Source organism: Hyperoodon ampullatus (assembly GCF_949752795.1).
Source record: "Hyperoodon ampullatus genome assembly, chromosome: X".
NCBI lineage: Eukaryota > Metazoa > Chordata > Mammalia > Artiodactyla > Ziphiidae > Hyperoodon > Hyperoodon ampullatus.
The window spans coordinates 112,605,373-112,666,320 of NC_136913.1; the positions used below are offsets into that span (position 1 = coordinate 112,605,373).

General features: G+C 40.1%; 3 protein-coding genes across 5 annotated transcripts; 1 reads left to right on the forward strand and 2 right to left on the reverse strand.

The window, feature by feature from the left end:
• Nucleotides 1-160: 160 nt before the first annotated feature.
• Nucleotides 161-609, reverse strand: LOC307068890 (large ribosomal subunit protein eL22-like). Its single transcript, XM_079726975.1, is given in 2 exon segments — nt 161-430; nt 434-609. Coding segments are annotated over 2 exon segments (384 nt in total). The 5' UTR covers nt 605-609; the 3' UTR covers nt 161-217.
• Nucleotides 610-1,611: 1,002 nt separating this feature from the next.
• On the forward strand, nt 1,612-37,666 carry SLC25A14 (solute carrier family 25 member 14; the record flags this gene model as incomplete). 3 transcript variants are annotated; one of them, XM_079726955.1, is made up of 10 exons in its annotated part: nt 1,612-1,743; nt 6,614-6,707; nt 8,910-9,057; nt 11,217-11,311; nt 12,574-12,659; nt 16,119-16,214; nt 20,967-21,091; nt 21,886-22,021; nt 36,553-36,633; nt 37,625-37,666. In XM_079726955.1, the coding sequence occupies 10 exons, from the start codon at nt 1,612-1,614 to the stop codon at nt 37,664-37,666; spliced, it is 1,035 nt and encodes a 344-aa protein (XP_079583081.1). The 3 variants fall into 3 exon arrangements, with proteins under 3 accessions (XP_079583081.1, XP_079583082.1, XP_079583083.1); XM_079726956.1 differs by lacking the exon at nt 1,612-1,743 and adding an exon at nt 2,049-2,123; XM_079726957.1 differs by lacking the exon at nt 1,612-1,743 and adding an exon at nt 2,049-2,114.
• Nucleotides 37,667-47,070: 9,404 nt separating this feature from the next.
• On the reverse strand, nt 47,071-48,078 carry GPR119 (G protein-coupled receptor 119; the record flags this gene model as incomplete). Its single annotated transcript, XM_079728204.1, has 1 exon — nt 47,071-48,078. The coding sequence occupies one exon, from the start codon at nt 48,076-48,078 to the stop codon at nt 47,071-47,073; it is 1,008 nt and encodes a 335-aa protein (XP_079584330.1).
• Nucleotides 48,079-60,948: the final 12,870 nt, after the last annotated feature.

Sequence of the window (60,948 nt, forward strand, 5' to 3'; positions counted from 1 at the left end):
GACTTATACATTTTGGTATTTCTACCAAAAGAATTGAAATTTTCAAGCAGAAAAAAAGTTTAATTACAAGTAAGTGAGTGGCAGCCCAAGTGAAGCCCTTTTACTATGATTTCCAATTTTCTGTTCAATCCACACTGCAGAGATACAAGGAAAGCCACCATTTTGTTTCCTAAATTTTATTTAAGAATTCATACAAAATACTCCAGATAACTGAGTTTCAATCCTCATCTTCCTCCTCTTCTTCATCTTGATTAATCTGGAAGTAACGTAATGTGTAACTTTCTTTGCTGTTAGCAACTACGCGTAACCAATCACAGAGATTATTCTTCTTCAAATATTTTTTGGTGAGATATTTCAAATACCTTTTGGAAAAAGGCACCTCGGAAGTTACAGTGATCTTGCTTTTGCTTCTTTCGATTGTTACAACACCTCATCCGAGATTCCCAGCTTTTCCATTCACTTTGATTCTTTCCTGAAGAAACTGCTCAAAATTGGCCGCATCCATGATTCCATCTTCTACAGGATGGGTACAGTCAAGAGTAAACTTCAGGACCTGCTTCTTTTTTTTGTCCCCCTTCACCACAAGCTTTTTCACTGGCGCCATCCCCGCAGCGGAGGCAGAAAAGCTGAATAGATTTTTAAGTGGGGGAAAAAAACCAAGATGTGAACTAAACTGAGAAAGATCCTTTTGGAACAAAGGTATTCCCAACATTTATTCATTTAACAAATAATTATTTAGGGCCACAGGCCTTGCATTGACTTACTTTTACTTATACTCAACGTCTAAACCATAGTATTTTGTATTCTTGCGTGATTACGGAACCTTCACGCGAGAGGCTTAAAAACATAGCCCATTGGTTAACATAATCACCTATGGTGTTTTGAAGTTATTCCTTCTGGCTCCTGGGGTGGGGCTAGAGCCCGAAGCTGGTCACCAGGCCCTCTCATCATCTGCTGGCTGATTGTGAGGTGCGGATTAACTCGGATTCCCCCGTTAGTATTTCTACTCTTCATTTTCTTTACCTTGAACTTTTTATGGTCCCTTTTCTGCTTCTAACTTGCTCTTTCTCAACCATGTGCTTTGAGCACCTGGCGACCTCAGACCTGGTGCTGAGGTTATTTGCTTATTTGAACTTTATTTCTTCCCCCACCCTGTCCCACTCCTCCCCACCCCGCCCCACTCCCCCCCTAGCTCAGGCACCTCTCTAAATACCGCTCACTCCCTTTCCCTCATTTTCCCACTTTTGTTTTAAGCATTTGCCCCGCCCCCTCACTTTCCCTCCTTTTTGGTACTCTGCTCGCAGGCGCCCCGCTCCGCCCTTTCACTCTGCTGGCTCCGCCCCTCGTGCCCCGCCACTCCTTTCCCTAGTCCTTGTACGCGCGAGGTGGGTGGTGATGCGGTGACGGGGCGACATCTCTGCACCCACGTTAGCTGCAGAAGCTGTCAAATTTCTCACGTCTTAGCCTCCTCTCCCAGCACCTCCCTAAAGTCAGGTTGCCCCGTCTGGGCCTTTGCGCCTGCAGCCTGCCCGACTCCCCCGTTAAGACCCTTGTCATTTCCGCCTCTTATTTCGTGCCTTCTCTTTTAGGCTTGGAGGGGGCGGAGTTGGAATGGCTGTACCACCGTTGCCGAGGCGACGACTTGGTTACTTCCGTTGGTACCAATACTTCCGGGTTGGCGTTGCAGTGGCGCTTCCGACTGTGGGAGCCTCGGCTTCCCAGTCGTCCGATGAGCCCGAGCAGGTGAGGGGGAGCTCCTGGGCTTCCAGGCTGGGGAGCGGGGCTGGGCCGCGCCAGGCCGCGCGGGGCCGGGCTGGCCTGGTTCCCGGCCTGGGAGGGGCTTAACGGTCCTTTGGTCTCTCTCTCCCCTCAGCTGAGTCCCTTCCCTGTCTTTCACTCTTCTGGCATCGGTGGTTTTACTTCTTCTTCGATTGAACCCTGCTTCCTCGACCCCCCAGGGAGGCCGCCTCCTTCAGGCGCCTCCCTTCTCTCCACGAACTCGCTCTGACAGCTGAGGAACTGGCAAGATCCTGCTACCCAGAGGGTGAATGGGTATCTTTCCTGGAATAATCCTAATTTTTCTAAGGGTGAAGTTTGCAACGGCGGCCGTGATTGTAAGCGGAGTAAGCAAACACCTCCATTGTATTAGTGTGACGGATGCTGTTGAAAGATGCTCCCCTTCAGTTTCTACCCCCTGCCACTCCTTGAGGTCAAGGCGTTGAAGGCATCTATTAAAATGCAGTTCAGCTAACTAATTGGGATGACAGCCATTATTAACATGAATTAGTTTCTCAGACAGGGTAACAGCAGGGACATTTGTAGTGTTCTGTCAGTGTTTCCTTGGTTTTTTCAGGCTGGGGATGCTTCAAGTCATCATGAACTCTTCCCTCGCCTTCATTCCCTACATCATCAAGTTCCTTTGTGTCTCTATTTTAGAAGTTTATCTCTAACCTCACTGCCAACAAACATCTTGTCTGCTTTACTTCACACCATCCTAAGCTAGTTTCCCTGCCTCTCCTGTTTGTAATTCACTGGTTGTCTGCAGCCCTAGTAGGCTAACTAAATGTGGTAGATTTCCTCAAGTCACTTCCCTATTCAAAAATTTACAGTATCCCTCCCACCCTGCCACACACACTTTGGTTTCAGGACTTTCAACTTAACCTGTTTCTTATCATACTTTTTGTCTGATATTGTTTCAGTCAGATAAAATAATTCTCTGTTCCAGTTAGATTGCACTCTTCCTTCTGAGAACAAACCATACTGATGCTTGCCTCCACATGCTGTGTTTTTCCCCACATTTGTATCTATCCATCCTGTTCTCCTCCCCGCACCCTCTCCTTACCTATACCTGTTGAGATTCTACCTGCCCTCTGTCAAGGCCCACTTTAAGTTCTCTCATCTCCATAAGTCTTTTCACGGATTGTCTCCTTTTCCATGCTTCTCCTGCTCTTATAGTTTGTGCTACATAGTTTGGCACTTATTTTTTTCTTTAATGAACTACTCTGATTTCTTCCACCAGTTTATAAGCCCTTGAAAGGCAAGAAATGTATTTCATACAACTTTTATCCCCATACCCATCTCCTTAATTATCCAGGAAACATAAATGATGTCCTGGCGTTAGAACATATGTTATGTGTGTGTGTTTGTTTTAAACATCACGTTTATACCCATAGCACATTTGGGCATTTAGTATGCCTTCAATAAACATTTGCTTGACTCTCCATTATTACCTCCTAAATCTGAGAATCTCTAACGCCTACTCTTCCTTAAAGGAGAAAGCAAGAATGGCACCTGCATTTTTCTGACCAGATCTTTGGAGTAGTGTAACAGGGTTATGTAATTTGTGTTCTAGATATTCTTCTCACTCTTTAGGCTGTAAGATTTCCCTTAGTCAGACTTCAGAATACGTGTCTGCATTTTGAAGGCATTTTTCATTGGCTTCTTAACACGATAAAAATATTTAAGGTACTATATTTCTATTTCAGCTCAGATATGACTCTTTTACCCATATCTGGGGATAGCCCCCACAAGTCAAAATCATTTTTAGAGTGCTTGGGGTATTTTACACAAGTAATTCTCTGCAACAAAAGCCAGGGGAGAGAATTAGTAGGGAGAGAATCTCTGAGGATCAGCAATGTGTCGTGTACAGTGTGTAGCATTGGTCAGGTCCAGTAAATTAACTTTCAAATTTTCCCTGTAACCTTTTACATACAGGCTGTATACATGCATAAAGGACATCACACTGGAACCAACCAAGTATTTATCAATAATGGGCGTGTACCCAGTTCTGTGCCAGCTATTGTAGGGGTTATAAAAAGTACTGTGAGACATGGTGTCGGCCTTCAGGGATCTTACCTAGTTAAGAGAGAAAATAACATGGGGCAACCAGAAGATAAACCTCATCCTAGTCGTTATTTGTATGCCTGAGATTTAAGATATAGAAGGGATAAATGAAGGCTCAAAAGGGCATTATACAGCTGTGGAATAGGTATGACATAACAAGCATGCATATATACAGCCTTATGTAAAAGGTTTTAGCTGACATTTGAATGATTCAGTAGTGTGATGTGGCCCCCACAAAAGTGACTGCAATTTTCAGCTGTAGTAATTGAAGTGTAATATAGAGAATGACAAAAATGAGCACAAAGTAGGGTAGCCAGTCTTATTTTGCCAAATAAGAACACTAAACAGTATCAGCTACCAACTACTAATGCATTTCATACAAGAAAGGTGATTTTAAAAAAATGCTTCAGGAGTAGGAAGAACATGATCTTCTAATAGTCCTTTACATTAAATACATTTAGCTGAAGAAAAAGGCACTAGGTGCCCTTATTTTCTTTAGTTCAACCCAGAATCGTGAACATTTTCATTAAAGAACCACTGGGCTAACGGACCTGAGATTGTGACTGGTCTTTCTGGCCCCTGCTGTGGCTTTGCCCCCTGCCTTTAATTGATTTATTATTGCTCCCTGAACCCTGAGCACATCTTCTTTATTAAAAGGCTGGGTAGCAGGTAGTCAAGACAGGCTTCTTCTGTGATGAAAAGAGTTGAAAGAAGTTATAAAGAGAAAGTGTTGGAGGCAAGTATAGCAGCCATTTGAAATGTTTGACTGTTTTGGGCAATCTCTAAATTGGTGAATGGAAAGGGCATTCCCCCTTGCCCCAACTTAAGAGAAGGGATATGCCATGGTCCTTGCTTTTCCATGCCTACCCTCTCATCATTTGTGTCATGTTTTACTATCAATTGTAATCTTAAAATATGGGCATAGCTGAAAATGTTGATAAGGTAGTATTTAGTACCCAAGACTTATCTCAAGCTGCAGCTGATAATTGAATTGCTTATTCCTACTTTGCTTTTTAGAGTTATTTTCAACAGTTTTCCTCCAAAAGAGTTGTCTATTGCAGACTCTGTCAGATGGATTGGCTGATCATACTATGTTTGAAAGGAAGTTTCCATAATTATTTCTGTGGCCTCTAAAACATTTGTCTGCATGTTAGCTATCCTCTCTGGAAAATTGTTCTTCTGTGCTTAGTTACAGAGAATTCCTTATGTGGAAACAAAACAAAACCTTGTCTCCCCTAAAAAGAGACTGTGATTCAATGGTGCTAACCCCAGATTGGGCAGTAGGGGAGGTGGGCAGTAAGTATTATCTGTTAAAATGTATATTTGAGTACTTAACTATTCAAAAGTGTAATAATGATAAGAGTTAATAGTTGAACTAGGTGCCGGGTACTTTTCTAAGTGTTTTACATACATTATTTAATTTTCACAACAACCCTATAATATAGTATTTATTATTATTCCCATTTTACAGTTCAGAAAACTCAGGCACACAGTGGTTAAATAACTTGCCCAAGGTCACAGAACTAATAAGTGGTGATGTCAGGATTTAAACCCAGGCAAGTCTGACTTTAGAGTTTTCATTCCTGACTGTAAACCACTTGAAGTTGCTTTTGAAATTCACTAGTATGCATACCATGAAGATCTGAAAAAGGAATATTTAAAAGAAATCTGAGAATCCATCCTCAGAAAATAGATTGCTTCCAGCTGGACCAGGATTTAGTAGGCAATGCCTAGAGTAGTAGTTCTTAAAGCGTGGAAGTATCAGCATTTGCAAATTTGCAAATTCTCATGCCAGACCCAGACCACCAATCAAAAACTCTGAGGGTAAGGCCCAGCAGTCAATGTTTTAATCTGCCTTCTAGATGATTCTGGTGCACATTGAAATTTGAAAACCACTGATTTAGAAGGCAGAACTGTGGAAAAAATAAAATCCAAGAGAGAAATAGCTAGAAGTGGCTGGAAAAAAAGGCTGAAAATATTGAGGGTGACAGGTCTAATGGGGGCAGGATGGGGAAGGAGGTGAGGGGGATGGGGAGTAGTATGCATTGTTAAAGAACCCAAACATCAAAGAAAAACAATATTTGTATATATGTGCTTTAAAAGGCCAGGGAAAAGGCGATTCACTAATGGATGTATGTTAAATGTCAGAGAGAGGAGAGACATCATCTGTATTGCCGCCATTCCTCAGGGAACCAGAAGGAAGGTGAAAATGTGCTTAACTTACGCTGGGCCTAGTGGGGGGAGGTTGTGTGTAGCTGGAAAGTAGCTAGATGAAATAAAACCCTAAAATTTAGTGGAGAGATGAGAGAACTAAGAATATGAGAGGGTAGTGGTGTCAGTCTGCCTTGCACCTGAATCAAGCTAACTGAATACCATGAACTGCTTTTATGAGATGCCTCAGCCTATATAATTTAAAGTCCAGGCTCCTTCACTTGTAATTGTCTAGTTGTATGTCTAAATTGGGTGTGCTGGATGGAATGAAACCTCTTCTTTGGGTGGGGATGGGAATAACATTAAAGAAACTAGAGAACGTGAAGGGCACAGGTTGATATTTGAGTGAATCGCACACTTACCTCTACAGAATGGCAGTAAAGAATGCATTCATGATCATCACATAAAACAGGAGCCTTCATTTTTTGTCATTCCACTTGGTAGGGTTTTTTCTCTACATTTGTTTTATTTGCAAATTTTGTTGATATAAATTATGTGATCATACACTAACAGATGCTCCTCACTCTTGTGCCTTGTTCTGATTTGTGTTTATTTTTAGCACCAGAAAAGTGCCACTGTAAGCCATGAGATGTCTGGTCTGAATTGGAAACCCTTCGTATATGGCGGCCTTGCCTCTATTGTTGCTGAGTTTGGTAAGAATGTGAAAACTGAGAAACCTACTCCTTAGGGTATTGATATGGTAGCATTATTTTTGGTAAAAACTAGAGAAGAAGCAAAAAGAAGCTTGCCCTATTTTTATTTTTTTTTTATTTTATTTTATTTTTTTTTTTTTGCGGTACGCGGGCCTCTCACCGTTGTGGCCTCTCCCGTTGCGGAGCACAGGCTCCGGACGCGCAGGCCCAGCGGCCATGGCTCACGGGCCCAGCCGCTCCGCGGCATGTGGGATCTTCCCAGACCGGGGCACGAACCCGTATCCCCTGCATCGGCAGGCGGACCCTCAACCACTGCGCCACCAGGGAAGCCCAATTTTTAAAAAAAATTTATCATAAGAAAGTAATGTACTTTAAAAAATATATATTTATTTATTTATTTGGCTGCACTGGGCCTTCGTTGGAGCATGCAGGACCTTCGTTGCCACGTGCTGGATCTTTGTGTGGCATGTGGGATCTTTAGTTGTGGCATGCAGGATCTTTTAGTTGCGGCATGCAGGATCTAGTTCCCTGACCAGGGCTCGAACCTGGGCCCCCTGCATTGGGAGCACAGAGTCTCAACCACTGGACCATCAGGGAAGTCCCGCCCTATTTGTTTTAAAAACTGTTGTCTCAAAGCTATCAAGTAATATTTTCTTTATATATGGAATCTAAAAAGAAAATGGTTCTGATGAACCTAGGGGCAGGACAGGAATAAAGACGTAGATGTAGAGAATGGACTTAGGGACACGGGGAAGGGGAAGTGTAAGCTGGGACGAAGTGAGAGAGTGGCATGGACATATATACACTACCAAATGTCAAATAGATAGCTAGTGGGAAGCAGCCACATAGCACAGGGAGATCAGCTCGGTGCTTTGTGACCACCTAGAGGGGTAGGATAGGGAGAGCGGAAGGGAGATGCAAGAAGGGGGAGATACGGGGATATATGTATACATACAGCTGATTCACTTTGTTATACAGCAGAAACTAACACACTGTTGTAAAGCAATTATACTCCAATAAAGATGTTAAAAAAAAGATGTACACCTTAAAAAAAAGTACTACAAACGTTATGGCAAGTGAAGTTAAGAAAAGTCAATTTTAGGAAGCTGTTTTGATAGTTTAATTATTTGTTAATTTGCTAGGCTTAAGAAACATACATGAAAATATAGAGGGAGTTAGATAAGATAGGGGTTTCTGTTATATTCTTATACAAGTGGCCTTTCTTTGTGCTCAGTTGTTTATAAATTTCTTAGTAAGTATTCAGATTTCCGTTTTCAAACCTCTTTCCCATTTTAGAAGAAGATTGACCAAGATCAAACCAGATTCTTCTCTATTTGATTTTAATTTTGAAATACTTTTACATTGTGTTTTTTCATCTTCCAAATTTTTTTTCTAAACTGTTCATAAGTGACCCCAACCCAATAGTTTTTATTGACTTTCTTGGCATATTGTCTGGTGTTATGATATCACGGTCATCAGTGACCAGAGCTGCATAAACATCTTGTTAGTTTTAGACCTTGAAATAGTCCTTGAAATATATTTTGCCAATGTAATGACCACTTCTCTGTGTTGATATAATAAGAGAAAGAAGTTTGGTTAAAGAAATTTTCCCACTAAGCACTGTGCTTGTGTTAGTCCTGAATTACCTAAGGAACCCAGATGAGTAGGCCAAATAGGACTTTGCCATTATCTTTCATAATACTAGAAAACTATTTCTCATAGACAGATAAAAGAAAAAACCCACAAAACTTTGTAATAGTATTTAAGAGTATGTGGAGCAGCAATCCCATGCTTTCCTATTTTCTTGGTGAAGATTTGGGGAGATTTTATGAGGGAGAAGTAGGGAGACTTGAGGTGGGAGCGGGGCAGAAGGAAGAGACAGATAAATGCCAGATTGTATGTTAACAGATGAAATTAAAACATTTAAGTATTTTGCATTTATAGTGTATTAGAACTATCCTAAAGCACTTTATTATATCACAGTTTCAGTTATACTGTGGGTCAAATCCTGCTGCCTAGATATAGTACATTTCACTTTATCACATACAACTCTTGTCCTCTGATAGTGATATTTAAGTAGAGACCTAGGTGTTAGAAGAAGAACTTTGTCTTATGTTTTAAAAATTACCACTGGCTTAAATTCATCCAAAATTTAACTGTGATTCTTTGGGAAAACTTATAAATGAGTGTGCTCCTTCACAGGAACTTTCCCTGTGGACCTGACCAAAACGCGACTTCAAGTCCAAGGCCAAAGTATTGATGTCCGCTTCAAAGAGATAAAATACCGAGGAATGTTTCATGCCTTGTTCCGAATCTATAAGGAAGAAGGTGTATTGGCTCTGTATTCAGGGTGAGACTGGACTCTTTCCTTACGTCACAAATAGAAAGACTTTTTTGAGAAGCCATGTATTTCAGCTGTCTGGTAGTTTGTGCCCTTTATATTCACCATTTCAACTTATAATTCAATGTTGATGTGCCAGTTTATATTTCACTTGCTTGTAAATCTTGAGCTTTGGATTTTGTGTTCATTTGGCTATAAGCGATACATTTTAAAATGGATATCTCATTGCAGCATTGGCTTTTTCCTGTTTTCCTGAGAGTCATCCATAGCCACCGTGAATAGCGGCACCAATTCGCAGTATATATTTCTGTGATAATCTTCCTGAGTTGCCAAATATTGACTTGTAAAAAAATTTTTCCTCTTTAAAGAAATACTATTCTGGCAGTTTAAATAGAAAATGCAGAATGAAAGAGCGGGAGACCCATCATTTTTTGGGGAGCGTCATCTTTTGGTTATTCATAAGTCGGTGGTTTATTGTCCAGTGTGTTGTTTATCTGCTGCCAATTTACTAGTCAACTCCTGCATCTAGGGTACCAGTTTATTGCTCAGAGAATGGATATCAGTTTTATTATTAACTTATGTTAGACTTAATTTCAAAGATAGTTTACTTGGGGGAAAAATCAAGTTTTACATCCTTAAGCAAGTGAATCATGGATCATCTGTTTCACCTTGTTCTTTTATCGGCACAGATGATCACAAGATTATTTTTTTCAGATAGCAAGCAATAAAGTCAGAAATATGCATGTTTTGTCATCATTTTAAAATCTTAACCGTTTGAGCTGCTGCTGTCTTTCTATTTATAACTGCTAAAGTATAGTTCTGCAGTTTGGAAGAATCTCAAAGGAGGTATGAGTGAGAATGTCTCCAGTTTATAAGCAGAACTTAAATAGGGTGAAATCTTGGCTCCGGTACCTCCTTGATAGGTTGAAGATATATCTGCATCTGCTAGGAAGTAAGGTTGATTTTTAAAAAAAATCTATGAAGTGGGTAATGGTGTATACTTTTTCTACATTACTGGATTCAATATGCTGATATTTTGTTAAGGATTTTTGCATCTAAGTTCATGAGAGATATTGGCTTGTAGTTAGTTTTCCTTTTCTGTACTGTTTTTTTGGTTTTGTTAGCAAGGTAATACTAGCTTCATAAAATGAGTTGGGAAGTGTTCCCTCTTCTGTTTTCTGGAAGAAAGATTGGCATTCATTTATTAAATATTTGGTAGAACTCCCCAGTGAAATGATCTGGGTGGGCCTGGAGAGTTCCTTTTTGGGAACTTTTAAATTATAAATTAAAAAATTTTAATGATTATGAGATTATTCAGATTATCTATTTCATCTTGATCGAATTTTGGTAGTTTTTAGTTTGCGAGGAATTAGTCCATTTCTTCTAAGTTGTTGAATTTATGAGCATAAGGTTGTTTATAGTATTCCTTTATTATTCTTTTAATGACTGCAGAATTGTAGTGCTATTCCCCGTTTCATTCCTGTTGGTGACATTTCTCTTTTTACTACTGGGATCCTTGCTAGAGGTTTATTAGTTTTATTGATTTTTTTTCAAAATAACTTTTTGTTTCATTGATTTTTTTTTTATTTTCCTGTTTTCAAGTTTATTAATTTATGCTCTTTATTATTTACTTCCTTCTGCTCGCTTTGGGTTCATTTTGCTCTTTTTTTTCTAGTTTCTTGAGGGTAGCAACTTAGATTATTGATTTTGAGACTTTCCCTCTTTTCTAATGTAAGCATTTTGTGCTATAAATTTCTCTCTCAGCACTGCTTTAGTTGCATCCCACATATTTTAATAGGTTGAATTTTCATTTTCATTCAATTATATGTGTTTAAAAAATACACCCATGTCACCCATGGATTGTTTAGAAGTATCATTTAATTACCAAGTGTTTGTGGATTTTCCTTATTGATTTCCAGCTTAACTCCATTATGGTCAGAGAACATATTCTATATTATTTCAATTATCTTAAATTTTTTGAGGTTTGTTTCATGACCTAGATGTGCTCTCTTGATGAATGTTCCATGGGTGCTTGAAAAAAATGCGTATTTTGCTGTTTTTATGGAATGAGGGGGGTGATGGAAGTGAGTAGGCTGTCTAGATATGTATAATCTGTGAGTGCATGTTAAGTATAACTGACTTTCTTTTTCTTTCCTTCTTCCTGGCAGAATCGCTCCTGCTTTACTAAGACAGGCATCATATGGCACCATTAAAATTGGCATTTACCAGAGCTTGAAGAGATTATTTGTAGAACGTTTAGAAGGTCAGTATAAGACTCCTCATTCTCTTTTAAAGTAACACTCAAAGGGATTGTTGAAATCATGCTTAATGAGAAGTGTTCATCACAGGGTGCCTGAGAATGGGTAGCAGTCATTTCAAGGACAAAATAAGCTTGTACTGATTTGGGATTAATCCTTGCAGAGGTGATGTATAGGTTAGAGGGACCTGCTCTTCAAGTTTGTCCCTTTTCCTATCAAACGAACAAAAAAAGGCTTCTGGTCATCATAGAGAGAACATGGAGCAAACTTGTTCAGAAAATTAATGCTGTCCTCATCTGCAAGAGAACTTCAACTATAAGGAATCCTCTAGCTGTGGGTTTTGATAAGCTTTGGTCAGGTAGAGTAGTTTTATATATATACAAAATATGGCCACCTTAACCCACATTCAGCATTACCATATGTCTCTCTATTTGCTGCTGTAGCTTTTTCAGCTGGATACTATACTAAAATGGTTATTTTACTACAGGCCTGAGGCTGTTGCATAGTTGGGGACAGCTGGAGAGCTTTTCGGTTAGTAATGTCCTTTGAATTGCTTTATTGTCTAAGTCAACTTTTTCTGGAGCCTCTTCTTTGAGGATCCTGAAGGATTCTAGTCCTAAATTAATTTCCTTTCACAGATTCTTCACTTGGGTTTACCTAGTTTTTAACTTGTAGGCTCGCTATTGTGAGGAGGCGTGGTGAAGATTGAATTTTAGAACAATATGCTCTGTGGTTTCTTTGTTCTTTTTTTGCTGAGAGGATTTAGTTCCAAATGACTAGTTTTTCACATTTAACTACAGAAATCTTCTGTCAATAAATAGAGGCTAGTAGATAATATGGTCAATTAAAATTAATATTTAGGTATTTTTTTCCTATTAGACATAAGATTTTATCCTTTAACATTCGGTTCCTGAGTCTTTAGAGTTGATGATTCTCCAGAAAAAGATTAAAATTTTTTTTTCTTTAGATGTTTGAAATGATTGAAGGAGAAATAGCACATTCTGAATTTATATGGAATATTGGCAGTTATACAGAATAATAGGATATATTCCAGTGTGTTTTAGAAATATTTATTTTAATTTTATATGTTTCAGTACTTATTTGGAACCTAGAAATATTTGAGTTTCTTTATTTTCATAAGCTTTGTGGTTCATTTCTGTAGTCAGTTCTCTGACATGGTTCCCTTTCTCTGATAGCTCAGCACTCTGTTCTCAGAAACTGGTACCTCTTACAAGCAGACCTTTCTTTTTTTTGTTCATTTTTACAGATGAAACTCTTTTAATTAATATGATATGTGGGGTAGTGTCAGGAGTGATATCTTCCACTATAGCCAATCCCACCGATGTGCTAAAGGTAAGAGAAGTCTGGCAGCGTTGGATGTATGCAGTGTGACACGAAAAGAGCATGAGCTTTGAGTCAGATTTGGGCTCAGATCCCCACTCTGTCACTTGCCAGCTGTAAAACCTTGGGCAAATCACTTAACTGCTTTAAGCCTCAGTTTCCTCATTTGTAAAATGAAGATAATTCAGTATGTATTGCATAGGGTTGTTAAGGATTAAAGATAATATATGTAAACTGTTTATCATTGTACTTGGTAGGTAGTTGATGCTTAATAAATAGTAGTCAATTTATTGTGATGTGCATTAATCCATTGATCTTCAAACTAGAGTATGCACACCTTTATAGGTTCTTTCCAAGGGGGCTATGCAATTTTAAGGGAATCAATTTCCAGATCCCTTACTTTCTTTGTACCCTTCTCAAAAACTGATCTGAAAATGAGCTTGTGTTTAGAACAGCCCTTGCCCCACTTTATAAAAGAAAGGCACATTCCCCCACCCATTCCAAATCATAGTATGGTATATTGACCTGTGGTGTAACCTGGAGTATCAGACAGAGGGATAAATTGAAATACAGTTTTTAGAGAAGCCTCCTTTAATAACTAATTGAAATACCGTAAATCTATAATGTCGCTATCTTTTCCTGTCTTATCCATATTTCTATTAAGGACGAGATTTGGCTTTAAAATGATGTATTTTGGCCTATTAGAGATATTCTGAATTCAGAACCAGAACAGTATAGGTTAGTGGTGCTGAGTTTTTTACAACGTAATTGAATTTCTTTCAGATTTTATCAAAATTCAGAATGAAACATTTATTTAATAATATCAATAATATCAATCTATATCTTATTTAATCTAATAATCTAACTTAATCTAATAATAGCAATCTGCATCTTATTTTTGAGATAAAATGGTTAACATTTTTTACTTATTAACTCATTTAAACTTATGATAATTAAATATATGATTAAAATGTGTAAGAGGATCCCAAGTCTTTAAAAATCATTTTAGGGGGAATGTGAGAAAAAAAAAGTAAGAGAAAGTATGTTTTATTTATTTGAAACCACAGGTGGCTAGGTTGGTGGAGGGGAGATCTATTGTGATTCAGAGTTTTGAGAGAGTGACTTGAAAAACAACACACATGAAAGAAACTAGTGGTGGTTGATGAAGAAATGATATGAAATGATATTTCTGGGTTAAATTGAGAGTACTTTAGCTACAGAATTTTTATATCACTTTAGATTTACAGAACAAGTATTTTGAAGATAATTGACTATATCCTAAAACTCTAAATTATTTGCAATATAATTACACTGGTTAGAATGTGCTTTTCAAGAACAATAATATTTAATTCCCTAAAACTTCCTTTGTTATCCATCAGGATCCTAAACTTAATCATATAAGTGATTCACTTCAATTTCCTGTTGCTCTGACCAGTCTGGTACAATTACAACCATTGACCAATGCTACAATCTCCCTTTTCCTTTCATATCCTTAGGTAGGGCTGAGTGGTGAGTGGTGCTGGGACGTGGAGGGTCGGGGGTAGTCACAATCCTATATAGGAGTTATAATCACAGTTGGGCTGTTTAATCCTTTCATTTATCCTTGAATAGATCTTTCTCTGAACTACGTGCCGCTTCCTTGCCTTTGTGTATGTAGTTCTCTTTTTGCCTGCAATGCCTTTTCCCCCTTTCCTCATGAATTTATCCTTGAAGACAGCTCAGGAACAGGGCCAAGACTAGGACAAGGGAGATACTCCCCTTGGGTGCAAAATGTAAGGGTGTGCCAAAATACTCAATAATCAAGAGAAATAACATTTTTATGCAATATTTTTCAAAAATTAAAATGAATGTGAAAAATTCATGATGAACAAAATAGCAATATTTTGTACAATCCATCTCACTCACTGTAATCCCACCCTGTTGGATCCTGTCTTTAATTACAGTTTTGATACTTGGTTCATCTTGGGTTTTTGTGCATTAATTTTGATTTTTAAAAATATCACATTAAGATATTATTTATCTGGATTACTGAGGTTTTTTACATCCCCCCCACTACATTTTGTGCCTGAGGAAAGTGCCACACTTGCCTCACCCTCATCACAGCCCTGGTCAGGAATCACCTGCATAAAGAAGTCTTCTACTTACCATAGGATATTTGTGGTTTCAATTTGTCTTTGTGACAGTTTCTATTCCATTTTTTTTTTTTTTTTTCTGTACGCGGGCCTCTCACTGTTGTGGCCTCTCCCATTGCGGAGCACAGGCTCCGGACGCACAGACTCAGCGGCCATGGCTCACGGGCCCAGCCGCTCCGCGGCATGTGGGATCTTCCCGGACCGGGGCACGAACCCGTGTCCCCTGCATCAGCAGGCGGACTCTCAACCACTGCGCCACCAGGGAAGCCCTCTATTCCATTTTAATTTGGTTTAGGTTTTATTTCAAAACTCTTAGTAGTAGCAGTTGACTTTCCGCATAAAAACATGCTGCTGTAACATGATTTACCAAGAGCATTTATTAAAACCTAGAGTTGTGCTTCATGAAAATCAGGCCTACATTTGGGCCACTAGTACTTAGTGACTGACTACTATGATCTATATGTGCAGTCGGTGGGAAATTGTACCAAATCTTTTACGTGGCCTTTTAATGCTGTATCTCCTTTCTTGTGCCTCTCAAAAGCTACTTTGCAGAATACAGTATCATGCTTTTTACAAGTAAAACTCAATTTAAGGTCTTGTAAGCATTAAATTATATTTTTAAACTTTTTTTCTGCTTTTTATACTTCAATAAGCAATGCATGTTCAATGTAGTAAAAAGTGGAAGGCAGAAAAAACCACAAAAGAGAAAAATGCCCACTTGGAGCTTTATCACTTAGACATAAGCCACTGTCAACATTTGGGTGTGTATGTTCAGTCAGTCTCTTTGTTGAACATATGGATTTTTAAGTCTACCTGTTTTTGATAAAAATGATATACCATACATACTGCTTTGCAACCTGCTTTTTCTATTTAGCAATTAATTTTTGACATTTTCCAATCTCCACAAATATTATTCTACAATAAAATTTTATGGCTGCATAGTATTCCCTTAAATGGATGTATCATAGTTTATGCAACTAATCCTTTGTTGTTATTTTTGGACCTATAGGTTGTTTATAGTTTTTCACTAAACTAGTCATAGTTTAAATGGATTCTTTTCTACCCCTACAGAGTACTCATTCTTTCTTTTCCCCAAATTTTCTTCCAACTCCAGAAATGATGGACTTAGTATGAGGAATGTGAGGCTGATAAAAATCGTCTTTATAAAATATACTTTGACACAAATTACATTCTTTCTATATGTAGCTTAAATCATTAATTTCATCATAATAGTAAGCTGATTTTTAATTCCCAAATACTGTTTTCTTCATTTTAAATGAGTGAAACATCTCATTTTGGTTCTCTGTCAAAATAAAATGTTCACCTCTTCCGATTTTAGATTCGAATGCAGGCTCAGGGAAGCTTGTTCCAAGGCAGCATGATTGGCAGCTTCATTGATATATACCAACAAGAAGGTACCAGGGGTCTGTGGAGGGTGAGTACTCTTTTCTTGGTATTATTCTTTACACAGTTGCTAGAATTTGCAAAGATTACCTTTTATATAAAGCCATAAAATTGTGAATTGTCACCTTATACTATGTAAGATTCTTGGTAACCTAAAAAATAAGGTAAGAAGCTCCTTATCAGCTATGAAAGGACCAAAACTTATCAGTCATCTTTATTTCTGCTTAATGTTTGGGGATTGTATGTGTGAGAGAAGTTATATTGTTTGAGATAGCCATTTTGGTTTGTTCAAATTCACAGTGAGTTTAATTTTTCAATATATATTTTTGCCAGTTTTGTATTAACACAGCAATGTATGTTTATGGTAGTCTCTGTAGTGCTTATGATCAAAAGTTATTGCCTAAAACAACTTTTTTAACATTATAAAAGGTAAAAGATGTACTATAAAATGTTGAGAAAGTATATAAAAGATAAAAATATCCAGTAGTCCCACTAGCTAGAGATATCACTGTTAACATTTTGTCGTATTATCTTCCAGTCTTCTATCTATACTTTTTAAAATATTTTTGTTCCTGTAATTTTTATCCAGTTTTAATCACTTAGTTTCGTAATATTAAATAAGACTACTAGTAGTAGAGAGTAGAATGGGAAATCCGTTAATAGACTCTTAAAAGAGAGAGCTTTGCTTTTATTATTTCTTTATAATTTTCCCTAACTACTTACTATAAAAATTTTCAAACTTACAGACAAGTTGGAAGAACAGAACAATGAACACCTACATAGCTGGATTAAATGACTCAAAGTTTGGCCCTATTTGCTTTATCTACTTATGTATATACACACATGCACACACATACCCGTACACACACACACACACACACACACACACACACACGTGCACACTCTCTTTTATTGTTTGTTTAAATATCTAATGAGTCTCTCTCTTTCCTTTTTTTCCTAAACTATTTGAAAGGAAGTTGCAGACATCGTGTTACTCCCCTAAGTACTTCATTACGCATCTCCTAAGAATAAGGACATTCTCCTACATAATACCAATACCATTGTCACACGTAAGAAAATTAATAAGTCCCTAATATCTAATACCTAGTCCATATTCAAATTTCCTTTATTGATGAGGTCAGGTCAGTTTTCTTATATAAAATGTTTCCTTGCATTTCCCCTGTATTTCCTGTAAGCTAGAAGTTAGATCTGTTGGCTTGATTAGATGCATGTTAAACATTTCTGGTAACAGAACTTCATAGATGACACTATTTCATATGCGTCACAGCAAGAGACACAAAATGTTAGTTTGTCCCAAAATTGGTGATGCCAAGTTCGTTTACTTGTTAAGATGATGCCTACCAGGTCTTATCATAGTAAAAGATACGTTTTTTTTCCCCTTTTGCAATTAGCAAGTAATTTGTAGGGTAATATTCTAACAACATGCATATATCCTATTACTTAATGACCTTTCACCAAATGATCTTAGCATCTGTTAATGATCCTTGCCATTTGCTTTTTGATAAAAAGCACTTGGAGGTACACTTTCTTTTCCTTTTTCTTTCTTTTTTTTTTTTTTTTTGCCACACTGCGCAGCATGCGGGATCTTAGTTCCCTGACCAGGGATTGAACCCGCAACTCTGCAGTGGAAGTGTGGAGTCTTAACCACTGGACCGCCAGGGAAGTCCCAAGGTACACTTTCTTGATTAGCCTAATTTAAAACCAGAAAATGGAACTAGCTAGAACCTTTTTCACAAACTAAGGCTAAGGAAAAGACAAAGACAGAGCAATAAATAGAATTGGAGATTTTGTCAGGGGAACATAGCTACTTTGTTTTTAATTAAAATAATCTTTTAATTGTGTTAAAATACATATAAAATATCACATTTTTATACAACCAGTCTCCAGAATTCTTTTCATCCTGCAAAACTGGAACTCTGTACCCATTAAACAACAACTCCGCATTTCCTCTTCCCCTAGCCACCAACCTTTTATTATCTCTCTATGAATTTGATGGTTCTGGGTACCTCATATAAGTGGAATCATACACTGTTTGTCTTTTTATTACTGGCTTATTTCACTTAGCATAATGCCCTCAAGGTTCATTCATGTTGTCACATGTGTCAGAATTTCCTTTTTAAGGCTGAATAATATTCCATTATATGCATATACTACATTTTGTTAATCCATTCATACATTAATGGACATTTAGTTTGTTTCTGTATCTTGGCTCTTGTGAATAATGCTGCTGTGAACATGGATGTGCAGATACCTCTTCAAGACTGATGTCAATTCTTTTGTGTATATACCCAAAAGTAGGATTGCTGGATTGTATGGTAATTCTATGTTTAATTTTTTGAGGAACTGAACATAGCTACTTTTATGATCCAGGCTATTTACTTCATCCAGGCATGTAAGGAGAAGTGAAGTATATTGTGTTATGTATTCTTTTGACACAGACATGTATTATTTACATATTAAAACATGGGAATCTTTTTTTCATTTCAACAAGAAAATATGTTTACATTTTTCTTCAAACACGTGTCTGTATTTTGTTTTCCTGCTTTGATTATAACATGGGTACTGGAAACATTTCACTTTCACTGGAAACACTTCACTTTCTTCCAAACTCCATTGTAAGAAATAACAACAGGAGTACAGTAATAAAGAGTAACTGGCACTTAGGTCAGAGTTGGACAGACAGTAGAGTAGTGAACTGGAGAGCACTTGCCCTGTTCATTGCTGTCGTGCACCACGTGAGTCCAGTGTGGCCAAATTTTCTGGGCTTTCAAGAGAAGCTGGAAATTTGCATTCCTGTGTGAAATATCCATTTCTGTGGTTTTGTTTTTGTTTTTGTTTTATGTTGAAAGCTAATTCAGCCTTCTAAGAAACACTGTGTAGGCCACACAAAACATGTCTGTGACCTGAATTCAGCCCGTGGGGCCTTACGGTTCACCAAATTAGTCTTCTGAGGCCATCTTCTAACAGAGTTGAGCAGGTGAAAGGATCAGAGAGGAAGGTACTGCTGGGCCAGCCAGCCTGATCAGCAGAATCAAACATCTCCTGATGACAGCACAGCTACATCACTTCCACTTTATAAATGGAGTTTGGGAACTTAGAGATGATTGAACTCTTTAATTATAACAGGTATCACAGAAAGCAGTTGTTCCCCATGGTATATTATTTTCAGTTTTTAAAATGATATTTAAATTTAAACACAATTGTAAAAGTAAAACATTCCTTGTGAACATTTTTACAAAAATTTGGCATGTGTGTGTATACCTTTTCCCCTAAATTTAGAATAATACTGTAAGTAATTTTATATCTTACCTTCTTCAGCGTTGTAGGCATTTTCTCGTGTCATTCATGTGCTTCAAAAACAGGACTTTTAATGCTCTGGAAGCCCCATGTTGTAACGTGAGCTGTGATAGGAATACTGTACTAGTGAGTGAAAAGCTGGTAGTGTTATCACAGGAGGACTCATAAGGAGGTACTCCTTTGCCTTGGCCTTCTCCCTATAGCTGCGTCATACTTTTGCTGTCATCCTAGTGTGTCCTTTCTGCACATCCTAAATTCTGTGAAATAAAGTTGAAAGCTCTCTTCTCCCTACTGACTTTTGCTTCATGGTTTTATCTTTAATAACATCTTTATTGAGATAATTCATATACCATAAAAATTTGCCATCTTAAAGTGTACAAATGAATGTTTTTTGCATATCCACAGACTTGTGCAACCATCACCACTGTCTAAGTTCAGAACATCTTTATCACCACAAAAAGAAACCCCATGTCCATTAATGGTCACTTCCCATGACCTCCAACCTTCCCAGACCTAGACAACCACTAATCTAGTTTCTGTCTCTATAGATTTACCAATTCTGGCATTTCATGTAAATGGAATTATACAATGTGTGGCATTTATGACTAGCTTCTTTAGTTTAACATACTGTTTTTAAGTTTCATCTATGTTTTAGCATTTATCAGCACTTCATTTCTTTTTATGGCTGAATAATAATTCCATTGTATGTATTTACCACATTTTGTTTATCCCGTCATCAATTAATAAGCATGTGGGTGGTTTGTACTTTTTGGCTATTATGAATAATGCTGTTATGAACATTCATGTACAAGTTTTTGCATAAATATATGTTTATAATTTTCTTGGGTATGTATCTAGATGTGAAATTGCTGGGTCATGTAGTAATTCTATGTTTAACTTTTGAGGAATTGCCAAAGTGTTTATCACAGTGGCTGCCCTATATTGTATTCCCACCAGCAGTGTATAAGTGTTTATCTTCTTTGGGGAAATGTCTATTTAGATCTTTTGCCCATTTTTTAATTGGATTGTTTGTCTTTTTATTGTTGAGTTATAAGAGTTCTTTATTTTGGATACTAGTCCATGTATAATATATGATATATACTAGTCCAGATATATGATTTGCAAATATTTTCTCCCGTTGTGTGGGTCGTCTTTTCACTTTCTTGATGGTATCCTTTGAATCACAAAAATGTTTAATTGTGATAAAGTCCCATTTATCTATTTTTTCTTTTGTTGCTTGTGCTTTGGGTGTCATATCAATGGTTTTATTTTTTAGTACAGTAAGTGAATTGGTATTTTATAAATGTTCCAGTATTAGCTATTGATTTGAAGGAGTAATAACCCCTATACTTCAGACTTGGATTTTTTCTGTTATTTTTTAATTCCTGACTTACTTTGTTCACTTTTAAACTTATGTCACTACCAGTGTATTTCCTTGGTGTCTCATGTCACTTATGTTTTGTAGGGTGTTGTCCCAACTGCTCAGAGGGCTGCCATCGTTGTGGGAGTAGAGCTACCAGTCTATGACATTACGAAGAAGCACTTAATATTGTCAGGGGTGATGGGAGACACAATCTTAACTCACTTTGTGTAAGTATGATAGGTTGTACTCATTCCATATATTGAGTACTTTAAGCACAAAAAGCATCTTTCACTGAAGTCCTCATGTAGAATTGATAATGGGTACATATGGTCTAAATACCTTTTTCTCTCTCATCACCAGAACTTCAAGCCTTCTGATACAGGTACAGAGATTCCAGATGCTATGGGCACTTTGGTACTTGGGGGCAGTGTCTAATACAGTAGCCTATCAGATGTATGTAGGATTTGCATTTGTTCATACACAGCCTCTGTATCTAATAAACTCATCTATTATTTGCTTTGGTTAATTTTGGATCAGAAAGCAAATTTTCTCAATGAGAAACAATAAAAGGGTGAAATTTTATAGGGCCTGTGAAACAAAACCACAGTTTTGGGCTGAAGACTGTTGCTAATTTCATCCTATGTTTTCTTCATCTTGCAACTTTTATGATATTTTACTACTCAAATGCATTTGGCATATGATGCTGTGGTTTGAAAAATTTACATAACTAATAGATGATGCATAATACTTCCTGCTTAGGGAACTTGCTAGACTTATATAAACTGTCCCCTTAAAAAAAAAAGGCTATCTGAATTTTGGATTGAAAAGTGAAGGGGACAACTTTTGAATAATGTAAAGATTAGTAAAGATTTCCTTTCTTTTTAGATTGTAATGAAAGGGCAAGTGCCAGGTTTTATCTGATGAGTCTGACTCATTGTACATTTATGTTTGGACTAATTTCAGTTTAAGCGGGCAGAGGTGGAAGTGGGGCAGTCTCGCTTCTTAAAGTTTTTATCTTTAGTTCCAGCTTTATGTGCGGCTTGGCTGGGGCTCTGGCTTCCAATCCAGTTGATGTGGTTCGAACTCGCATGATGAACCAGAGGGCAATTGTGGGACATGTGGACCTCTACAAGGGCACTTTGGATGGTATTTTAAAGGTACGCACACTGTGAACTTGGATTGTATTTTTAATTTTCTTTGATGTCTCAGACCTTCTTGCAGTCTTTATTCTTAGTTGCTGCATTTCATTCTGAAGGTGGAAGAATCATTATGTCTATTTTTAGTAGCCTCTCAGAGTAACTCCTAGGTAGGAAAGCTGTCTCCTTGGTAATCTGCTGATGCACAGTGGTCCTTAATATTATTATTCCAGTTTGAATGCTTAAGACTGCAGGGTACTTTTATCAATAGCACCATGTAGAATTACTGATAGAAAGGACTTAACATATCCCACATTTGCCCATTTCAGACAAGGCAGAGATGCTATAATAGAAAATCTGGTACTTGGTTTCCGTTCAGCATTGTACTACTGTTCACGGTTTGGCTTTGAAAGTTTCTGTTATGTTATGTTTGTAGGAAGCTGAATATCATACATGTATTATGTATTATATAATCATTCGTGATAATACTTCTACAAAAAACAAATTTGGAGCTAAAATATGATATTGTCATATGGTTTCTCAGTTTAGTTTACAACTATTATCTATCAGGCACCATTTTAGTACATACAGAGAAATTACAGTGTACCACATGTATACAAACAGATAATCAACACATCTTGTCAAGTGATAAACTCAGGGGTCTGTGGGAGGAAATTTTAGTCCAATTTGGAAGTTTGGGATAGGTTTCCTGTAGATGGAGGCATCTAAAATAATAGTAACTCACATCTGTTGAGTGCTTTACTGTGTATCGGGGACTGTCCTAATGAGACTTACATGTATTCATTCATTTAATCCTCACCATTACAGCATACTGAAGTGCTAAGAGATTAACTAACCTGTCCAAGGTTTCACAGCTAGTAAGTGGGAGAACTGGGATTTCAACTTAGACCATTGGCTTCAACCCAACATTCTTCACACTGTGGTGCCTTCCTCATGTTGGTGGCTGAGGGTTAGTTAGGTTATAAAGGATATTAAATGCTATGCTGAGATGCTTGGACTTATTCTTTTACTTGATGAGGAGCTATTGAAAGATTTTAATCAGGTCAGATTTACGTTTTAAATAGATCATGCTGGCTTTGTGGAGACAGTTGTTCTCAATCTTAGATGCACACTGCAGTCACCTGGGGAACATTCACAGCTTCTGCACCCACCTTAAACCAATGACCTCAGAACGCCTGGGGTGGGAGCCGGGTTGTCAGTATTTTGAAAACTCCTCAGGTGATTGCAATGTTCGCCCAAGGTTGAAAACCATTCATCTAAGGGGATAAGCCTGGAACAGTGGTTCTTAAAACTTTAACATGCATCTGAACCACCTGGAAGGCTTGTTAAAATTCAGGTGGCTGGGCCCCATCGCCAGATTCTGATTCAATAAGTTTGGAGAAGAACCTGGGAATTTGCATTTCTAACCAGTTCCCAGGCAGTACTGATGCTGCTAGTCTGGGATCACACTTTGAGAACAACTGACCTAGAGATAGGGAAACTGATTAGAAGCCTCTTATAGTAGTCTGAGCAAGAGATGATGAGAGCCTGAACTTGAGCATGAATAGTGGGGATAGAGTTGAGAATAATTTAGTTGATAAAGTCAACAGGATTTTGTTGACTTGATGTAGAGAGGTGTGGGAGAAAGAAGGTGTCAAAGATAACTTCCGAGTTTTTGGCCTTGGTGACCATGTAGTGACATTCATTGACAGAGGCATTACAGGAAGAAGAGCAGATTTTGTGGGAGACATCACAGTTTTGGATATTTAGTTTGAGGAACACCCAGTGAATATATTTGGATATCTTAGTCTTAACTTGGGGGAGAGTTCAGGGGTGTAGATAAGAACCTGGGGAAGCAGTAGTGTACAGGTGTTACATAACTGGAGGGGGAGGCCAAGGAGAGCAGGTAGAGGAGTTCACAGCTTCTTTGCTTTCCTAGCGCACTGGAGTATTATAAAACTCCTTCCATTCATTAACAGTGATTCACAGAAGCAGTGATTCTCATACCCTGGGGAGTAGAGTTTGGCGAAAGACCCCCTTTCTATTTCTGACATGCTCACCCTTCCACTTGACAGTCACTGGTATAGAGAGAGGAGGGGGCCAAGGAAAGAACTCTGGGGAAATACCAACTTTTAAGGGCTTGGCAGACGTGGAACCCAGGAGAGACACCAAAAGGTAACGCTTCAGGGAATTCCCTGGTGGTCTAGTGGTTAGGACTCTGCGCTTTCACTGCTGAGGGTGCAGGTTCAGTCCACTGTTGGGGAACTAAAATCCCACAAGCCATGTGGTGTGGCCAAAAAAAAAAAAAAAGAGAGAGAGAAGAAAAAAAAGATAACAGTTCAGAAGATACGAGGAAACTTACAAGGGAGTAGTGTCATAGAAGCCAAGGGAGTAATGAGCTTCAAGAAGGGATGAGCAGTTATTTAATGCTAAATGGAATAGAGAGATCCAGTATAAGGACTGCAAAGTGTCTGCTGGATTTAATATTTTCTAGAGGAGGTTTGCTGGATTGGTGTTTGTAAAAGTCAGATTGCTGTTCATTGAAGAGTGTGTTTAATCATTCATTCATTCATTACAAAAATGTTTGTGTCTTCTGTGCTAGGTACTGTTCTAGGTTGGTGAACAAAAAAGTCCTGGCCTTCATGACATTTTAATTCTAATAGGAAGAGACAGATAAACACATAGGAAGTGAGGATAAGTAGACAAGTATAAAATACTCTTTCAAGAAGGTTGGCTAAGAGGTGATAGAGGGTATAGTAATATAGTAATAGCATTTATTGAATGCTTATTATGTACCACACACTAGAGTATATCCTTTAACTCCCAGCAACCCTATAGAGTGGACAATATCTTTGCCATTTTATACAGGAGAGAACTCAGGTTCAGAGTAGCTAAGTATTTACCCAAGATTATACACCTAATAAGTGGCAGATCTGGGATTTAAATCAGGGTTTGTTTGATTCCAGAGTTTATACTTGTAACCACTATGCTGTATGATATTGTCAGAAACATATTTTCATGTTGACAGTAACCTTTAAGTACTTACATTTACTCACTCATTCACTTACTTGCCATTAAAATTCTTTAAAACAACTTTGCTCTTTATTGTCATCATACTTTTTGATTTTATCTATAAGAGTGCCATAACACTTTGGTGAATGGAATTATGCATTCATCTCTGATGTAGAAATGAGCAGCTGCAAATCTCATCCTGTTACCTCTATATTAAAACCCTTGAATGGCTTCTCTTTGATGCAAGGTCCATATGATTTGACCCCTTTTTACCTCTACAGCCTTATCTTTGCTACCTTTATTCTGTATTCCAGACATACTGAACAAGTTCTAGTACTAGACTTTTCTTTCATTCCCAAGTTTTCACCCATGCCATATACTTTGTTAGACAGCTAGCTTCTACTCATTCTTCAGATTGCATTATTTTTTCATAAAGGCCTTCCCTGACTATTAAACTGTGTATGTGTATGTAGTTTTTTGTTTTTTTTTTTGAGGTATGCAGGCCTCTCACTGTTGTGGCCTCTCCCGTTGTGGGGCACAGGCTCCGGACGTGCAGGCTCAGCGGCCATGGCTCATGGGCCCAGTCGCTCCACGGCATGTGGGATCTTCCCAGACCGGGGCATGAACCTGTGTCCCCTGCATCGGCAGGCGGACTCTTGACCACTGCGCCACCAGGGAAGCCCCTATGTAGTTTTATATACTTGCTCTGTCATAGCATTTAATATATTTAAAACATCTTTTTTGATGTTTTTTTTAACTTCATAAAATTCATAAAATTCACCTATTCAGAGTGAATAGGCCTTTGGTATATTCACAGATACGTGCAACCATCATCACCACAGTCAATTTTAGAACAATTTCATGACCTCAAAAAGAAACCCTGTGCCCTTTAGCTATTACCGCCCTATCTTCCCCGCCCTAAGAAACTACTAATGTACTTTTATCTCTGTAGATTTGCCTATTCTGGATATCTTATATAAATGGAACCATACAATATGTGAGCTTTTTGACTGGCTCATTTCACTTATCATAATGTTTCAAGGTTCATCCATGCTGTAGCATGTATCAGTACAGGCATACCTCAGAGGTATGCTTCCAGACCACCGCAATAAAGCAAATGTCACAATAAAGCGAGTCATATGAACTTTTTGGTTTCCCAGTGCATGTAAAAATTATGTTTACGCTATACAGTAGTCTATGAAGTGTGCAATAGTCTTGTCTTAAAAAAAAAACTTACATACCTTGTTTTGCTAAAAAAATGTTAACCATCATCTGAGCCTTCAGTGAGTCATTTCTTTGCAATAGTAACATCAAAGATTACAGATCACCATAACAAATCTAATATAATGAAAAAGTTTGAAATATGACGAGAATTACCGAAAGTGACAGAGAGATACAAAATGAGCAAGTGCTGTTGGAAAAATGGTGCTGATAGACTTGCTCCATGCAAGGTTGCCACAAACCTTCAATTTGTTAAAGATCCACTATCTGCAAAGTGTAGTAAAGTGAAGTGCAATAAAATGAGGTATGCCTGTACTTTGTTCCTTTTTATGGTTGGGTAATATTCTGTGGTATGGCTGTATCACATTTGTTACATTTTATTGTATAGTTGACCCTTGAGTAACATGAGTTTGAACTGCATGTGTCCATTTATATGCAGATTTTTTTCAAGAGTAAATACTACGGTACTGCACAACCTGTGGTTGGTTGACCCTGTGGATGTAGAGGGCTGAAAATAAGCTATACGAGGACTTTTGACTACATGGAGGGTCAGTGCCCCTAAACACCTGCATTGTTCAAGAGTCAATTGTAATTGCTTTTAATGGCTGTCTGCCCAGTAGACTCTAAGTTCCGTGAAGGCAGGGCCATATGCATCTTGTTTATCACTTTATCCACAGCAAATTATTTGTTGAATATATGTATAACTTCATGAAGTAGCCTCTTGTCTCTGTGTATCTACAGAAGTTCTTGCTTGTTTTCACTCAACTGCCTCAAGCCAAATAGTGTGCATCCCAGTTCTAATGTTTGGAAGAAGTTAGTCCCTGTTTTGGAGCTCTACAAGGATTCATATGGCTCATGAGAGCGTTAGAGGCTGTGTGTGTGTGTGTGTGTGTGTGTGTAAAAGTTTATGTGTTCATTTACTCAACAAATATTTATTCAAATATTTAGTGGAGACTTTACTGTGCCAGACAGTGTTACGTGGTGGGATAGAATGGTGAAGAAGACCAACATGGTCCCTGCTTTCCTGGACATTACATTCTAGTTGAGGGAGACAGACAATAAACACACAGATAATAAACACTGTAATTTCATTATTCCAAATCTTTTTTTGGTCACGCTGTGCAGCATACAGAATCTTAGTTCCCCGACCAGGGATAAAATCCGTGCCCCCTGTATTGGGAGTGTGGAGTCTTAACCACTGGACCACCAGGGAAGTCCAGTAGACAGTATAACTTCAGATGGAAGTAAATACTATGAAGAAACTAACACAGAATAATGAGATAATGACTTGGTGATAGTGGTGGGGAACTACTTCAGCTAGGATGGCCAGGGAAAGGCTCTGAGGAGGTGACATTTGAACAGGGGTCTGAATGATGAGAAGAAGGTGGCCACGAGAAGATCTGAGAGAAAAGCATTTCAGAAAGAGGGAGTGGGTACAAAGGCCCTGAGTTGGGAATGAGTTGCACATGTTCAAGGGTTAAAAACAAGGCTGGTATGGCTGCATGTGATGAATGAAGGAAAAAGTAGTAGGAAATGAAACTGGAGAGAGAGGCAGGGGCTAAATCATGTAGGTCATTAAAGAAAATTTGCAGTTAGAATGAAATCCACCGCGAATTCATTGGAGAGCTTTAAACAGGAAAGTGACTATCTGATTTATAATTTTAAAAGATTGCTTTGGCTTCTTGGTGGAGATTGTAGACCAGTTCCAGGTAAGAGGTGATGGGGTTGGGTTGTATCTCTCAGGTGCCTTATCTTAGCAGTCTATGATTCTAGGTTATCTGTATACAGGATTTATTTTGGTTGATTTTCACAATTTTCCAACATCAATTTTGGTCTGAGACCTATAGCATTTGCTGATGATCCATTGGGGCAAGCATATTACCACTATGTTTGCATAAATAGTGCCCTTATTATGTTACTATTTGCTTTAAAAATGATTAATAAGGATAATCATATTGAGTGTTCTTAATCTATAGGATGGGATAAGGGATATTTAGAAGTCTGGATTCTCATATTGTTGTCTTATCCAAATATATTCATTTTTTAGTATAGTGGTGGGTTTCACTTCACCAGTGGGAAGGCAAAATAACATTTTTTTCAATGTAGAATACAATGCCTAACACAGGAGTTACTTAATAGATATTTATGCATTAAACAGGAACTGTTTCTGTTAGTGGAATTCAATACACATCATCAATTTATGACCTTTGGTATGCATTATTTGTCATTTAATTATTTTGTTTTTGAATTTTATTTATTTTTTTATACAGCCGGTTCTTATTAGTCATCAATTTTATACACATCAGTGTACACATGTCAATCCCAATCGCCCAATTCATCATACCACCACCACCACCACCCCCTGCCACTTTCCCCCCTTGGTGTCCATACGTTTGTTCTCTACATCTGTGTCTCAATTTCTGCCCTGCAAACCAGCTCATCTGTACCATTTCTCTAGATTCCACATATATGCGTTAATATATGATATTTGTTTTTCTCTTTCTGACTGACTTGACTCTGTGTGACTGTCTCTAGATCCATCCACGTCTCTACAAATGACCCAATTTCGTTCCTTTTTATGGCTGAGTAATATTCCATTGTATATATGTACCAAAACTTCTTTATCCATTCATCTGTTGATGGGCATTTAGGTTGCTTCTATGACCTGGCTATTGTAAATAGTGCTGCAATGAACACTGGGGTGCATGTGCCTTTTTGGTTTTGTTTTGTTTTTTTTTAGTTTCTGCTTTATAACAAAGTGAATCAGTCATACATATACATCTGTTCCCATATCCCTTCCCTCTTGCATCTCCCTCCCTCCCACCCTCCCTATCCCACCCCTCCAGGAGGTCACAAAGCACCGAGCTGATCTCCCTGTGCTATGCGGCTGCTTCCCACTATCTATCTACCTTACGTTTGGTACTGTATATATGTCCATGCCTCTCTCTTGCTTTGTCACAGCTTACCCTTCCCCCTCCCCATATCCTCAAGTCCATTCTCAAGTAGGTCTGTGTCTTTGTTCCTGTTTTACCCCTGGGTTCTTCATGACATTTTTTTTCTTAAATTCCATATATATGTGTTAGCGTACGGTATTTGTCTTTCCCTTTCTGACTTACTTCACTCTGTATGGCAGACTCTAGGTCTATCCACCTCATTACAAATAGCTCAATTTCATTTCTTTTTATGGCTGAGTAATATTCCATTGTATATATGTGCCACATCTTCTTTATCCATTCATCCAATGATGGACACTTAGGTTGTTTCCATCTCTGGGCTATTGTGAATAGAGCTGCAATGAACATTTTGGTACATGTCTCTTTTTGAATTATGGTTTTCTCAGGGTATATGCCTAGTAGTGGGATTGCTGGGTCATACGGTAGCTCTATTTTTAGTTTTTAAAGGAACCGCCATACTGTTCTCCATAGTGGCTGTATCGATTTACATTCCCACCAACAGTGCAAGAGGGTTCCCTTTTCTCCACACCCTCTCCAGCATTTGTTGTTGGTAGATTTTCTGATGATGCCCATTCTAAATGGTGTGAGGTGATACCTCATTGTAGTTTTGATTTGCATTTCTCTAATAATTAGTGATGTTAGCACCTTTTCATGTGCTTCTTGGAGATCTGTATGTCTTCTTTGGAGGAGTGTCTGTATAGGTCTTCTGCCCATTTTTGGATTGGGTTGTTTGTTTTTTTAATATTGAGCTGCATGAACTGTTTATATATTTTGGAGATTAAGGCTTTGTCCGTTGATTTGTTTGCAAATATTTTCTCCCATTCTGAGGGTTGTCTTTTCGTCTTGTTTGTAGTTTCCTTTGCTGTGCAAAAGCTTTTAAGTTTCATTAAGTCCCATTTGTTTATTTTTGTTTTTATTTCCATTACTCTAGGAGATGGATCAAAAACGATCTTGCTGTGATTTATGTCAAAGAGTGTTCTTCCTATGTTTTCCTCTAAGAGTTTTATAGTGTCCGGTCTTACATTTAGCTCTCTAATCCATTTTGAGTTTATTTTTGTGTATGGTGTTAGGGAGTGTTCTAATTTCATTCTTTTGCATATAGCTTTCCAGTTTTCCCAGCCCCACTTATTGAAGAAACCGTCTTTTCTCCACTGTATATCCTTGCGTCCTTTGTCATAGATTAGTTGACCATAGGTGCATGGGTTTATCTCTGGGGTTTCTATCCTGTTACATTGATCTATATTTCTGTTTTTGTGCTAGTACCATATTGTCTTGATTACTCTAGGTTTGTAGTATAGTCTGAAGTCAGGGAGTCTGATTCCTCCAGCTCCATTTTTTTCCGTCAAGACTGCTTTGGCTATTCGGGGTCTTTTGTGTCTCCATACAAATTTTAAGATTTTTTTGTTGTAGTTCTGTAAAAAATGCCATTGGTAACTTGATATGGATTGCATTGAATCTGTAGATTACTTTGGGTAGTATAGTCATTTTCACAATATTGATTCTTCCAATCCAAGAACATGGTATATCTCTCCATCTGTTGGTATCATCTTTAATTTCTTTCACCAGTGTCTTATAGTTTTCTGCATACAGGTTTTTGTCTCCTTAGGTAGGTTTATTCCTAAGTATTTTATAATTTTTGTTGCTGTGATTTAGGGGAATGTTTCCTTAATTTCCTTAATTTCTCTTTCAGAGATAAAATCTTTCAGATTTTTCATTAGTGTATAAGAATGCAAGAGATTTCTGTGCATTCATTTTGTATCCTGCAACTTTACCAGATTCATTGATTAGCTCTAGTAGTTTTCTGGTGGCATCTTTAGGATTCTGTATGTATAGTATCATGTCATCTGCAAGCAGTGACAGTTTTACTTCTTCTTTTCCAATTTCTATTCCTTTTATTTTTTCTTCTCTGATTGCCGTGGCTAGGACGTCCAAAACTGTGTTGAATAACAGTGGCGGGGGCTTCCCTCGTGGCGCAGTGTTGAGAGTCCGCCTGCCAATGCAGGGGACACGGGTTCGTGCCCCGGTCCAGGAAGATCCCACATGCCGCCGAGCGGCTGGGCCTGTGAGTCATGGCTGCTGAGCCTGTGCGTCCGGAGCCTGTGCTCCGCAACGGGAGAGGCCACAACCATGAGAGGCCCAAGTCCTGCAAAAAAAAAAAAAGTGGCGAGAGTGTACATCCCTTTCTTGTTCCTGATCTTAGAGGAAATGCTTTCAGTTTTTCACCATTGAGAATGATCTTTGCTGTGGGTTTGTCATATATGGCCTTTATTATGTTGAGGTTGGTTCCCTCTGTGCCCACTTTCTGGAAAGTTTTTATCAAAAACCGGTGTTAAATTTTGTCAGAAGCTTTTCTGCATCTATTGAGATGATCATATGGTTTTTATTTTTCAGTTTGATAATATTTTTCAGTTTGATAATAATATGGTGTATCATATTGATTGATTTCCATATATTGAAGAATCCTTGCATCCCTGGGATAAATCCCACTTGATCATGGTGTATGATCCTTTAAATGTGCTGTTGGATTCTGTTTGTTAGTATTTTGTTGAGGATTTTTGCATCTATATTCATGAGTGATATTGGTCTGTAATTTTTCTTTTTTTATAGTATTTTTGTCTGGTTTGGGTATCAGGGTGATGGTGGCCTCATAGAATGAGTTTGGGAGTGTTCCTCCCTCTGCTGTGTTTTGGAAGAGTTTGAGAAGGATGGGTGTTAGCTCTTCTCTAAATGTTTGATAGAATTCACCTGTGAAGCCATCTGGTCCTGGACTTTTCTTTGTTGGAAGATGTTTAATCACAGTTTCAATTTCATTACTTGTGATTGATCTGTTCATATTTTCTGCTTCTTCCTGGTTCAGCCTTGGAAGGTGATACCTTTCTAAGAATTTGTCCATTTCTTCCAGGTTGTCCATTTTATTGGCATAGAGTTGCTTGTAGTAGTCTCTTATGATGCTTTGTATTTCTGCGGTGTCCGTTGTAACTTCTCCTTTTTCATTTCTAATTCTACTGATTTGAGTCCTCTCCCTTTTTCTTGATGAGTCTGGCTAAAGGTTTATCAATTTTGTTTAGCATCTCAAAGAACCAGCTTTTACTTTTATTGATCTTTACTATTGTTTCCTTCATTTCTTTTTTATTTATTTCTGATCTGATCTTTATGATTTCTTTCCTTCTGCTAACTTTAGGGTTTTTTTGTTCTGTCTCTAATTGCTTTAGGTGTAAGTTTAGGTTGTTTATTTGAGATTTTTCTTGTTTCTTGAGGTAGGATTGTATTGCTATAAACTTCCCTGTTAGATCTGCTTTTGCTGCATCCCATAGGTTTTGGGTCATCGTGTTATCCTTGTCATTTGTTTCTAGGTATTTTTGTATTTTCCTCTTTGATTTCTTCAGTGATCTCTTGGTTATTTAGTAACGTATTGTTTAGCCTCCATGTGTTTGTGTTTTTTACGTTTTTTTCCCTGTCATTGATTTCTAATCTCATAGTGTTGTGGTCGGAAAAGATGCTTGATATGATTTCAATTTTCTTAAATTTACCGAGGCTTGATTTGTGACCCAGGATGTGATCTATCCTTCAGAATGTTCCATGTGCAGTTGAGAAGAGAGTGTAATCCGCTGTTTTTGGATGGAATGTCCTATAAATATCAATTAAACTTATCTGGTCTGTTGTGTCATTTAAAGCTTGCGTTTCCTTATTAATTTTCTGTCTGGATGATCTGTCCATTGGTGTAAGTGAGGTGTTAAAGTCCCCCACTATGATTGTGTTACTGTCGATTTCCTCTTTTATAGCTGTTAGCAGTTGCCTTATGTATTGAGGTGCTCCTATGTTCAGTGCATAGATATTTATAATTGTTATATCTTCTTCTTGGATTGATCCCTTGATCATTATGTAGTGTCCTTCCTTGTCTCTTGTAACATTCTTTATTTTAAAGTCTATTTTATCTGATATGAGTATTGCTACTCCAGCTTTCTTTTGATTTCCATTTGCATGGAATATCTTATTCCATCTCCTCAGTTTCAGTCTGTATTTGTCCCTAGGTCTGAAGTGGGTCTCTTGTAGACAGCATATATATGGGTCTTGTTTTTGTATCCATTCAGCTAGCCTGTGTCTTTAGGTTGGAGCATTTAATCGATTCAGGTTTAAGGTAATTATCAATATGTATGTTCCTATTACCATTTTCTTAATTGTTATTGGTTTGGGTTTTTTTTTAAACATCTTTATTGGAGTAAAATTACTTTACAATGGTGTTGGTTTGATTTATAAAAAAATGAATTACCTATACATATACATATATCACCGTATCTCCTCCCTCTTGCGTCTCCCTCCCACCCTTACTATCCCACCCCTCTACGTGTTCTCAAAACACCAAGCTGATCTCCCTGTGCTATATGAGTTGTTTTTTAGGTCCTTTTCTTCTATTGTGTTTCCCTCTTAGAGAAGTTCCTTTAGCATTTGTTGTAGAACTGGTTTGGTGATGCTGAATTCTCTTAGCTTTTGCTTGTCTGTAAAGCTTTTGATGTCTCCATCAAATACAAATGAGATCCTTGCCAGGTAGAGTAACCTTGGTTGTAGGTTCTTCTTCCCTTTCATCAGTTTAAATATATGGTGCCAGTCCCTTCTGGCTTGTTGAGATTCTGCTGAGAAATCAGCTGTTAACCTTATGGGAGTTCCCTTGTATGTTATTTGTCGTTTTTCCCTTGTTGCTTTCAATAAGTTTTGTTTGTCTTTAATTTTTTCAATTTGATTATTATGTGTCTCGGTGTGTTTCTCCTTGGGTGTATCCTGCCTGGGACTGTCTGCGCTTCCTGGACTTGAGTGGCTATTTCCTTTCCCATGTTAGGGAATTTTTCAACTATAATCTCTTCAAATATTTTCTAGGGTCCTTGCTCTCTCTCTTCTCCTTCTGGGACCCCTATAATGCAAATGTTGTGTTTAATGTTGTCTCAGAAGTCTCTTAGGCTGTCTTCATTTCTTTTCATTCTTTTTTCTTTATTCTGGTCCACATCAGTGAATTCCACCATTTCTGTCTTCTAGGTCACTTATCCATTCTTCTGCCTCAGTTATTCTGCTATTGATTCCTTCTAGTGTATTTTTCATTTCAGTTATTGTATTGTTCACCTCTGTTTGTTTCTTCTTTAATTCTTCTAGGTCTTTGTTAAACCTTCCTTGCATCTTCTCAATCTTTGCCTCCATTCTTTTTCCAAGGTCCTGGATCATCTTCACTATCATTATTCTGAATTCTTTTTCTGGAAGGTTGCCTATCTCCACTTCTTTTAGTTGTTTTTCTGGGGTTTTCTCTTATTCCTTCATCTGGTACAAAGTCCTCTGCCTTTTCATTTTGTCTGTCTTTCTGTGAATGTGATTTTCCTTCCACAGGCTGCAGAATTGTAGATCTTCTTGCTTCTACTGTCTGCCCTCTGGTAGATGAGGCTATCTAAGAGGCTTGTGCAAGCTTCCTGATGGGAGGGATTGGTGGTGGCTAGAGCTGGCTGTTCCTCTGGTGGGCAGAGCTCAGTAAAACTTTAATCTGCTTGTCTGCTGATGGGTGGGGCTGGGTTCCCTCCTTGTTGGTTGTTTGGCCTGAGTCAACCCAGCACTGGAGGCTACCTGACTCTTTGGTTGGGCTAATGGTGGACTCTGGGAGGGCTCACGCCAAGGAGTAATTCCCAGAAGTTCTGCTGCCAGTGTCCTTGTCCCCACGGTGAGCCACAGCCACCCCCCGCCTCTGCAGGAGACCCTCCAACAGTAGCAGGTAGGTCTGGTTCAGTCTCCTATGGGGTCACTGCTCCTTCCCCTGGGTCCTGATGCGCACACTACTTTGTGTGTGCCCTCCAAGAGGGGAGTCTCTATGTTTCCCCCAGTCCTGTCGAAATCCTGCAATCAAATCCCGCTAGCCTTCAAAGTCTGATTCTCTAGGAATTCCTCCTCCCGTTGCCGGATCCCCAGGTTGGGAACTGACATGGGGCTCAGAACCTTCACTCCAGTGGGTGGACTTATGTGATATAAGCGTTCTCCAGTTTGTGAGTTACCCATCCAGCAGTTATGGGATTTGATTTTATTGTGATTGCACCCCTCCTACCATCTCATTGCAGCTTCTCCTTTGTCTTTGGATGTGGGGTATCTTTTTTAGTGAGTTCCAGTGTCTCCTGTCTATGATTGTTCAGCAGTTAGTTGTGATTCCGGTGCTTTCGCAAGAGGGAGTGAGTGCATATCCTTCTACTCCGCCATTTTGAACCCATCTCTGTGTCATTTAATTCTAATAACCACTCAGTTGGCGTATGTAGGACCTCCACTGTATAAAACAGAAAACTTAAACTCAAAACATTTTACACTATTCCTTATCTAATCCTCTGGTCATTCACATGAGGTCATCCATGGCATTACATACACAGAATTTACAGTGATGAAACAGATTCAGAGAAGGACAGTGACTTGCCCAACTCCTCTTCCCCTACTCTGCTTTAGTTGTCTTATTAGTACTTATTATTTGTGAATATAATATATATCAATTTATGTATTCGTTTGTCAGCTCCACTAGAGTATGCACTCCATGAGGGCAGGGAATGTATGTTATCTGTGCCTGTGTAACAAATTACTCCAAAACTCAGTGCCTTAATACAACATGCATTTATTATGTCACAGTTTCTGTGGGTTAGGAATTCAGAAGCAGCTTAGCTGAATGATTTCAGCTTAGGCTCTCTCATGAGGTAATAGTCCAGATGTCAGCTAGGGTTGTAATCATCTGAAGGCTTGACTGGGGCTGGGACATCTGCTTCAAGGATCACTCATGTAGTTGTCAGCAGGAAGGCTTTGTTCCTCTCTGGCTATTGGCTGGAGGGCTTAGTCTCTCACCACATGGGCTTCTCTTCATGACATGGCAGCTGGCTTCCTCCAGAGTAAACGATCAAAGACAGAACAAGGCAAAGCCTTATTATATACAAAACGTCTTTTATAGCATAGCATTGGCGGTGACGTACATTCACTACTGCCATACTCTATTGGTGACACAGACCAATCCTGATATGTTGTGGGAGGGACTACACAAGGGTGTGAATAACTGGAGTTGGCTTTCATTGGGGGCCATCTTGAAGGCTGGCTACCACAGACACTTTCTCTCTTGTTTACTATTATTACTATTATCCCAACATGGAGAAGAGTACTTTGCATATTGTAGGTCCTTAGTAAATATTTGTTGAATGAGTGGGTGGGTGGATTTAGAACACAAAATGTATGTCTTTAGAAAAAGGACCATTCATGGATCCTAAGTTGTTGGGGAGGGGCATGGAAGATGAGTACTAAAATAAAAATAATTGTCAGATGTAAAGTGTAAGGAGAATTCACTCTTATTTTTTTATTATGTCTTTCCCCCAGATGTGGAAACATGAGGGCTTTTTTGCACTCTATAAAGGATTTTGGCCAAACTGGCTTCGACTTGGACCCTGGAACATCATTGTATCCTTTTGGAACATGAGAATGAAAGTACATGCTTCAAGCTCCCAGGTAATTCTAGGCTATAGGAAGGAAAATTTGATTATTGAAACCTTTAGGCAAGTGAGAATCTACTCAAGCATTCTAATGGTGACCACTGCGGGTGGAACTAAGTACAGAAATGGCTTTCAGTTGGAGTCTAATACAAACTAAAGGGATTAGAAAAGAAATGCCAAAGTTTCTTTTCCTCTTTAAAACAAACAACAACAACAAACACAGCCAAATCTGGAAGGGGCTAGGAAGTTTTGGGAAACCCTGCTAGGAGATGTCCACAGGAAGGTCCATGCTGAGGTAGTCCATATTTCCTACCCCTAAGTGTATGACTAAAATAGCTGGGGAAATAATAAGACAGAAAGCACTCATAGAGCAAAAGAATCCAGAGTGAAGCAGGGCTCTTTCCTCATGGATGACCCTCCTTCCTTTAGCTGTGTTTGAGTGCCTCCTATGGGCAGAGCCATGAGTTGGATAGTGTGTGTGGTGGTGTTTGTACAGTGGTGAGCACTTCAGGGTTGAAAAGTAATCCTTGCCCTTGTGGAGTCTATAGGTTAAGGGAGATGGTATCTCCCTCTCTCCTTGGGATTCCTCTGATTGCCTAATGTCTGTAACAGTTACTCTAGCACTGAATTATATGTCGTTGATGTTCTTGGATATTTGTGTGTGTGTGTGTGTGTGTGTGTGTGTGTATGTGTGTGGCCTGTTTGCCCCTGAAGAATATAAATATGTTAGAATTTTAATATGTTTATATTGCTAAATGCCAACAATCAAAATTGGCACATGGTGGGCACTCAACACATGCTTGATTTGCCAGATATTGTTTTAAAAAAGACTTTTAAGCAAATGCAACTTAGAATAGCACAGACTAAGTACCTCAATTTAAGAGAATGCAATGCACAATTTTAGAACCGGGTTTGACTTTCAGTATCATCCCAGTGATCTTCCATGACTTACTCTTCAGTTTTTTATTACATACGAGCAGCTCAAGAGGCTTCAAATCTAAGGACTGAATTATATGTGAGTCAAGCCCTGCCAACCTTTCTACTCTTCTTTTCCCTTTTTCTGTGTTCTAATGTATTTTGACAAAGTTGTAAGTGTTTACTGAACCACTGGTCTCCCAAGGCCCTCCTGATGGAAGAACGATAGGATGGTTCAAAATTGCTCATGTGTTTGTGTTGCCATGTGAACTTCTCCCTGAGAGGAAGTATTAACATTGAGACTCTGGCCCCAGATTGGTATCTTCTGTGAAGATGGATACTGATAGATGACACTCAAAATGACCTTCTCTTCAAATGTGGGTTAAATGTAGTTTGTTAGCCCCAGACTTGGGCTAGAGCAGAAGGCATAGGCCAGGGCAATTACTGCTATTTATGTTACAGACCTCGGTTCTCATTAAAGTATTTATTGGCAGAATAATTTTGGCTTTGTCTTCATTTATTGTTTTCTCATTTGCCAAATCTTTAATTTATATTATATTCTCCAGAAAGCAATAAAGAGAAGGTGACTATGAAGTTGAGTGTGGACTCCCAAAACACATTTATGGGAATAGACTAAGTACATTGTGCTTTCCCATTGCCATTCATTGTCATAGTGCCACTTGTAAACATCAGACAAGTGGTTCTATCCTAAAGAATGAATAAGCAAACAAGGGGCTCATTTGGAAGTTTCCACAGGTAAAATGCTGAAAGAGGCTTAAAATAGAACCCTGTGTCCAGGGTTCTAATTGTCTTACAGGCAAAAAGTTCTGGCTACTTTCTTGTACCATAATAGTGCCTACCACATTGTAGGCACTCAAATATTTGTGAGATGAATACTTTAGTCCTTCATCTTTATCCATTCATTCATTTGTTCAACAAACATTTATTGTTATCTATTATGTCTTAGATGCTGGGTATGTAAAAATAAATTAAAACATAGTCTCTGATTTCAAGGTCACATTATAGTAGGAGAAACAGACATGTAAGTAGGTACTAAGTACAGTACAGTAGTTACTAAGTACTGTGTGAGAGATGAACTAAGTGCTGTAGAAGCACAGAGGAGGGAACAGCCAAGTACCTAGGGGATTGGCCAAAGGCTTCATAGTGGAGGTGACAGTTGTGCTAAAAAGCAGATGTTACCAGATAGATAAGGCAGGGAAGGACATTCCAGGCAGGGGAATGGGGGAAATTTCAGCGTGGCTGAGATAAAGGGTTATGGTTTTCAAATACCACCTGAGGCAGAATCACCTGGAGATCTTGTGAAAATGTAGATTCTTGCATCCTGTCACCTGAGATCCTTTGCACCTTATTTGGAGCAAAGGCATTTGCTTTTGTCATAGGCACTTGATGGAGGGTGATCCTTAGATTACACTTTGAGAAGCACTTGTAAAGAAACATGGGCTAGGGACTTCCCTGGTAGTCCAGTGGCTAAGGCTCTGCCCTCCCAATGCAGGGGGCCTGGGTTCGATCCCTGGTCGGGGAACTAGATCCCGCATGCATGCCACAGCTAAGAAGTCCATATGCCACAACTAAGAGCCCACGTGCTGCAACTAAGCCCCGGTGCAGGGCTTCCCTAGTGGTGCAGTGGTTAAGAATCCGCCTGCCAATGCAGGGGACACGGGTTCAAGCCCTGGTCCAGGAAGATCCCACATGCCGCGGAGCAACTAAGCCTGTGCGCCACAACTACTGAGCCCGCGCGCCACAGCTACTGAAGCCCACGTGCCTAGAGCCCATGCTCTGCAACAAGAGAAGCCACCACAATGAGAAGCCCGCACACCGCAACCAAGAGTAGCCCCACTCGCCGTAACTAGAGAAAGCCCGTGTGCAGCAGTGAAGACCCAATGCAACCAAAAATAAATAAATAGATTAATTAATTTTAAAAAAAGATCTGGCACAGCCTAAATAAATAAATAAATATTTTAAAAAAATAAGGTGATTTGAAAACAGCAAAGTAATGTTAATTAAAAAAAGAAATATGGGCTAGAATGAAAGGAAATTAGAATAGTGTGGCCAAAAGGGTCAAATTGTGAAGGGTCTCTATATACCCTAAGAAAGAGTTTGGCTTGTATCCTGGAGGGAGGGGCCAGGCAAAGGAAGTTTAAAATAGGGAATAATATAACCAGCTTTTATTTTTTAGGAAGATAATCCTTGTGTGGAGGGTAGCCTGGAAGGGAGCAACCCAAACAAGGTTAAGCCCCACTGAGCTCTACTCCCCTTTTTGTACAGGTAGACAAAATAGGGTCCAGAAAAGCTAAGAAAATTTGTCCTAAGTCACATAGCCTGATTATGGCAGATTTGAGGCTAGCACATAGTTATCAGATTCCTCCTCTGTCTCATTCTACCACCCCACAGTGTCTTCTTAATTGTCAATCTAAAGTACTACCTTTTCAAAATAAATTTTAATAGACTTAATTTTTTTAGAGAAGTTTTAGATTCATAGCAAAATTGTGTGGAAGATACAGAGATTTCCTGTGTACCTCCTACCCCCGCATACATGCAGCTTCCCCTTGATCAAAATTCCTCACCCAGGGTGATTCATTTGTAACAGTCAATGAACCTACATTGGCACATCATTATCACTTCACATCCATCATTTATATTAGGGTTCACTCTCAGTGTTAAACATCCTGTGGGTTTTGACAAATGTATAATGACATGTATCCACCATTATAGTATCATACAGAGTAGTGTCACTATCATAAAAATCCTCTGTGCTCTGCCTATTCATTCTTCCCTCTCCCCCAACCCCCCAGAATCCACTGATCATTTTACTGTCTCTATGGTTTTGCTTTTTCCAGAGTGTCATATAGTTGGAATCAAACAGTATGTAGCCTTCTTAGGCTTATATGGGCTATACTCTATATAAGTATATATCACTTAGTAATATATACTTAAGGTTCCTCCATGTCTTTCCATGGCTTTATAGCTCATTTTCTCTTTTTTATTTCTGGATGTACCACAGTATATTTATCCATTCACCTACGGAAGGACGTCTTGGTTGCTTCCAAGTTTTGGCAATTATGAATAAAGCTTTTATAAATATTCACGTGCAGGTGTTTATGTGGACACAAGTTTTCAGCTCATTTGGTTAAATACCAAGGAGTGCAATTGCTGGATTGTATGGTAAGCGTATGTTTAGTTTTGTAAGAAACTGCTAAACTATCTTCCAAAGTGGCTTATAAAGCTTTTATGTGCCAGATACTATTTTAAGTGTATTATGTTTATAAAACTGTTTACATCCTTTCAACGACCCTATGAGATAGGTACTATTCTTATTTTTCAGGTGAGGAACTGAGGCACAGAAAGGTAAAAACTTCATTCCTAGGAAATGGCAGAGCCAGGATTCTAACCCAGGCCATCTGGGTCATGAGCCCATGCTTATAATCACCATGCTAGAGGTGTACTGACTCAGCCTTGTCCAGGGTCACTTAAAGTTTATGGCAGGTGAGCAGTAAAGAATACTGATTTCATTAGTTCCCCTGCCTTTATAGCACCCTGGGAGAAAGAAGGTCAATGGTTGTTGTGGTTGATCACTCTTTGACACTTAACTGTAAGACTAGATTTAAATTACTTTCCTGGAGACCTGTGACTGCAAATATATCATTTTCTTCTTATTCTCCACTTTCTACTTCTTCCTTATGTTTCCTTTGTTGGCCTTTCTTCTCCATGACCTCCTTCCTCACTAGCCCCCTCTTCCTCCCCGGTCTAAGTGAGCATACCATACACACAGGAGTTTGTTCTTGTAGGTAATACTATTTATTGAAGAACTTAGAAATATTGATACAGATGTCACTGATTTCTTCTTTTTTAAGTCTTTATTGAATTTGTTACAATATTGCTTCTGCTTTATGTTTTGTTTTTTGGCCCCGAGGCATGTGGGATCTTAGCTCCCTGACCCACACCCCCTGCATTGAAAGGTGAAGTCTTAACCACTGGACTGCCAGGGAAGTCCCAGATCTCACTAATTTCAAATTGACTAATTTGGACATGGGACTAGACTTCTCACCCTCTTTCCTCCCATGCAAAGAAGTCTGTTGTGAGGCTTATAAATTTATGGGAGGAATGATTAAACTTCTAAGAACCTGATTATAAATACTTCTTTTCTATTCACTAAAACATATCCCTTAAGGGATAATATTTTTGATCTTCATATCTTCTCAGTTAGCATGACCACTCGCATTAATCTTAATTCCTGAGGTTTCAGTAAAGGATATCTCTTCTCTCTATCCAGTGTCTCGGCATCAGAATTCAGTTGTATTTGGGGCTGTGCCTAATTCATTATAAACACTCTTCATGCATCCTTGGCTCCCGTTTATTTAGTAAATAAGAAAAACAATTTAACCCATCATTGCGTAAGATTACTAAGGGACCTGGTAATCTTAAAGTGGTAGTTGGAATTTTGGATCATGAGCCCGTTTTCCACATTTGAAATAACCTCACAGCCATTCAGCTCTAATTTCTTGGTTCAGTTTTCTTACTTTTTAAACCACGTCTGAGATGACAGAGATGACTGAGATAACATCAGTTTGCTCTTCCATAGGATGTGCTTTAGTATTTGTCGAATGGCTCAGTGGGCAAATCCGCAAAACTATTATGACTGGTAAAAGCACAATGAACAGTTTTGTGAGACAGCATGGCATTTTACTGGGCCAATGACTGTTATCTCAGCATGTTCATCATGTTTTTAATGCCATAGTGTCAACTCAGTTGAGATAGAACTGGAACCAATATGGATTTATTATATTAAATGGGAAATATAATTCAATCATGGAACTATTGGGTAACATACACCAAATGAAAACAAACCTAAAAAAATAGAGAACCCCCCAGCCTCCAGGTTCTTGGTCTGATTTTAGTCCCTCTGGAGCTTTGGAGCAAATGAATTCTGCCCGCCCCATTGTGTAGAAGGCATTTTGAAAGAAACAGGAGCTGCTTTGTGCATTAAAACAGACTCTGAGACCCTTAGCAGCTGCATTTGTTGTTTCTAGGACTCCTCATGAGAGGGCTTTTTGAGCTCAGTGGCTGCTTATGGTCCCAACAGCTTGTAAATCCAGTGAACATATGGCTGGCTAGTAGCATGTTAAGCTCTCCCACACTTCACCCTGCCACAGTGGATCCATTAGGTGGAGCACATCTTTCCTGGTCAGCAAGGCTGCGAGACTATGGCTTCGAGGCTTCAGCTGCATCAAGACCTGGCTCCTGGCTCCATGTGATCATATTTTCATATTCTCGTGCCTATTTAGCAATTTATGGTATTGCACAAAGCCACTATCAGAAGATTTTAAGAGTGAAAACACACTGAAATTGGTATCTGTATATCACACGATGCTGTATCAATGATGCAGTTGTCCTGTGAGGGGTGTTGATAGACTGCTGTGTCCCATTAGTCCAGAATTCTGGATTTGCAGATTAACTCTAGCAGTAGGGCATAGCAACAGGTTTCCTTTTGTTAAAAAAAAACTGGTCAGCCCCCTTGGTATGGTTTATGCTTTCAGGAAGCCATGCACTTTTATTTCTTTGAGATATTCATATCACTGTGGTCTGTTCGTTTATGGCTCACTTTTGACTCCTCATAGCAAATATCCTAGGGAAACATTACCCTTCAAGAAAGGCCAGCAGAAGTATGAATCAAAATTCTTGTAAGTGTTTAATGCTCCTTGACCTAGTAATACTACTTTGAAGAATTTTATCTTAGGGGATTAAACAGACATGTCAAAGATTTATATACAAGGGTATTTACAGTGGTATTATAACAGTGAGAAATTGGAAATAACATAAATGTACAACTATAGAAAAATGGTTAAAATATTATATACTCATGTTGAAAAACATGCAACCCTTAGAAATCATGTTTTTGAAGAGAGCTTAATGACATAGGAAAATAGCACAATATAATATTAAGTGAAGAAAACAGATGAAGGAAAATAACAGTGATCATCTCTGGGTGCTATAATTATAGATACCTTTATGATTTTCTGTATATTCAAAAATTTCTAAAATGAAAAAAATTGCTTATATAATCAGAAAAAAAATAATGAACATCATGTATACATCAATATATAGCTCTAAAAGAAATCCAGGAAAGCTGGAGTAGTTTTAGCACCTAGCCCTCAATAAATGCTTGTGGGGTAGGTAGATGGATGGACAGATGAATGAATGAATGCCAGCTGACACTTGTAGGTACCATCATTGAGTTTATATGACTGCAATAAATAACAAATGAAGATTTATTAATTAAAAGGAGAAGATTCCAGACCAGTCAGCCATTTGAAGGATGACATGGAAGGTACTGAAGGAGTCACAAAATAAGTGAGTGGCTGATGGCAGCAAGGGGTTGGGTCTGGCCTTGGGCCCATTGCTGTTCTCATTGCCCAGCTGTCAACACCATGTTTCCTCTTGCTCTGTGTGTTCTTGAAGTATCTCTTGAGCCTGCTGTTTTCACTGGTCTCTGTTTAGTTTGGCCAGTGACTGAGCAAGTGAGTCACAAGTTCATTTCCCATGTGAACCAGTAAACACTTCATCATATAGGAAGAAGATATCCCAAGGCCAACTCTGGCTGGCCAACTCTCAGAGATGGGCTTTTTGGTCATGTGGACAAGCAGGAGAGTGTTGGTGGATCAGGGCAACCTGCCTCTAACATTTGTGAAACCACTCAAAATGACCCTGTCCAGAGGGCTGTGTGTACTGTTCTTGAGGGTAGTCCTCTGAAACGGAGGTGTGCTGTACATAACATTAGCTACCCAAGGAATTAGTATAAAACTTAGTCATGTCACAGTGTTTTTTAACGGATTCACAATAAGCTTTTCATGGAAATTATAGATGGGCCCAATTGATCTACATTCTGTCCTACAAGGTCTTAACATCTTTTTGGCTATTTTGATCAAATTGCTGAACAGGATCTGGCTTCTCTGCAAGTCCATCAGGAGACGACATTGGATGTGTGAATGAAATCTAAATGTCTCCACTCCAGTGCATTGCCTTATCTGTACAGGAGCCTGCATCAAAGAAAGCCATTAGACTCTTTAGCACAGCATTCTGTATCTCTGCTCTTGGCGGCTTAGTAAACACAGTGTTCTTAATTGCGGTTACTCTTAAACCCAAGAATATGATAACAGTGCCTTGTTTATATCTGCTCTGTCTTGATCCTGCTAAAGTATTAGATTTATGTTTGTCTTTTCCAGCCTGAGTCGCCTCTCATCACTCATTTTTCCTAATGTCTGCAGATGTGACGGATTCCCTTAAATGGGTCAGCTGGATGTTGTATTCTTCAGGTTTTTTAAGGAAGAGGAAGAGAACATTTTCTGAGTACTAACAATGTGCTGTGGTGTACTAGGCATTTTCCTATGCATTGTCTGAGTTAATCGTCACTATAGCCAAATAAGGTAGGCATTATCATCCCAATTTTACAAACGAGGAAACTGTGGCTTTGAGAATTTAAATGACTGAATCATAATTTGAACACTGGTCTGTTGGACTTCAAAGCCTGTGCTTTTCCCACTGCGCACACTGACTCCCAGGAATAGCAGCGTTTTTTAGACTGAACCTCATACCACAACAATCAGCTGGCCTCCCCTCAGCTCTTGCCTTTCTTCTGTAACTAGCTTCCATTCCACTTCGCTTGTGTTACCTTGGGAAGATCAGTCCTTTGCAGCAAGGCCAGGAAATTAAGCTTTGAACCACCAATAAGGAGGGCATTGATTTGAACCTGCTTTCAATTTTGTCCCCAAACCCAGTTACTATTTGTGTTTGTGTTTGGTACCAAATCCCAGACAAATCAATTCATACTGTTTTGGTTTCTTCTGCCCTTTTTTGTTGTCCGCTCAGCAGCTTTCTAGGGAGATAATCTAGTTGAGGGCCTTAAGAGACAAACTCTCTAGGAATGTACTGTGGAGACCAGGAGGTTGTGGAAAGGGTTACAGGAAAGCTCAGGAAGGCTGAGCGTGGTTCCTGGGTTTCTTCCCCACTCTATTCTTTTAGTTTCTGCTGCCAGGGTTGCCCAGGGGGAGCCTGAGTATAATTCCCAGTTGCCAACAGTCATTTTCTGTACCTACAAGAAAGCAGGATAAAGCTGGTCTCCTGGGCCATTTTGGAGACATCCTCTTATGCAACTGAGTTTCTTAGGAAAATGCAAATTTGGGAGTAAGTGGAAGAAGGTCAAGCTCTGAGGAGCAAAGTGGGTCCAGTGTGGAGGGCTTGGCAGTGCCTTTTTTGGTACCTACCCCTTTTTTCCCTTTCTTTCCTTTCAATGTCTCAGAATTTGTGGTTTGGCATTGTCATCAGCAAGTAGCTACAAGTGACATAAGAGGCCAACTGAGGGGAAGGGGCACTACAGAGTTAGGAAGGTGGTGGGTTGGAGGGGTAACAGCAGAAATAATTACAAGACAGGCGATTTGCCAAAGATACACTGTTTTGAACACCGTGAAGTGTGGAAAAAGACAAGCTTTAGTATCTAATTCAGGTTCCTACGTTTATACAACCTCACTACATGAAATGTCTGATTTACATCAGGGAGGGCAGGACTCCTCATTTCACCAAAGCAAATCACTGTAGTACACAGTTAAAAAGAACAGAACCTCATTTCTCCAGTGCTGTGCTGTCTAATATGATAGCCACTGGCCACGTGTGGCTCTTGAGCATTTGGCACATGGCTAGTTTGAATTGAGGTATTCTGTGAGGGTAAAATACACACCAGACTTCAAAGATTTAGCATTAGAAAATAGGGTAATAATCTTTTATATTGATTACATGTTGAATTAATGTTTTGGATATATTGAGTTAAATGAAACATTATTTTCACCTGCTTCTTTTTTTTACCTCTTTTTTTTTTTTTTTTGCGGTACGCGGGCCTCTCACTGTTGTGGCCTCTCCCGTTGCAGAGCACAGGCTCCGGACGCGCAGGCTCAGCAGCCATGGCTCTCGGGCCCAGCCGCTCCACGGCATGTGGGATCTTCCCGGACCGGGGCACGAACCCGCGTCCCCTGCATCAGCAGGCAGACTCTCAACCACTGCGCCACCAGGGAAGCCCTTTTTACCTCTTTAATATGACTACTAGAACATTTAAAATTACATCGGTGGCTTGCATTAGACTTCTATTAGACAGTGCTACTCTAGTATATTCAAAAATAAGATTTGAGTTTAAGCATCTTTCCAGTAGTACACTTCTTGCTTTAAGTAAGTATACCTCTACAGGAGAAACAGACTCATTGCAAAAGAAGGGCAGGGAGGAATGGAGATTTGCAAATGGGGAAGCTGATTATAGAGGGAAGTCAGCACCCTGCCTTAGTCACCTCTCAGTCTGAGGTAAGGAGGTGCAGGGGGTGGTCAGTTGCTGGAAGCAGGTGCTCTCTTTTCCCTAGCTCCACCTGGTCTCCTAGCTGGGGCTCTGAGAAGGGAGAGGGAGGCACTTTGAAACTTGTCTGCCCTTACCGTCTTAGCCATTAAGCTCTGAGTGGGAGACGGTGGTGATGTGATGGGCACTTTCCCTGGGCCCCTGTGGGCCACCATCCCTGGCCGAGAGAAGGAGGAGGAATGCGGCGAGCCCCTTCTTCATTCCCAGGGCCATCTGGGAGAACTGTTGCCGTATCTCCTTCTGCCAATAGGCATAGATGAGTGGGTTGAGCAGGGAGTTGCCCACACCAAGCAGCCACAGGTACCGTTCCAGCACTGGGTAGAGGTGGCACTCCTGGCAGGCCACCTGCACAATGCTAGTGATAAGGAACGGGGTCCAGGACAGAGTGAAGCTGCCAATGAGAACGGCCACAGTGCGGACAGCCTTGAAGTCACTGGGGGTCCGTGGGGGCCGGTGAGCCCCAGCCGGGGCTCCTGCATGCTCCGTCTTGCGGATCTGCTGGCTGTGCGTGGAAGCAATCTTGAGCATGTCACAGTAGAAGAAGACAAAGAGGAGCAGGGCTGGGAAGAAGCCAACGCAGGAGAGGGTCAGCACGAAGCGCGGGTGAAACACAGCGAAGAAGCTGCAGGGCCCCTTGTAGGCGGTCTGCTGGAATACGCGGACCCCGAGTGGGAGGAAGCCAATGAGGTAAGACACCAACCACAGCCCGGCAATGCAGGCCCCGGCCATGAGCCCATTCATGATCCGGAAATAGCGGAGGGGCTGCTTGATGGCAAGGTACCTGTCAAAGGCAATCAACATGACCGTGAGGACAGAGGCAGCTGCCGAAGAAGTGACAAATGCCATCCGAATGCTGCACAGGGTCTTCTGTGTGGGCCGAGCCGGGCTGGAGAGCTGGTCTGTGACCAGGCCAGAGATGGCCAGGCCAAGCGAGGTGTCAGCCACAGCCAGATTCAAGGTGAAGCAGAGACCTACACCATCATTCTTGTGGATCAACGACAGCACAGCCATGGCCACTAGGGCATTAGCAGCAATAATGAGGGAGGCCAGGATAGCAAGGATCACTCCGAATGAGAAAGATGACTCCATGTCTTGAAGTGGCAGTATTTCCACTTACCAAGGCATGCTGGCTCTCCAGCTCAAATTCTCACGGGGGGGAGGCAGAGCGGTGGTTTCAGAGCTGCAAGGCAGTGCCGGCCATCGCTGGCAGTCCAGGCCGGCAACTTCCTTTCTTTGGGGTACTGCTGGTCACTGAGAATCACTCCCCGTCTCGTTTTCAGTCCTCAGCCTCTTGCCTCTCCAACTCTCTGAAGGCAGCAATCCAAGCGCAGACGTCTCCCTGGGTCCTGAGCTAGTCCCTCCTCCCACCACCAAGTTACTAGACAACTCCCAAGTACCTGCTGCCCGTTGTCTCGCCAGGCTCTCTCCCTTCACTGATGTTTCAAGGACTTTGTTTGGAGAGACTTGGACATTCATCAGGTCTTCCGTCTGGCAGAATATATAATTGACTCTAATCACACTTTTTCTTTCTCCATAGCTTGATCTTAGATGTCCACTTCTTTTCTTCCTAAGCCTCAAGTTCTAGCTTAACAACTAATCTCAGTTCAATTAAACATTTGCTTAATAACGAATTCTCAGTTACTATTATGACTGCTTTTAATCAAGCAAAATGATCATAATCAGTTGAAGTGGGAAGTGGGGCAGGCAAGCTATTTTAGGGTCCAGCATACTTTCAGGGGAGTTACCACACGCTTAGGCTGTTTCTTTTTTTTTTTTAACATCTTTATTGGAGTATAATTGCTTTACAATGGTCTGTTAGTTTCTGCTTTATAACAAAGTGAATCAGCTATACCTGTTGTTTCCTAACACCTCAGATTCTAATTCTTTCAAATAGGGTGTGCTGGTCCCCTATTTCTCATCCCTCAGAACTTGATTAGTTGAGGATTCAGAAGGGCAGGAAAAGCAAAACAGAATTGTTACTAGCTGTTATTCAGTTTAGAATAGAGCCTTCTCCCTGTCGAGAGCTGCTGTCTATTGGGTATACTCACTGAGAACTTTCTCTGCACTATGTTGGACCATGTCTCTGGTCATGAGTTGTGGCTGCCAGTCTTGTACTTTCTTTCTTTCTTTCTTTCTTTTTTTTGAGGCCACACCGTGAGGCATGCAGGATCCCTGACCAGGGATTGAACCTGTGCCCCCTGCAGTGGAAGTATGGAGTCCTAACCACTGGACCACCAGGAAATTCCCTGCCTTCTACTTTCTCGATCCTGTAGCTTTGCCTTTCTTTTTTTTAAAAAAAATATTTTATTGAAGTGTAGTTGATTTACAATGTTGTGTTAATTTCTACAGTACAGCAAATTGATTCAGTTATACATATATACATGTTCTTTTTCATATTCTTTTCCATTATGGTTTATTGCAGGGTATTGAATATATTGCCCTATGCTGTACAGTAGGACCTTGTTTATCCATCCTACATATAATAGTTTGCACCTGCTAATCCCAAACTCCCAATCCCTCCCTTCCCCACCTTCCCTCCCCCTTAGCAACTACAAGTCTGTTCTTTATGTCTGTGAGTCTGTTTCTGTTTTGTAGATAAGTTCATTTGTGTCATATTTTAGATTCCACATATAAGTGATATCATATGGTATTTGTCTTTCTCTTTCTGCCTTACTTCACTTAGTGTGATAATCCCTAGGTCCATCCATGTTGTTGCAAATGGCATTATTTCATTCTTTTTTACGGCTGAGTAATATTCCATTGTATGTATACACCACAACTTCTTTATCCATTCATCTGTCGATGGACATTTAGGTTGCTTCCATGTCCTGGCTATTGTAAATAGTGCTGCAGTGAACATTGGGGTCCATGTATCTTTTCGAATTAGAGTTTTCTCTGGATATATGCCCAGGAGTGTGATTGCAGGATCATATTAGCCTTGTTTTTCTTGATCCTTTAGACTTGAGGTATCTCTGGAACAGGAGAAGGGGAGGTGAGCTCCATTCTGGAAAGTATCTACTCTAATGTTTGGTTGTGGAATTTTCCATTTTCCAGGGATAGAGATAGGCCAAAGGGCGGCAGTGTTGCTGAGGCAGGTGAGATGGGCCCAGGGAGGGCGGCTGTGTAGCTCACTGCTATTTTAGATTGTATATCCATTTGCTCAGGTACATTAGAACTAACCTTTTGCCTGCTACTCTCATCTTGGATACCAAGAAGAGAGGGGTGGGGAGAAGAGTGGTTAGAAGCTTGTTTACTCAGTTCAGGTCAGAGCACAAATGGGAAAGGTTAGTGTTTTAAGTGAGGGAGTGAAGAGCAAGGTGCAGAGTTGGAAGCAAATATTATATTCCAGGATGTTTTGACAGTCTGAGAGGGCCTTTGGCAGATGTCTCTCTTACAAAGGATCAGAAAGGTTGTGGCGTGGGGACTTGGTATTCTGGTTGCCAACCTGAGAACTGTTTTTATTCTTTGGTACATCCATTAGGAGGCTGGTTTCAGTCGCTTAGCACCTGGCCTAATTTTATACCTGGATCTAAGGTGTGCTTTTGTTTTCCCAGCCCTTGACTCTATGTGTGGAGTCAAGGTGGCCCTTTTCAAACCCATGCTAAAACTCAAGAGTGCATCAGAATCCCCTGGAGGGCTGGTTAACACCCAGATTCTTGAGCCTCACCTCCAGAGTTCTGAATGTGTTAGTTCTGGGCTGGGCCCAAGAATCTGCATTTCTAACAAGTTCCCAGGTGATGCTGATGCTGATGCTGCTCTAGTGAAATGGTTCTTAACCTTTGCTGTGCAGTGGAATCACTTGTTGATTCCAAAACTAGTGATGTTTGGGTCACACACCAAGGGATTCTGATGTCATTAGTCTGGGATTTGACCTCTGCATCTGGAGTTTTAAAAGGTCTGCAGGTGATTCTAATATTCAGCCAGAGGTGGGAACCACTGTCAAATGGCAGAAGCACAGGCTCTGGAGTCAGGGCACCTGGGGGCCAGCCTGACGCTATTTCTGTGCTTTTGTGTGGACAAATGACTTCACCTCTCTGATTTAGCTTTGGCTTCCTCAGGTGTGACATGGGGACAATAATACCTACCTCTCAGTGTTGTGGGTATGATAAAAATGAGATATGATGGATGCAAAAAGGCTTTATGAACAGTAAAATGTTACACAGGTATTTTTCTTGATTTTCTTCTATCCTCTTGTTAATCAAAGGGTGTATCAGATCAGGAACATTGGTATGACCTGACAGCTTGGTAGAAATGCAAATCTCAGGCCCTGCCCAAGACTTACTGATGCAGAGTCTGCATTTGAACAAGATCTCCAGGTGATCTGTAGGCATGTTAAAGTTGTCCTTTCCTCTCTCCTACTGTCAGGTGCCTGGTTGTATTAGTTTCATTTTGCTGCTGTAACAAACTACCACAAACACAGCGGCTTAAACCACACAAATTTATTATCTTAGTTCTCAAGATCAGAAGGCCCAAACCGGTCCCACAGGCTCAAATCAAGGTGTTGGTAGGGCTGCATTCCTTCGGGAGCCTCTAGCAGGGAATAATTTCCTTGTCTTTTTCAGCTTTTAGAAGCTGAGCACATTCCTTGGCTCATGGCACATCACTCAGACCTCTGCTTCCATAATCACATCTCCTCCTCCGACTCTTACCCTTCTGCCTCCCTCTTTTAAAGGACCCTGTGATTACTCTGAGTCTACCCAGATATCCATGATATCCTCCCCATATTAAGATCCTTAATCACATCTGCAAAGTGCCTTTTGTCATGTAAGGTAAAATACTCATAGGTTCTGGGGATTAGGATGTGCACATGTTTGGTGGTGTGGGGACCATTATTCTGCCTATCACACCAGTATTCTCTGCTGCCCAGGTCTCTTTTCCCTCCATCCCCAACAGATGCTCTTCTCAGTCTACTCTTCCTTTGCTCATATCCTAGACAGTTATTTGTTTTCTTTTAGCCATTAACACTTTCCTGTTTTCTGTCTCAGGAACCCACACGCTGATTCAAACTAATTTAGGCATCCTTGGAAAATAGTGAGCTCTCTGTCATTGGAAGTATGCAAGTAAACGATGAATGCCCACCTGCCAGGAGGGCCTTAGAAGGAGATTCTGCAGTGGTGCAAAACATCATTATTCCCGCTGAATTGTCTTTCACTCCCTACACAATCTGTTTTTGATGGGCCTCCAAGAGTCTCCCTTAGCTCTCTCCCTTCATTCTTGGCTACCCCCATCTCTGTGTTTCCCTTGGTATTTTCCACCCCTTTTCCCACATCACCACCTGGTCTCAGCTGTATGTCCTAGGTCATAGCCACAGAGAACATGGTTCCTTCCTGGGAGGTTGGTTGCTGGTCCTTAGCGTCCTGGAGCAGACTGAGGACTCTAAGTCTCCAGTGTGGAGCACTGACAAGGCAAACAAGCTTGGGTTGAGAGAGGGAAGAATGAAAGGGCTTATTCTCTGGTTAAACTATCCTATAACGAATGCATTAAAGGCTGGTCACAGTGAGCTGTCACCAAGGATGCAACAGGGCGCTTCATCCACCCCGAGGGAATGGGACAAAGGGCCACAGGTTTCAGCTGGAATGGGACTGCAGGAGGTGCCAGGCTTCAACAGAGCCTGGCTTTGGAGCCAGACTCGTGGGAGAGGAGCTCTAGGAAGATATTCAAGACAAGTCACACCTGATTTCTCATGGTACCTAGACCAGCCATCTGCTGGTGATGGTTTAGCTGCATCTTGCCCAGGACTTTAATATCTCTTCCTGAATGAGTAGACTGGTACATCCATTACTGTGAAATATTATGCAGTGGTGTGAAAAGAATGGGATGGGTTTATTTGTCCTGACACAGAGAGACCTCCAAGACTTGGTGTTGGTTGATAAATCAAGTCACACATCAATATGTAGAGTCTGAACCCACTTATGAAAATAAAACCCCAAACCTCAGCTAAATGTATAGAGAGGAGATTGTTAACAGTGAGTGAATAACTGTGAGGTGGGGAGTGGGACTGATGGCGGGTGAAGAGAGACCATCACGATTTACTTTGAGTACTTCTTACTTGTTATATATTCTCACAGTGAGGATGTATTCATGTAATTTCAAAAGAAAAGACCTCCTCAAAACTCCCTCTTCCTATTCCAACTCAGGCACTAGTTTGCAAAGGCCTTTTTCAGACTATACAGAAATGCACACACACACATTCTCAGACAGCCATTTCCAACTCTTTCCTGAGGAAGATCTGGGGGTAAGATTTGGGGGTTGCAGAAGGGGTGGGGGATTGTAACAATGCCTGGGGGTATGTGGAATCTGAGAAGATTATTGTTAATATTAGTAATACCTACATTTTATCACACACACTTTACATGGGTGATCTCATTTATTCCTCACAATATCCCCATGAGATGATATTATCACCAACGCACATGGAAGTTCATTGAAGCTAATTAAACTGCTCAGGGTTCCACAGCTAGCAAGGGGTAGAACTGGGGTTTGAACCCAGGTCTGCCAAGCCTCGGAGTCTACATTCTTGTAACTCTGTCAGCTGGTCTCTTCAGAATTGTAACGTTATTACAGAAATGTAAATTGCTGACCAGAGAAAGGGTGAAAGCTGTGTGGCATCATCTGAAAGCTTTGAAAACCTGTGCCCAGCCTCATGGAGGATGCTAGCCCTCACCACATACAAGAAGAATGCTGCCAGCCTACATGCAATGTCATTGTGACTTGAGCCAAGACAGGCCCGTCCTGTGCGTCTTTTCTGAGGGCTTTGCTTGCCCCTCAGCTTGTCTCTCTGATCGCCCATCTGATCTAGTCTTTTCAATGATGTGTCTCAGTGATCTGGCTTCTCTGCCCTGTGGCCCACCCACTCCTTTCCCTAATCTGCAGACTGTCTCCTACTCTCTGGATCAGTGTTTCTGGATTATTCCTGCTAACTAGCTTCTTCACCTTGGTCTCGATATGTCATTCTGTGATATGGCTCAGCAACAGAACACCCCAGAAAAAGTCTGGCTCAAATAGAGAAAATGAGGACAGTAAAAGCTGATCATGCAGGGAACATTTTGGAGAATAGGGAGTGGAGCACTAGTCATTGGGTTGGAGATTGACCTGAGTAGGCAGGCTCCTGTCATCTCTCAAAAATGCTTTTCCATTCAGCTCCAGTTGGATTGGCCCAGCTCTGTTCCTCACCCCATCTGGTATGATTGTCCCATTCAGTTCAGTTCAGCACACACACTCCATAGGCCTGCATGCCAATGGGGATTTAACAGCATGGATTTAGAGTAAATGTGATTTGTGATTACAGGGGGCTCCTCTTGGATCAGAGCCATTTACTCCCCCAGCAATTTCTTCTCTACTCTCTCACTTTCTTCTCTGGAACTGGATTCTGCTTTCAAAGTCAGCTTATCAGAAATCTTGGTTGCTTCTGAAATTTGTGGTGCTTGACGTGTGGAAAGCTGCTGCTCTGGGCAGTGGAGGAAGGGGAAAATGACAGCCGGGTGGTAAAAGGACATCTGTTGTGTGTCTTCTAGAAGGCATACTCACCCCTGGAAGCAACTTGGCCTCTTGCTCCTCAAGAGTTCGGGATTCTCTGTCCAGTTACTTGGGATTCTACCTAAAGCATCAGATTGCCAGGGGCCAACAGTTGTGCTGAGCCTGGCGGGGAGCCCATAGGGGTGCAGTTGTGTTTCCAGTTCACCAATACCTGACTCACATAACTCATGCCAGTTCTCCTGCAACATCTTCTTGCTAAGCTTTGCAGACTGCTCTCAATTATCTGTGGATGACGGTATTCACAGATAATCAAAGGTGCTTATCTAAGGCAGTTATCCTTAGCTGTTATTGTGGTATTTTTTAAAAACTGAAGTATAGTTGATTTACAATGTTGTGTTAGTTTCAATTGTAGAGCACAGTGATTCAGTTATACATACATACATGTATTTATACACATATATAATCTTTTTCAGATTCTTTTCTAAGTTATTACAAAATATTGAGTATAGTTCCCTGTGCTATACAGTAGGTCCTTGTTGTTTACCTATTTTGTATATAGCAGTGTGTATATGTTAATCCCAAACTCCTAATTTATCTCCCACCCACCTATCCCCTTTGGTAAAGGTAAACTTTTTTTTCTATGTCTGTGAGTCTATTTCTGTTTTGTAAATAAGTTCATTTGGATCATTTTTTAGATTCCACACATAAGTGATACATGATATTTGTCTTTCTCTGTCTGACTTACTTCACTTAGTGTAATAATCTCTAGGTCCATCCATGTTGCTACAAACGGCATTATTTCATTCTTTTTGCATGGTTGAGTAGTATTTCATTGTATATATATACCACATCTTCTTTAACCATTCATCTGTCGATGGAAATTTAGGTTGCTTCCGTGTCTTGGCTATTGTAAACAGTGCTGCAGTGAACATTGGGGTGCATGTATCTTTTTGAATTATGGTTTTCTCCGGATGTACATGACCAGGAGTGGGATTGCAGGATCATATGGTAACTCTGTTTTTAGCTTTTTAAGGAACTTCCATACTGTTCTCCATAGTGACTGCACCAATTTACATTCCCACCCACAGTGTAAGAGGGTTCCCTTTTCTTCATACCCTCTCCTAGCTGTTGTTTTTGAATCATAGAACCTTTTAAAAATCTGATGGAAGCTGTGGACCTCCCTCTAAAAAATGCACATGTTCATGTACATACACATCATACAAACAAATTCAGGGACTTCATAGACTCCCTGAAGCCCACGCATGGATTCAAGTTAATATCCCAGGAGGAGATGATAAGATCCTCTGTTAACACAATACATCATTTCTTATCCCCTTTAGTCCTCCAGGAGACCTACAAATCAGGACCAGATCTTTTAAACAAATACATTTAAACAGCTTTCTTTAAAAAGTGTGGCCTGCATCCATTGTTTTAGGCTTCTGTTTTGCTTCCATCAAGCAGCATTGCCCCTAAGTCTCCAGTGTGGGAGCAGGTAAGTACAGGATGGCATGCTGCTTAGATTTATGGGTCCTCTTGAGTCACCTTCCTGATGGTGACATTGTTTTTGGATCAATTGAAATAAGTGGATGAAAACACTGAAAAATTAAAGGTGCTTCTACCAAGAGACCTTTTCTGTAGTGTCTGACAATGTTGATCACCTTTCACTCTTCTTGAATCCTACTTTCTCCTGCTGCTTCATCTTCATCTGTCATCCTCCTCCTCATCTCCTTTCTTGGCTTCTCAGGCACTTTGACTCAACAGTTTACCAATGAATTCATAATCTTTCTCCCAAACCAGTCTACCTCCCTGACTTTCTTGCCTCAGCAGAATGTCACTACCCAGCTAGTCTTGAACCAGAAACCTAAGCGTCATCCCTAGATGTTTCCTCACCACCCACATTTACTTCAATCAACATATTGTACCACGGAAGTCTGTTGACTTTGGTCCTGCACATCACAGCCAACTGCTCTCCCAACATAAGAACTTGTGCACCTTCAGTCTATTCTCCATAGTGGTTCCAAGGTGATCTAAAATAAAATTGACCATTTCATTCCCAGGGTTAAGGGAGAATACCGGGATTGTGTTTTTTTCCCTCCACATATGTGTTTTCCCTTGAGACCGAGCATGTTCACCTTTGTATTCTCAGTACCTAATGCAGTATGTGTGTATAGCAGGTCCTCAACAAAAGCAGCTGCCTTGTTGGTTGGCTGAATGACTGAATGACTGAGCCATATGATCACCTCTCATTGCCTACAGGCTGGAATCTGACTTTTTTTTTTTAACATCTTTATTGGAGTATAATTGCTTTACAATGGTGTGTTAGTTTCTGCTGTATAACAAAATGAATCAGCTATACATATACATATAACCCCATAACTCCTCTCTTGTGTCTCCCTCCCACCCTCCCTATCTCGCCCCTTTAGGTGGACACAAATCACCGAGCTGATCTCCCTGTGCTATGTGGCTGCTTCCCACTAGCTATCTATTTTACATTTGGTAGTGTATATATGTCCATGCCACTCTCTCACTTCGTCCCAGCTTACCCTCCCCCCTCCCCGTGTCCTCAAGTCCATTCTCTATGTCCTCTGCATCTTAATTCCTCTTCTGCCCCTAGGTTCTTCAGAACCACTTTTTTTTTTTTAGATTCCATATATACGTGTTAGCGTATGGTATTTGTTTTTCTCTTTCTGACTTACGTCACTCTGTATGACAGTCTCTAGGTCCATCCACCTCACTACAAATGACTCAATTTCGTTTCTTTTTATGGCTGCGTAATATTCCATTGTACATATGTGCCACATCTTCTTTATCCATTCATCTGTCGATGGACAGCATTTTTCACAGAACTAGAACAAAACATTTCACAATTTGTATGGAAACACAAAAGACCCCGAATAGCCAAAGCAATCTTGAGAAAGAAAAATGGAGCTGGAGGAATGAGGCTCTCTGACTTCAGACTATACTACAAAGCTACAGTAATAAAGACAGTATAGTACTGGCACAGAAACAGAAATATAGATCAATGGAACAGAATGGAAAGCCCAGAGATAAACCCACAAACATATGGTCACCTTATCTTTGATAAAGGAGGCAAGAATATACAACGGAGAAAAGACAGCCTCTTCAATAAGTGGTGCTGAGAAAACTGGACAGCTACATGTAAAAGAATGGAATCTGACTTTCTTGGCTTCATCTACAAGGCCCTTCAAAGAATGGCCTGAACTCTTCCATCTTCATAGGATGTCCTGCCCCCCATTCCATCCCCTGGTCACACCATACACTTTTTAAAAATTGAAGTGTAGTTAATTTACAACGTTGTGTTAGTTTCAGGTGTACAGCAAAGTTAATGATATACATATATATATATTCTCTTTCAGATTCTTTTCCATTATAGGTTATTACAAGATATTGAATATAGTTCCCTGTGCTTGTTGTTTACATATATAATATTTGTCTTTCTTTTTCTGGATTACTTCCCTTAGTATGATAATCTTAGTATGATAATCTCTTAGTATGATAATCTCTAGGTCCATCCATGTTGCTGCACTTGGAATTATTTCATTCTTTTTATGGCTGAGTAGTATTCCATTGTGTATGTATATATATATATATATATATATATATATATATATATATATATACCACATCTTCTTTATCTATTCATCTGTTGACGAACACTTAGGTTGCTTCCATGTCTTGGCATTGTAAGTACACCATACACTTTTCACACTTTGATGCTTTTGCCTTTGGTGGTTCTTCTTCTGCTGGTTCCTCTGCTTGAAATGCTCTTTCTGCATGGCACCCATCCCCTATCTTCCACCTGCATGGTGATTGCCTTCAAGGTCCAACTCAACTGTTACCTGCCTTTCTGTATCTTTACATGACAATCTGCTTTCCATCCCCAGCTCCCTCTGACCCCAAGCAATCAGAATTAACCGATTCCTTATCTAGTTCCAATAGCATTTCACTCATGTCTTCATTATGACACTCATCCTTTTGTGTTATATTTATTCACATATGTAACTGTCTGGCAACATTGTGAGCTGGTGTCTTGTGGTCTTGTTCAATGTAGTATCCCCAGCATCTAGCCCAGCACCTAAACACTTGCAAATACAGGATATGACTTTATGTTGGTGTTAGATGTGTTCTTATTTATTTTTTAAAATATATTTTTTAGCTTAAAAAGATACCAGGGGCTTCCCTAGTGGCACAGTGGTTGAGAGTCTGCCTGCCGATGCAGGGGACACGGATTCGTGTCCCAGTCCAGGAAGATCCCACATGCCGCAGAGCGGCTGGGCCCGTGAGCCATGGCCGCTGAGCCTGCGCGTCTAGAGCCTGTGCTCCACAACGGGAGAGGCCACAACAGTGAGAGGCCACAACAGTGAGAGGCCCGTGTACCGCAAAAAAAAAAAAAAAAAAAAGAAAGAAAAAAAAGATACTAGCATGGAATACCACCTCCTTTGCTGTCACTCTGAGACAAACCACCAACATCTTTTGCCTGAATTATTGCAGAGCTTCCTAACTAGTCTTCCTGCTTCTACCTTAGGCATTCCCCCCCACTTCCCCGCCCCTGGCCACCTCCAATCTGTGGCCAAAGTGATCCTGCTAAAATGTAAGTCAGACTAAAATCCTTCGGTGGCTTCTCACCTCACACTGAGTAAAATCCAAAGTTGCCACCCAACATGGCCATGCCTGATTTGCTGCCCTGACCCCCACTTATCCTGTGCATAGTGGCTAAGGGTACAGACTTTGAAGCCACACTATCCTGGCTCTCCCATTGTGTGACCTAGGGTAAGTGACTTAACCTCTCTGTGCCTCAGTTTCCTCATCGGCAAAATGGGGATTACAGTATCTCCTTCATAGGGTTGTCGTCAGAAGTAAATGAATTAATATATGTAAAGTACCTAGAACAATGTCTGGTACATGGTGGGTATTTAATTGGATTTTGTTAAATAAACAAAAATCTGTCATTCTTTCCTTTGCCTGCTCCTCTCCAGTCACTCTGGCCTCCTTGTTGTTTCTCAAACACACTCCTGTCTCAGGACCTTTGCACGTACTGTTCCTGCTACCTAGAGCAGTCTTCTCCCAGATACATCCATGGCTTACTCCCCATGTTCTTGCAGATCTCCGCCTCCATGTCACTTTATCGGGGGGGCTTCTTTGACTGACACCCTTTATAAAATAGCAATACTCTCTCACTCTCTGCCCCCTAATGCTGCTTTATTTTTCCTTCATAGCATTTATCAACATCGAATGTATATTTATGTCTGTTTTCCTTCTTCCCCAACAAGAATGTAAGGACAGGAATTCCACTTGCCTTGTTTACTGTTATAACCCCAGCACTTAGAACAGTGTCTAGCATATAATAGTTGCTCAATAAATATTTGTTGAATGAATGAATAAAAGACAAAAGCAAGAAAATTAAGATCATACTCTTTCTGCCAAGATAACATGGCAATAAAAAAGTGTGATAAAGGTAAGATAGCTGGATAGTGGTAAGAAAATTCTAACAGTATAGAAAGGAACAAGGGGAAAATAAAAGCCTCTTTCCCCCTACCTTCATCTGTTTCCCTAAAGGTAACCATAGTTGTGTTTTCAGTTTCATTAACCAGTAAGTGTATTGTGTGCTTGCTATGTGTGCAGGAAAGTGTTTGAGGTTTGAGGTGCTGAGAGCTTAAAGATGCAGTCTTTACCTTCTAGGATCTCACAGTCTTTCTGGGGGGAGAACATAAAAGAGCGGCGAAGTGCTGCAGAGTTCAGAAGTGAGAGCCATCACTGCAGGCTGGCAAGGTCAGGAAAGGTTTCCTGCATGAGAGATGCCTTGATGAGAGTTTGGAGTTTGGGCAGGTTTCAGTTAGAGAGAGGCGAGTGGCCCAGGGATATGGGGCTCTCTCAGAAGAGGTATCTGGATTGGATAATGAAAGGGGCCTTTGAGGGAATGGATAGAAGTGGAACCTGGCTGAAGTTGAGGCATCATGGTGAGGCGCAGTGGGAGAAAAGACTGGAGAATAGGGGCTGGGGCAGTTATAAGAGTACTGAAAGAGCTGGGAGGCATGTGACAATGACTTGGAACACCACTGAGAGTAGACGGAATGTATTTTATAGACACTGCAGTGCCACAATTATTAGGAATTGGTGATTGGAGATATATATATATATATATATATATATATATATATATATATATATATATATTTTGCAGTACGTGGGCCTCTCACTGTTGTGGCCTCTGCTGTTGCGGAGCACAGGCTCCGGACGTGCAGGCTCAGTGGCCATGGCTCACGGGCCCAGTTGCTCCGTGGCATGTGGGATCTTCCCGGACCGGAGCACGAACCCGTGTCCCCTGCATCGGCAGGCGGACTCTCAACCACTGCGCCACCAGGGAAGCCCTGGATATATGTTTTTGGGTGAGTAATAGGGAAGACTGAAGCATGACATCCCTGTTTTTGAACCTGGGCAACCAGGAAAATGGTGATAACATCG